The sequence below is a fragment of the Rhopilema esculentum genome, chromosome 9 (genome assembly GCF_057945365.1).
Source record: "Rhopilema esculentum isolate cy_ngs chromosome 9, ASM5794536v1, whole genome shotgun sequence".
Taxonomy (NCBI): Eukaryota; Metazoa; Cnidaria; class Scyphozoa; order Rhizostomeae; family Rhizostomatidae; genus Rhopilema; species Rhopilema esculentum.
The window spans coordinates 11258112-11330200 of record NC_142823.1 but is presented as its reverse complement, the minus strand read 5'-3'; the positions used below and the strand labels follow the sequence as shown (position 1 = coordinate 11330200).

The 72089-nt window shown below is 36.8% G+C and overlaps 3 protein-coding genes, 1 long non-coding RNA gene and 3 pseudogenes across 4 annotated transcripts; 5 read left to right on the top strand and 2 right to left on the bottom strand.

The window, feature by feature from the left end:
* Positions 1-15516: 15516 nt before the first annotated feature.
* On the top strand, positions 15517-34308 carry LOC148959656 (uncharacterized; annotated as a pseudogene).
* LOC148959657 (uncharacterized) lies at positions 27488-28210 on the top strand. The gene is made up of 2 exons (XM_089110145.1): positions 27488-27493; positions 27815-28210. The coding sequence occupies exons 1-2, from the start codon at positions 27488-27490 to the stop codon at positions 28208-28210; spliced, it is 402 nt and encodes a 133-aa protein (XP_088966271.1).
* Positions 34309-41138: 6830 nt separating the features above from the next.
* Positions 41139-46253, top strand: LOC135685014 (uncharacterized). Its single transcript, XM_089110218.1, has 5 exons — positions 41139-41270; positions 43302-43463; positions 44481-44755; positions 45172-45350; positions 45962-46253. Exons 2-5 carry the CDS (start codon positions 43349-43351, stop codon positions 46221-46223), a joined length of 831 nt encoding a protein of 276 aa, XP_088966344.1. The 5' UTR covers positions 41139-41270; positions 43302-43348; the 3' UTR covers positions 46224-46253.
* A 2502-nt stretch (positions 46254-48755) lies between these two features.
* On the bottom strand, positions 48756-50071 carry LOC148959655 (uncharacterized). Its single transcript, XM_089110255.1, has 3 exons — positions 49942-50071; positions 49314-49748; positions 48756-48866 (listed from the first exon to the last, which is right to left on the bottom strand). Exons 1-2 carry the CDS (start codon positions 49984-49986, stop codon positions 49314-49316), a joined length of 480 nt encoding a protein of 159 aa, XP_088966381.1. The 5' UTR covers positions 49987-50071; the 3' UTR covers positions 48756-48866.
* Positions 50072-55929: 5858 nt separating this feature from the next.
* LOC148959654 (uncharacterized) lies at positions 55930-57359 on the top strand. Its single transcript, XR_016144079.1, has 3 exons — positions 55930-56063; positions 56586-56626; positions 57228-57359. It is a non-coding gene; the product is annotated as an uncharacterized LOC148959654 (long non-coding RNA).
* A 1985-nt stretch (positions 57360-59344) lies between these two features.
* LOC148959653 (uncharacterized) lies at positions 59345-67670 on the top strand (annotated as a pseudogene).
* A 785-nt stretch (positions 67671-68455) lies between these two features.
* On the bottom strand, positions 68456-69532 carry LOC148959652 (uncharacterized; annotated as a pseudogene).
* Between the last annotated feature and the right edge of the window lie 2557 nt (positions 69533-72089).

Below are 72089 nucleotides of genomic sequence, written 5' to 3'. Positions count from 1 at the left end.
TGATTATCACCAAGAATAACTTTCGATGGCTGCTCGAATTCAATAAAATCAGACAATGAATCTCTGTCGTAAGTCACATGCTGGGTAGCACCTGAGTCAATAATCCAAAACGATTTCGGTTCATGCGCATTTTCAGCAGTGTATAAGGCTTCTTCATACATTGTTTCACTATTGCCTTTTTCCTCACTTACGTGTGCAGAATCAGCATTCCTTGAATAATTTCCAGGAAAATGTAAGTACTTTGCCTTCTTTCTTGGGCAATCTCTTGCAAAATGTCCTTTCTCTTTGCAGTAGTGGCAAGTTCCAGTGAATGGTTGAACGGGAAATGATCTCTCTGGTTTATTCTGTTGGAAACCGGAAGTGTGTCCTCTATTTCCTCTTCCCCGTCTGCTGTTAAAGGCTTGTCTTGCTGATAGGGCATCCCTTGAGTTTTTCAGTACTAAATTATCTGACTTTCGCTCATAGTCATTTAACAAGATTCCTTTCACCTTTTCAAAGGATAAAGTTGTTTCGCCAACGGCATCTAAGGCTGTAATCAATGGCATATAATCATCGGGTAGACTTGCCAACAAAGTCATGGCCAATTCTTGGTCATTTACTTCAACGCCCATTTCGCGTAACTGATCATGCAAGGATTTCAAATGATTTATATGTTCCAACATATTTCCATTTTGTTGAAATTTACAAGAGTAATACTTCTGTCGTAATCTCACCTTTTATAAGATTGATTCACGCGCAAATTGATTCTTCAGGGCATCCCATGCCTCTTTCGCTGTGTTTGTATCGCGGATGTGAATTTGTTGTGAGGGCTCAACAGCGAGACAAATACTCGTCCAGGCTTTCTTTGTTTTTCAACGAAAACTTCTAATTTCAGCAGCTTCAGCATCAGGAGCGACAGCGGTACCATCTGCATGTTCGAATAAATCATTGCTTTCCAAATAGAGTTTCATATTGAAAGCCCATGATCTGTAATTCCTGCTAATCAATTTAGCGAATTTCAGAACATTTCCAGCAGAGTCATCCATTAAAGCCATTCCGTTATCAAACAAATTTCAATGGTCCTTACGAACGTTATTCTGCGGCTTATCTGGGCCCATAACCTATTAAGATAACAGTGTAAAGAAAACACAACTTGTATCCGAACATAACATGAAGAAGCAATCAATAACGATACAAATTCAAGAGTTAGATAAATCGAACAGCAAGCGTGAGAGTCACAAGACCGGAACTACGCAGTAGGAATATAACAAAACAATAGTAAACAGCATGATTAGCGATAAATATATAGCGGTGATCATAAAAGAAACTAATGAGTTCTTAACACAAGTTACTTCTAAACTCACAGATGAAATTAGCTGGAGGTTTGAAAACTTGAACAAATTTAAATGGATGAATCTTATCCACCCATCCAAATTTGAAGCAAGAAAGAACGCTCCACCTCAAGAGAAAAAGCATTCAAGAGCTGAATTAAGGGACATTTATCTAACTGCGGTACGGGATCCACTTGCACTTGAACACTGTCTCAATGTCCTATATAACAGTAGGGAAATATCGGTTTTGCTCGAACCAAGTAACAAGAGAGCGGGACGCTTTCATCGCCAAATAGAAAGAAAGATGAAAAAGACTTGTCAGAGCTAACGAAGAGCCCCCCGAAAGCAGACTGTTGGGGAGAGAAGCGGTTGAAGAGGATAATTTGTTTGAGGTGACAAATGAAGTTGAAGTAGAAGTTGATATTGTTACTAAAGGCAAACCCTCAATCCAAGATTTGTTGACCATTCTAAAGAAGAGAGAACTACAGGATGCACTTCCTCAGGCAATGACAGTTTTGGTGCTTGCTGCAGTAACACCATTAACAAGTGTCAATTGCGAAAGAGTCTTTAGCAGCATGAAAAGAGTTGTGTCGTCTTCAAGGTTCACTATGCTCCAGAAAAGAAAAGAAATGCTAGTCTGCCTTCAAGTAGAACACAAAACACTTCGCTGGCTTGCCGAACAACCACAATTCAAAACAAATGTAGTTGAGAGATTTAAGGCATTTAATCAAAGACGCTCTGGAAGATCTTCAAAAAAGGAGCTTAAGCTTCAGTTAATTTTATATAAGACGTCCTTTAGGTAGAGCATGATAAATGATGACAATTTGATTTCATTTATTCAAGAAAAAATAATTTTGGAGTAAAATTAAAAATTATAGTTCATGTTCAAGAACGCTTTTTATGAGGGTTCTGTGTCTACAATTCATCTTCATAGCATTTTCACTTTTAGCTTTTAGACCATTTTGGAATCGTTTAGAAGGCATTAAAAGGGGTTCTCAGACAGATTTTGTTAGGGCAATATCAAGCCCCTTTGATTCTATGAGCAACTTTTTTTTCCTGCCAGCCGCCCCTGCTGTTGACAAGATCGAACATAAGATGTTATATATTTCTGCCTTCCAAAATCACGGTCAAGTCATCTTGTCTTATAAGACTCAATGAAGTCTTTTTCATCAACCCGAATTCCACAATACTCGAGAGGTGACACAGGTACGGATGCTCTCATTATGTTTGAGGTGACACAGTGTCGAGGGCTATCCAAGCAGCCTCTGAAAATTGGTTAACATGCACTCCTATCATTGGCAACAAACGTTGTAGAAAAGGAGCCAAACCATCGTTGAAAATGACTGTGCCGAGCTTAATTGCAAGATAGGTTTCATTGGCCAATGTGTACTGCTCTTTCGGGGCAAGGGTCCAGATTGTATGGTGTAGTGATTCATTCACGTTTTGCATAAGAGCACCTTCGCATCCTGCGAGAAATTTTGAGTCACCAAGCTTTTCGAATATGGGCTGTATTACCTTCACAACTGCTGCAGGGATGGGGTTCTTGATGGGTCTGTGTGTGGTTTCTTTAGTTGCTATGTCTCTATTGAAACTATACGAAGATGATTTACCCTCAGGTACGAATAAGGCTTCATGACGGGATTCTAGAGGCAGGTCCGAATAATGCTTCAGAATAGCGTGTGTTGCCCTTGACATCTCCTCAGCATTGCTTCCCTTTTCTCTAAGCACAAGGCCATACAAATTCTGCATCGTATTAATTCTTTGCAGCGTGAGACGTCCAATCCCGCCTAACCCTTTGCCATCGTCTAATTTCATAAAGCAATCCTATTACTCTATAATGAAGTGCTGTTGCGTTTATTAGAAGAACTACTGCAAAACAAGAAATATTCCATAAGATTGAAGTTACATAGAAATTACCTGCGCACAGCCATCATAATTTAGCTCACAATCGTTGTCATGCTTAATGTACCTATCCAAATACTCCAATTGGGACATCTCTCCTTTTTCCTCTTTATTTTAATTCTCGTGCATACAGTGCAAGAATTTAATTTGGTCGTGATGTCTAAAATGTTCCCTATATCCACTGAAGCTGCGGCGACAAGTCCACTTTTTGATGACCAGCCCCGAGACCCCCACAAACCACCAAAGCTTGTAGCAACTGTAATAGAACCGATGGTTTTCCAAAGTTGATGGACCTGTTTCTCTCTTAAAGTCTTTTAAATCCTGGGCAGCTTGACACAACGAAATTTCTAGTACAGTGTTGACTTGCTCTGAGAGGTATTTTGTATGCTTTCCCCATCGGGGCTTCAAAATCGGCTGAGGCAAGCCAATGACACTACAGAATTTCCTTGCAGCTGAATGTCCCTTACCGATTAGCCTGAAAGCTAGTATAGCGGCACGATTCACCTAAAAAATATGACCACTTTTCCTGCTTATATTAAATGGCTGGTTACTTTGTTGAGAAGGACCTTTGTCGTTTACACATTTGAAGATCCATGTTGTACCGAGTCCTTGGCGCCCCTTATCATAAGACAATATTTTAAGATCGCAGTTGCAATACTTGCAAGAAGCAACCCTTGTTCTAACAAGGACGGGCTCACGAGATATAGCTCAGAAGCTGGCTTAAAAAAATCACCATCCAACAACCTTTCATCGTTTTCAGATTCGGAACAGTCAGCCAATGATTTGTTGCTTAAATTTTCCTGGAACAAATCATTTTGTTCATACCAAGAACCTTTATTCGAGTCTTTAAGAAAAGTTTTCTTTTGTTCTTCGAAATTTGATCCCTTTTTCACTCGGCTCTTGGACTTTTTACTTTTCTTGTACGAAATTGTGGTGCTCCTATAACGGTCCATGATCGATAATACTGAATTTCCTTCTAGTTAGAGCTTGTTAAGGATACTGTGCACTTAGGGACCCTGCCATTTATATATAAGGCATGCGACCACAACCGCAGAACAAGGATAATCGGCTTAACAGGTCGAGCGTTTTGAAAACCACAGCTAGAAACTTTGATAAGGAAATTATGGAAACCTTCGTTTATATGGGATTTTCTCCATTTTCAAAACTTCTTCTAGTTTCAAACTTGGTATCATTATGTACCTTGTAAATTCGGCTATCAGAATATGAAGAAATCGAAAAATTGATGTTTTCGCCCTGAAACGTTTACCATAACCTTAAGTATGTGTTGTTCATTGTGAAGAAGAATATTTAAATCGAAGGAAACTAGTTGTTAATGAGAACACACACAAACTGCTTATGACATATGGAAAGCCGCATAAAGAAGCATCTTCAGATGCTGTTGGCAGATGGATAAAAAATGAACTATCTAACGCAGGAATTGATGTGAACGTATACAAAGCTCACAGTTGCAGAACAGCAGCTGCAAGCAAAGCAAAAGCTATAGGAGCTCCATTTCGCATTTTGTACATTTCTAGAAGACTTTGCTTCCACAACCATTCTTGCAATATCCCCTTTTCTCAGATTTGACAACAAAATGTTGATTGCCATCAAACCTCTTTGTAGCATTTGGCTGTTGACCAGCTTCTCTCTTTCTTGCGGAAAATGTTCAAACAAGACTTCGGAATAGCTCGATCCGGAACTCTTTTTGCCCCCGCTTTTTTGCATCTGGCTAATATTGCTCCAGGATCCAAGCATATACAATTGCTTGCTTGAATAAGTCAAAAAATGGGCATCCACCATCTGTATGTCACTCTTGACAAATTCTGATAGGACATCATTTGATCATTGGTATCAACTCCACCCATTCTTTTTTGATATTGAATTACACAAGGTAAGCATATTCTTGTGATTTTCCTGCAGTGTCTTTTGGGAATTTTGTGACAAAATCAGTTTCTGATAGCACTACCTTGCTCAAAGAACTAATGAGGAGAAGATTTTTTTTGTCCTTTCACTTAGTAACTACAGTCTGTGGATCTTTCATCCTCCAAATCATTTCTCCTGTCTCTAGCTTTGCGTTTTTCACCTCTATTGGCAAACCAGCAGGACTAGGTCGAATTGTTGCCGTAGCAAGTATCCCTCTTTCAAACAGCTAATCTATAATGTCAACTGATAAAAAAAAGTTGTCAAAAAACAACATTTTGAAGCCCCATTTATTTGGCTTATCCTTCATGTATTGTTTGATGGAACTTCTGCCAGTAAATGGAATCATGCCCTCATCAGTACTATTTTGCAGGTATGGTACCCAATACTGTTTGAAGGACTGCTGCAGCAAATTCATCACTGGCCTTACTTTGTGCAGTTTGTCATCATTGGGATCATTCCTTGGTAATGACGTCATGTTGTCATTGTAATGCAGATATCTGAACATGTCAGTGAATCTGTTTCGACTGAAAACACCAGTGATTCTCTCTTGGCCAAGTGCCTTTGACCAATAATCCCATACATCACTCAGCTGACAGAGGCCCCCATTTACATAAGACATCCATAAAATGTTCTTATCTTCTCGTTGCTTGTTGGTGTCCATCTCATTTTTAATGATACTGCCCTGAACGGATGATTCAGATTTGGCTCAGCATATCTGTTAGTTTCACTAACAACCAGTTCCATAATATCGAGTGTAAATATCAGATCAAAAGTTGCATCTTTTGTCAAGCGTAATAGTTGGGCCAGACTTTTTCTGAATGTTGTAAAATGCAATCCTCCCTCAACTTCATCCCAAATCAGCCCATTGGTATCAAAGTTTAAAAAACGATCAATAATTTCTTGCTGCCCTTTAGTGGCAAGTCGGCAAACCTTACAAAACTCCTTGAGCTCTGCAACGTTTGTTCCAGAATAATCGCTGGCCAACATTACTTCAAAATCTTCCTGACTGACAACAAAGTCGGGGCCTTCACCTTTGCTATCTGACACCATTTTGAACTGAAATTTGGCAAAGAGATTCCCTGATATATAGGGCTCAAAACGAGGCTATTTACCAAAGGGTACCCTGACATGGAAAGCAGGAGGGAAAATTGTACTTGCCATGCGCAAATTTATCACAGAGAAACAAACCAAGAATGTCTTGGTCACAAGCTACTATTTAAAAATATATTGCTATGAATTTTTACTGTAGTTCCTGGACCCAAAGGCCGCATTTTTCAGCGCGCATTACAAACTTCAGTGTCCTTGCTGACGTGATTAAAGCTACTCTAGCAAGTGTATGCAAATTGTTTACAAACAAAAATTATTGTGCAAAAATTTATCGTTTCGAAATTATATTGTTTTCTAATTTTAATTACTATTATCAACGGTAATGAAATATTTTGTGCAGGAAAAATGGGCAGAAGTACAGAAAATTGCCCCATTTATCGACTGCATATTCACAATACAATTGGAGATCTTAGGAACCAGGCAAAAGATGCAAATTTTCAAAATGATGCAACATCAAACTTGAATGCAAATATCAACACCAACCACGATGACGATGATGATGCAAGAGAACACATCTGCCACTGAAATTCCATTTGTCTCTTCCACATCCAAAAATGAAATCAAAGAAATAGTCAATCAGCTCAACAGGCTACAGCCATTTATGCCTCCAAAGAATAGTATGCATGGTGCTGAATCATACGTCACAATATCCAGTAACAAATGAGCCCCACACTACAAAACATGTGGCCATATCAAAATAGCCGTAAGAAATCAGAAGAAATGTCATGTCAGCACTGTCCACAAAAGATTTGACAACATAAGGAAGGTCTTCTGATTGCCTATATGAATGGAACTGAAGGCCTCTATCAAAAGCTAGAAAAGAAGCAGATTCAATCAAAACAATTCATAAGAATATTGTCGAACTACAAAAATGCTAATGACTTTAGATGAGAAGCAAGCTGTAAAACAAGGTGCCACTTTTAGGAATCATTTTGGGTATATCCAAATTCCAATTGTTAGTCATAATGAGATAACATCACTATTATTGATCAGCAAATGGTAATGCTGTATCACGAACATGTCAAAAACTACACTCTGTTTATAGACGCAACTGGCACACTTATAAGGAACCTTACAAGGAAGGTCTGCTAATTGCCTATAAGAAAGCATTGGAAAACCTATGGCGCCAAGCAAGACAATAATACCTCTTTCCAGACTTGATGCTGGTGAAATTACAGAGCTGATTTTCCCTGGTGGAGATGATATGGCGCACAGGCAAACTCCTGTACAGTAATTGCATCACTGACGTGCAAATATGTATTGGCAGGAACATTTTGAACGAATAGCCATTTCGAAGACCCCTTTCTTCTTGCTGACCATTACAAAAAGATTTTTCAAGAGGGGAATGTTGTCTATGGTGCCATTGGTGAAATAGATGGTCAACCTTATTTATCAGTCCAAGAGGTCGTCCAGCTTTCAAGAAAAGATCTAATGATCTACATGATCTACATGATTTAATGAAAGTTTCCTAGGCATATACGATGTCAATGCTTTAGCTGCAAAATTGGAAAGCATTTTACAGGAGAAGAAAATTTGCGTGCATCTTCAATTTGTAACCTGATAAGTCTCTTGTCTTCTGCCTGAAATCCGAGCAATTATGTTTTCTAGACAGCCATAGACATGGTAATAAGGGAGCAGTTGTTACCATAACATCTAAAGACAAAGTTCAAGAGTTCTGTATCTACTTGGATTTTTTTTAGATGGCATTACGAACAAAGTATCTTTATGAGTAATTTAACATTAATTGAATGCATTACCACTTATATATGAATAAAATTAAAAGTACCCAGAAAAACACAAATAAATCATTCCAACCTCACCAAAAAAATTATAGCGCTATTGGTCACAATGGTAACAACCAAGCTCATAGGATCCTTACAGCTACACTTTGGCAACTTCTGAAAACTACACTAATGACAGAGCCCACCATTCTTGCATTCCTGTTGAATATATTGTTGAATTATTATGTGTATATACAATCATTCGAACTGCTCATTTGCACGATAGAAGGTTTCCAGCTGAGAATTTATCCAAAGAGACATGTGCTACCTTGTTAAGGGGAAGGGGAGGGGTCAAGCCCCCAAAAGTCACTCATGGGCATTGTTTTTTTTTTACTTTTTATCATATTCCCATTCGTGTGCATATTCACAGAAAGCCAAAAATTGTCATGTCGGTATAATTTGACTTTCTTGGTTTGGTTTTTTGACTTTAGGACATGTGATGTGAATTACAGATTTTAGGTGATGTGAATTGTCTTTTACAGACCTTTCCTTTGCCTCTACAAATGTTTCTGCTTCATTTCAATTCTTTCTACACTTTCCTCTGCCCGTACCTCATGTAATTTTTTAAGAACAATGTTACTATTTTCTTTAATACGTATAGGCTCCCTCATTTAGTATCTTTAAATGTTAATTGTAGAAACCATGTCTTACCAAGGGCATACATGTTAAAAGCCCTGAGTAGTTGTTTCTGTATGTCCTCTTCAGAAAGTCAATCTAACATGTTTTGATGCATATTTTCTGTAACCCTATTATATTTATACCTAAACAAGCTTTTTGCATCTTTTCTTGCTACAATCCTTGCCAAAATTGTTGGAATACTTGTGTTAAGCTGAAGCTTTTTTGAAAAATCACCCCCCCCCCCCCCATTACAATGTTGTTCAATTCGACTGTTTTCATCCTGAAGGTAAAAATTTCTTCACTGAAAGCTGTATGAAAGTATTGAGAAAATAAATCAACATTGTACGGAGGGAGGGGGTCGAAATTTTTGAAGCGGCAGTGATATTTTGGTGAGGTAGTTTTAGACTTGCTTTGTTTATTTGCATGCTGCAGTGGGAAAGTGTTCCAGTTATTTTTGGCAAGGATTGTCTTGAGAAGGGAAAAATTGAAATATTGAATTTGACTCAATCTAGTCTTTTATACACGAAATTATGTCCCTGGTAGTGACTTTGAGGTAAAAAAAAATTCCAACCACTCATGGGGGAGATTTGATATCCAAACTGCAGGGCACTTGAATTGACCTTGGATTTTGACAAGGGGATCGTTATCAGCTCACGTGTCAAGTTAAGGAGACCTCTAAACACATTAGAAACTGGTAGCGTATTTCTAAAATGGTACAATATGAAACTGTGGTTGTTGTAAGAAACAAATAGAGAGAAAGTAAGGAATTTAGTTGCGTTTTGTATCGTAACGAGAACGAGGCTAAAAGCTTTCACAATTTCATATTGTGTTTCTAATTACAAGTACACAACGGGTCTTGAATTCTCAATTCAATTATTTATGTAGTAGGATATAAAAGCCTGTAGAGACAATTTCGTAACAGATACATCACTCTACTGGAACCATACAAACAAAACGATGGCAAGTTGTCAAAGCGAAAAATTCTGTGACGTGACCCAAATTTCTGAGCAACCTGAAGGGCTTGAAAAAGATGTCAGGAAACAAGCGTATCTAGTAACATACAGTAGAGCGGACACAGGGGGCTTTCGATAGAAGATGGTTTGCCGACGCAGTTGTAAATGCTTTTAAAAGCGTTACAAAATCAAGTATTAAGCAGTGGTGTTGCTGTCAAGAAAGGCATGAAGATGGTGGCACACATTTCCATGTGGCGTTACTTTTGAACAAAGCTATGAGATGGCTCCGTGTAGGCATGTCTAAAGACAAATGAGGAGCGAATCTCTTTTATGGGTGTAGACCCCCCAAACTATGTATTCTGAAGAAACAAGTCAGATGAGGAGTAATATCTACAGTTTACATGTATTAAAGCAAGAAAAGACAATTAAATACAAGATGGTGACTCTAATGTTGCCATTGCAACCAATTAGTGCTAAAATATCACTCGAAAAGGTTTTCACGCCAATAATTTTCATGAAAGAACTTTAAGATTTACAGCAATGAATTTTTTAGAGTTACTTTACAGCAATGTTACTTATTATAAGAAGCTTGCAATTAAGCAACCTTGTGGTAATTGGTAGTTTTATTTATCAAGAATTTCCAATTTTAAGAAAGGTACTCAAAATCACGGGAATTGGCAGATGTTAATTCAATTTCCTATGACCCCCATGTTAACAATAATGCCTATACTGCTTCATTGCATACCTCTATTTGCATAATAAACATTGTGAAAATTTCATCTTAATACCCAGGGCTCTCACTGTGCCTCATATAAAGATCCTGAGAATTTCACCAAAATATCCTTAAATTTTTCCAAAATTCCTTAGATGCATAAATTTCCTTAATCTGCATAATTTTTGGTTCAGTACCAAGTTCAGTACTGTTCCTGATCAGAGTACTGACATTTAATCTGAAAAGCAACTTGGCATCTGCCTAATGTACATAGATGAAATGGAATTTATGCCAGTCACACGTTTTTTTGACATGATTTCAGTTGAAGATGGCGGTGCTATGGGACTGCACAAAATCCTGAGCTGTGGTCAAACCAGATGGTTTTCCCTGCAAAGTTGCATTTCAAGAATATTGGAGCAATGGGCTCCTACAGCTCTACTTTATCTATCTTTTTTGTAAATCGAAAAGACTCATCCTACACAATTGAGTAAATACTAACGGCATTATATAACCAATTTGTTCAAGCGCAGCTAGAATTTATGCAATACCAACTGCACCCGCTAAACAACTTTAACACCATGTTTGGAACAACAGAACCAATGCTGCATCATTTTCGAGCAGAAGTTGTCAAACTGTTGAGCAGCATCATGCAAGATTTGTTAAAGTTAGACGTTTTAAGAGCAGGAGACATATCAATAGAGTTTGACAACAAGTCAAAGCATGATCCGCTGAAAGATGTCAATATCAGCACAATCACTACCAGCACATTATCTTCATGCAGTGACACTGAGAATGCTTTAAAAGTGAGAAGCTCATGCCTTGCCTTCCTGGTTGAGTTAGGCAAGTAAATCAGAAAACGCTTTTAAATCAACCAGCAAGTGTTAAGGTGTTTGGAATTTTTACTGCCATCAAATGCCGTCCGATGTAAGTCTCCATCACTTCAAGATGCATTCACCCGATGCTGTTATAAGAAATGTAGCATACAGTAGCCGTGCAGACTTGGGATGGTGGCAGCAAACTTTGGAAAAGGGCACCTACATTCTACCAAATCAAATAGCAACAGCATGTATGTAGATAGATTCATTTAATTTAGTTACGATAACCCCAGTTCAAGTCAACACGTGTCTTACTGAAGCTCCTCTGACTCCGTGTTCTCTGCACGTTAAATAAGACTACATCGAAGTTCCACTTGTCAACGGAGGGTCGTCACAGAAACATGACTATTAGGTAACGCCGCTCAACAAAAACTCGCATTCCTAAAAGTGCATGAAATTTTTGAATCCTTAAACACATTTATTCCTTACAAATCTCCTTAGAAACATCGAAATTTCCTTAGTCTAAGGAAAAATCCTTGAAATTGAGAGCCCAGTTAATACCTAATGTGGTTGCAAAATTAAAAATGTTAATGTCAAAGTCCTTACGCAAGATTTACAATATGAAATAAAACAATGTAAAGTTTAATAAAAATGAGGCTGCCTAAAACTGTCATGCTCCATAAGTCTCTCCTTCCTTTTCTTTAATCTTATCATCTTTTGATTTTCTTTTCCTTCTCAATCCCTTTCTTTTTAGTTTAGTAGTGTCAAGTTCTCTATATCCAGACCAATAAATTCTGCTGTTATCAAGCTCGTTGCAAAATTTGTTAGAAAAGTGGCCTGGCTCTAACCCAAGATGTTGTAAAACTTGTAAAGTTGCTGCTTCACCATTATTAAAATGACATACAAAGACATCTCTGCCAACATAAGTTGCTTTTGGACCCTGTTCCAAATAACTCTGTTGAATGACTCATTTTGGTTTTGGGTCATGCCAAATTTTTTGCAATTTTTCAATAATTCATCTGAGCTGAGCCTCGCAAAGATTGGTTTCAACAAGACAATAACCTGCATTGGCAGACCTTTGTCTGGCTTGTAAATGCTTGTGTTATTTTCCTGCTTTGAAACCACACCAAGAATCTTTTCCCTCTGGGCAGTAATTAAGGAATGGATTATCTTCTGATGAAGCACAATGAAATAAAACTGCCAATATTGATTTCTTCATTGATTCAATGCTACCAGAATTACTACAAATTGCAATACCATAGTAGCTTTGAATCTTATCATTTAACTTGTCAATCAGCTTTCTTTTCCTTTCTAAGCCCTTAGTCTCCTTTTTTTAACTTTTTTAATGCTGTTCCCATCCTTTTTTACACATGACTCAAGCTTCTAAACTGGTTTTCATGTTTCTTCATATATCTTTTCTACAGCGTGAAAACTTTTACTGTCTCACCATATAATTTTGTGTAATACATTCCATGTTTCTCTACTAATCTTGCAAAAATTCTTCTTGCTCCCTCAGGCTCCATGGCAGCAGCAGAACCATGAATATTTGCCTTGCATATTTGCTTTTCTCTCAAATTTATAGAGTTCCTATCAAGATTGGAATGTGTTTCGCATCCTTTAGAATGCCTTGACATAGGCTGAACGTCTACCATCTTTTCCTGTACCCATGGATATTGCATCCATTATGATTACACATCCATTTAAATATACAAATCCCCCTTTTTGTTGTTCATCACAGCACAAAACGTTTTGCCACCTGCATAACCATTCCCAGTCCTTCTAATTGCATAAGCAAAATGTTTGTTCACTTCATAACTTCCTTTCACTATTTTGGAGGTAAAAAAATCATAGGACAAAAAACACTCCTGGCAGGTCAAGGATAGTTTGTTTGTTTGTTTGCAAACCCATTTTTTGCTCTGTGATTATCCTTCACTTCCAATGAACAAGACAAACATTCTGGACAGGCAAGCACTCTGAAAGCTTGTGAAATTAGCTCCATGTCAAATAAACGATAGCCAGTTTCAGTACAACATTCGTTGATATCTTCAGACAACCTTTTAAAGTTTTGTCGAGCTTTTGATATCTTAGTAAACGAACGCAAGCTTCTAAATTTCCCCATGGTAGTAGGAGATCGAATGATTTTGCCTGACCAACTTTAACGATAAAGAAATGGCAGTGGCCTTTTGAACATTGCAAAAATGAGGCTGAGAAGCTCCTTCACAATTGTGTTATGCAATTAGTTTTATGTTTTTTTAGTTTTATGACATTCAGTTGCCTGTTCTTTTGATGTTCTTGATAGTTCTGTTGTTTGTCACCTTGCCATCAACATTCCATGTTATTGCATCATCCCATCGCCACTATTGTTGTCATCAGTCCTTTGTTGTTAGTAGTAATTAGGGTGTATTGTCATGTGATTTTTATGCTGTGCCCTTGTTTGTGAATTCAGTCGTTATGTGAAGCCGTGAAGTTAAGTCGTGTTGTATCGTTCAGTTGAAGTCGCTTATAGTCGCGTTTTAAAGTTGCCGTTACATGAAAGTCGTTTGGTTATTGGAAGTTAAGTTGGAACTGCCGTCGTTTGAGAATCGAAGAAAACTTTTGTACATATTTTGTTGTCCTTCTTTTGCCTATCCTTGCCCGTAAAACAGTCGTTTTACAGTTGTCAAGGAAAAAATTAGCACAATTCTCAAAAACCTAGCAAAACAAGTTAAATAGCAGGAAAATGCAGTAAAACTACCGTTATGTCTATATATCAGTAAAAAGATGAATAAATTTTCTACATGAATGGCTAAAAGAAATCTTTGTCAAAAAATTGAAATTTCAATATGCACTGGGGGGTCTACACCCTTATGTCGCTCTATTGGCCTCAAAATCCTATCATACTAATAAAAATATTGCACCTGGTGTTTTCTAAATAATTGCTTGGGATTTTTTCAAATGTGGGTTTGTTGAGGAAGCAAGTTAAGTTACAAATGCAAACAATTACATCATATGAACTAAAGTTTGAAAAAGAACCACCCATTCTTCATGAAAAAAATATGATGTAACCCCAAATGCTCGCATGTTTTATTTAATGTCAAGGATCTTGTTTTGGTAAAATCAAGTTTCTAATTGAAAAACCTTCTGAAAAAGCCAAATTGAGCCAAAATCATTTTTCAAAGCCAAACATGTTCTGGAAAAGCCAAATTTCTAAAATTTTGCTTAGAAAAAGCCAAGTTGGCAGCCCTGAAGGGTCATGAAAATGCCAAACAGTCCCTCAAAGCTGTCTCAGCAGACATCAGACAGTAGATTGTTTGAGCTATCTCGTTAAAAAGATGGTTTTGAAGGTGCCTCGCTGTTGGAAGGGCTGTAGCTGTAGATGCATTCCAATTCTTGTTATTTGGCTGGAGTTTTGGTATATCTTGAAATCTAACCAAATGTATTGCACTGGTGTGTGTTTTGGTCATAGAGATAAAATATTTACGAAAAGACCTCTCATACAAGGTATAAAACTGGTAAATTGGCCTACTGGTTTCAATATTCTCCAACTACCTGATGCCCCGATTCCAGATTAGTAATATTTTTCATTCACTAAAGGCGGCAATTACATGGCTAGTGTTTCAAACCTCTAGCACCCATGTGTTAATCACTGGGGTGTGTGGGCTTGTCTGGTGCTAAATTTAGCAATAATTGCACACAAGTTATAAATGTGTTCCCAACGAATAGCAGGTCACCTTGGAGGACTGTCAGCAGAAATACCAGTAACAAAATGGCAAGATTTGTGCCCAATTTCGATGCGTTTGACTCAATTACTTTATTTGGAATATGCCATTAGTTCACAGAGAACATCCCCGGCACAATTGCCTGGTTACGCTGCGGCCGAATGGGCAAGCGGCATCAAGGATATTGTGCCGATAACTGCCACATGGAATGTATTGAGGGTGACATGGCGGTGCCCACAATGTCGGAGAAGATTCAACTTGTGGAAGGGTAGTTTATTCAAAGGCCCAAAGATCTAGTTATGGCAAATAATAGTTCCAACATATTTCTGGAAGCCTAGACTGTGGACGAACGCGGGGCCTGTCGCAAAAGCAGGTCCTAAAAGAACTGGACATCAAAAGTGAGCACACAATGATGAACTGGAAGCAATTCTGCCGCGATGTCTGTGTGGAGCATTTCCTCAACAACCCTCAGCAAATTGGAGGACCTGGCCAAATGGTAGAGATCGACGAGAGCCTTTTTTTCAGAAGAATGTACAATCGCAGCAGAATTCTTCCAGAAAATTGGATCTTTGAAGGCTTTGGCCGGGTCAACAAAAAAGGATTGCTGGTTCAAGTTCCGCAAAGAGATGCAGTGACCCTATTACCAATCATTCAAATGTGGGTAGTGCCTTGCTCAATTGTCTGTTCGGACATGTGACAAGCATACAATCAAATAGGGAACATAGGCTATCAACATCAGAATGTGAACCACACCTACAATTTTGTTGACCTGGTCACCAGGATGTGGCAGCGGGCAAAGAATGAATTCAAGTTACAGCATGGTTCAACAAATCAGGAGCTTATACCAGACTACTTGGCGGAGTTCATATGGCTGCAGAGATTCAAGGATAGTCCATTTCTTCATCTTTTTGCAACAAATTCTGGCATCAAATTGCAACAGAACTGTACGTTGTTTAAATATTTTCTTTACGATGTCTCTTATAATACACCATTTCGAAGTTTTCGACGCCATAATACAAGTGTCATTGTGGCTTCTCCACAATTTGTCAATGGCCAACTACGCAAAGGGATAGTGTGCTTAGAGAACATTGTATAGTGTATTTTCAGTCACGTGACCAAAATCAACAAGATTATATTGGTGTACTGGAAGTAGTGAAGGCAGGCGGCTGATTTCTATAGATGTTAAAATTATATTTTAATGTGATAAGATGGTATTTGGTATGATAAATGGTTGTCATAACAAAAGTGAAGATGTACCTGGTCATTACCGCAGAGTTCCTGCTATCATAACTAGCGTACGAGGAGTTGACAAGAGAGCGGCGAGGAAGATGGATTGCTGCCATTAGCTGAATTGGCCTAACTGAAAATATCCTTAAAAACGATTGGGTATGCTTTCGACACTTTGTCTCAGGGATTGCTGCAAAACCTTGGGATAGATTTAACATCGACCGGGTTCCAACATTAAATTTGGGTCACAACAAGCAAGGGAAAGCTTTGGCAAACATGGAAGCAGTTGCGGATCGCGCTGAGAGGACATGCTGCAGAAGGAAACGTATGGAACAGGATATCAAAGATGAAGAAAGGCCAAAGCTAGCGAAGCTAAATGAACCTGGAGAAAGCATTGCAGAAATTTTTGATGAGGTTGACTTTGAGGATGATCACGAAGTTTCTTTGAACGATCTAGATAACTTGAAGCAACATCAGGACAAATCAACACAAACTGAAGAATTTGATTATGCCTTTAAAGAAAGAGAGAAATGCGTGAACGATGTATTTTCGGAAGAATATTTTTGTGAAGATGATGGCAAAGTCAGATTTTATACAGGCCTACCCTCTTTTGATGTGTTTAAGGCAACATATGAATTTGTATCTCCATGTGTGACCAGAAATTCACCCTCAACAACAAAGTTCCAAGAGTTTATTCTTGTCTTGATAAAACTGCGGCTAAATGTACCTCATCAAGATCTGGCTTACAGATTTAACATATCAGTAACAACTGTTTCGAGAATATTTTCGCATTGGTTGCTTGTCATGGATGTTTGCCTTTCACCACTCATTTCCTGGCCTGAAAAGGCTGCATTATGGAAAACAATGCCTCAGTGCTTTAAGTACTCATTTGGAACAAAGGTGTTATTATAGATTGCTTTGAGGTCTTCATCAACAGACCCTCAAATTTACTTGCAAGAGCACAAACATTCTCCTCCTATAAGAACCATAACACTGCAAAAGTGCTGATAGGAATCACACCACAAGGAACGATATCATTTGTGTCAAATGCTTGGGGGGCCGAACATCTGACAAACACTTAACTCAGAACTGTGGCATACTGAATAAGCTTCTTCCTGGTGCCTTAATCCTTGCTGACAGAGGATTCTCAATTCAACAGAGTGTCTGGTATCATCAAGCCAACATAAACATACCAGCTTTCACACGAGGAAAAGATCAACTTGATCCAGTTGACATAGAACAGACCCGAGGCATTGCAAATGTCCATATTCATATCGAGAGAATTATTGGATCACTCAGGCAAAAATATATATTTCTGCAAAGCACATTGCCTATTTGAACTGCAGCAAATTCAGACTGAATGAAGAAAAATCTGTCCCATTACTGGATAGAATAATAAGAGTTTGTTCAGCACTGGTGAACTTGTGCCCTGGTATAATTCCTTTTGACTGAACTGGAAGAAGTTCAATTTTTTTTCTCAATATTTTGACAAATATTCAGGGTATTAGTGACAGTTCTTTCTGGCTTTTGTATAAAGAACATGGGTTTCAGAGCGCAGCGTCACACTGTTAAAATTTTATATTTTAGCCTTGCAATTGTTTATAAAAAGTCTATACTTAAGTGGGCTCAATATTATCCCCTAATCAAGATTATATAAGCATACTTTTAAAAGTTTATTGCAAACTGATCACTGTATTTTCACCAATGACTGCACAAAGGCCACTTTTTGAAAGTTACTTTTTTCCTGAAGGGCTTGGGTTTTATAGTCATTAGCAAATGGATCACAACAATAACATTATTCAAACAAGGCTGCTAGTGGAAAAAAATCCTGGGGGTACTTGCTTAAGATTTGTTGCCAAAAAGGGTGTGAAAAATGCTAATTTTTCTTGAAGTGATGGTGGTTTAAAGAATTGATTATAAAATATATACAATATTCAATAAATTTACAGACAAATTGTTTGATGATAATAAAATGTTTCTTGTATTTAATTTACCTTACTTTTTTCTTCTGGACCCGCCGTGGCTTCTCATTATTTAGCCAGGAACCCCCTCCCCCTCACGTGCGGAAAACCAAAGGATTTCGAACAGGGGAATCTCCATTTTCTACCACCACCAATAGCAATCAGTCAAGTTAAAGCCGCTTGGCAGTCTCAAGTCAAAGCCTGTTTTTAACAACGCAAGAGCAAAAACTTTTCACTTTTTTAGAAAGAGTACTCTTTCGTGCAAAATAAGTGGGGTTTTAAATGGGGGTGTGTTGTACACCCCAAATATCAATGAGCAGGAGAGTCAAAAGAAAACAGGTCTGAAATAAACTCCAAACTGATCCAAAACCAGAGAGATTTTGTAATTAATGCAATGGCAAGGATTTATAAAAACCACAAGATGCTTTTTCTTGAAACTTTAACTGGTTAAATATAACAACAACACAAACAGAAGAATGTTTATAAATGGTAAACAGCAAAATCATGAAACAGTTGGAAACAACTCCATGTTACCAGACTGGATGCAACCTAGTAGATGCTTTCTCATTTGTGAGACATTAAATTCAACAAATGATGGATCTTGTCGAAAAGTCAAGCATGTTGCAAAGGCAATGACAAATGCAATGTCTGTTGCTGCTGAACTGAAGCAACCATCATTCTAAACGGTGCACCTCCAAGCATACACTCAATTTGTTGTTCTACCTCATTTGAAATTACATTGTTGTAGAGACTGTCATAAATCTTTATTTCATCATTCTGGTAGCCAATGGAGCTCACACAAACCCAGTGACTGTAAGCTTTGAACTGCTTATTCGTATAAAAGCTGGTCTCCAAAACAACGTACGAGAGAAGATCGCATGACTCTAACGGAAGCAAGCAGTCAGGGTCTAACTTTGCTTTTGGTATGAGCCACAGATCAATTCCGATACTACTAGTTTTCTCAATATAGCGCTTCTTGACATGTCCTTCTAAGCTAGATGCGTATTGAGACAATAAAACTTTCGAATTTTCACTGTCTTTTGGAACCACGTTATCACATTTGTTACTATCGGCAGCCATCATCTGTTATTGTTTGTTGATATTTGGTACACCAACATGGCGACGGCCTTGTTTTAATGAACGTGTGACGTCACAAGAAAATACCCTATATTAGGTTGTTTTATATATGAAATTACGCCAGAGCTTTAAGATTGAAAAGATTTATACGCAATTTTGATCTGTTTTGATCTGTTTTTAAAGACAAGACCAAGCAGAGTTTCATCCATTTATTTGCACCTAAGCGATTTCATGCAATTTCGTACGTTACTTTACCTTTCATTTTCTTTCTTGTCACCTCAGATTTCACTTGATTGTTACATTTTTTGCTGACAGTGAAGCTTTCTTTTCATTCCAGGTGTGTTTTTGGGTCGTCTTTACAATGGCACTCAGCAAGTATGAAGATTTCCTCTAATTGGGAAGAGACATTTTAGTGGATTTTTTAGCAGTCCATGGGCTAAACACATCTTGGAAAAAAGTTGACCTTGTTGCACATGCCTTTGCTGCAGTTGATATGAAGCTGCCCGTGGATATATTGACAAGCTGGTGTAGCTCTATGACAGGAACAAACCAGTGCTGCAACAATGCTATTGCAACCCTTTGCAAGATTGACTATTTCTTAGACAAGGTTACCTTGATCCCTCATGTACTTCAGTTCCATGCAGTTGGAATAAGTCATCAAAGAAGGAAGTGAATCCAAAACAGATATAGGATATAGTTGTAAGAAAAAGATTCAGGTCAAAAGAAAAGAACAAGCCAAGCAGAGAGTAAGTCAGAAAGGATGAGTTAAGTAAATTCCACCCAATACTACCAGCCTATCATCAAAAAACAGATGAAGAAGTCTCCAGTTGTTTAAAAATTTGTATGAGGTCCCATCTCAGTCAGGAGTTTTCTTATGCATTCCAGTTGATGACCCATCTGAAGAAGCTGAGAGCTTCATTTTAAAAATGTTGCTAATAGAGTGATTGAACTGCCTCGAAATGATACAAATGATAAGAAAATTTCCAGCTTTCTTCAGTCCTTACCATTGTCAAGCCAAGATATCCAGTTAACTGAGAAGAAAACAAGGGGGCAAGCTGAAGATGATTTGTGGATGAACCATTTTCAGGACCTCTCACTGGCTCTACCCACCATGACATTCACACAAAAATGCACAGCATAATTAAGTGCACTGGTGCAATAAGACCCAAAACTACACCCCTGAGACATAAAGTAATGTACAAGGGCAACGGTATTGGTGATATCCCTGCATCAAGTGGGGAAGGCAACATGAAGACCAAGGAGTCAAAGAATTTTTTATTAGAGAAGGAAAAAATCATGATGATTTTAAAATACAAAAATGTGGCTTGTTTGTAGATGCCAAGAAGCCATATATAGCAGCAACCCCCGATGCTTTGGTTAATTGTAAGTGCCATGGCCTTGCAGTTCTTGAAGTGAAATGCCCATACAGCCTTCGTGCCATATGAAGATAAACGAGTTGACTGTACAAAATTGTGCTTTTTTAGCAGTGAATAGAAAGAAAGCTTACAGGCAACAGGATTTTTAAAGATAATTAGTAGAGAGTGCGGGAAAATAACCACGAAAATAACTTGACTTTGCACCTCAAGTGCTCTACTGCTGACTATAGGGTCTTTCTTTCAAGCGAAAACCCAAGGCCGAGTCATTCACCCGCACTGCCCCTCTCTTTTACCAGTTACACAGGTTATTTTCCTCTGCACTTTGTCATGGAGCTGCGATGGCTCCTCTGTAAATAAATGGAACTTGATCCAGAAGCTTCATCTTTACAGCTTTCCGTTGTTCTGTCATGGGGAATGTCAAACAGATTTGCGGTTTCTTGTACCCTTTTCTCATTTTTATGAATCTTGGCTGGATATCAGATTTCTTTTTCAAAGAGATGTAGCCCTTAGGTTTAAGGTCATAAGCATGTTCGCTATCCAGGTGCCCAAGTCCTTGTGCTACAGTTATTGCAGACTTAACATGAGCCATTGCTGTTCGAAGCGCTTTGTGAGCTTGTTGAGCTTTGAACTATATCAGCAGTTAATTCGGCAATTTTTGCTAACATTGTAACTTGGACACTAGCTAGATTAAAGATAAAACCAGGCATCTCTGAATTATCTTGTAGTATTTCTTGAAAATACTTTACATTTCCACTTTCTTCTGAATCAGCATCCAACTTTGTTTTGACTTTTTTTGTACTTGGCTCTTTATTACAAATGAGTTGTCGTGTGTGAACTGCATGAATATGTTTGCATGCTATGCCTCGAACATTGAAGTCAATGCAGCCAAAGTGATACATTTGTTTGCCTACACTGCATTTGGAGCAACAAATAATAGAATTGCGCGTGTCTTCTATTGATGAAATACAGTAATTTCGACTATCATCTTCTTGTGAGCGTACTCTTGAATTACAGCGGTCTACCTTGATTACCTTCTGCTCTTTGATTTGTGCACCCCTTTTGTGACATTCATCTGTGGCTCTCATTTTGTAGGTACCCTTCTTAATCAAGCCAGCAAAAACCTTATCACTGCATCAATTCGAAAACATAATGCCCATTGCTCAAAATGCTTCACACACATTGGGAAGAAGTAGCTGTAAAACCGCAGAGATGTCTTTTCACATCAGCCACAAAATTCCTGGAGCTTTTTGCTGAATTTCGCTTTATCTTCCTCCAATTGCATCGTTTCCAGAGCTGCATAAACCACTGCCATGTTGTCTGTAATTGAAATGTGTGATTTCAGTCTTTATTCCTAATTTTTATCAACATGCCAAGCGCATATCAATTTCTAACTTGGTCTTGGAAAATTCAGAACCAAAGCATTGTAGAAGTTGTTGGCGTCATCTGACATGAAGACTTGCGTCTCCATGTTCCCACACTTCGCCACCATGGCTGCAAGAAACCAGGAAAGAACCAGCTGATCTTCCCTATTTGAAATTAACCATGCTACAGGCACACCTTCTTGGGTTTCGTCTATGAATACACCAAGATTAACTTAAAGTCATATTGGTTCGCTTTATGGGTAGAGTTCATACAAATTATTTTTCTCCCGTATTTTTTCAGCATATCCAACTGAAATTTCGTCTGAATGCAAAGCAAAAAGTCTTCTGCTGGTAGCGAGTACTCATTCACTCCTTGAGGTTTGTACACAAGTTTGGGATTTAATGTACCACTTTGTAGCTCATTGACCTAAAAGTCAACACTTTTTGTGTCTTTTTCCATCAAGTCTACATTTAGTTGATGTTTTATGTTTGTGATGTCTTTGTGATCCATAAGATCCCTAAATATCCCACCTCCTGCCTTGTTACAAATCTTGCCCAATATCGACTCAACTTTCACACCTTTTGCAAGTTTTCCAGCAATTTCTTGTCTCAATTGGTCCTGAATCCTCGAATGTCTGGGTTTCTTTTCATGGCCTGTGTGTCCAAGACAGGCTTCCACCACAATGTTCCCATGATCTCTTGATGAAATAACTTTCATGAAGACAGTACAATGTCCGCCAATCTTTGAATTACCTGGCCGCTTCATTGCCCGTTTGCCTGTACCTCGTGGCCTTTATGTGCCACTTCTATTGCACCAATACCAATCAATGATGGAGTTTTTGCCTTTTCTATTTATTTCTATTGATGAGCAATTTCTTGCAGTAACACCTGATTCACTGGTTGAATGTCAATTTTGCAGAGAAGGTTGTGTAGAGATAAAATGTCCAGACTGTATCAGAGATAAACGCAAATATTTGGAGGGGTAAAAAAGAACGATTTTTGCTTTTTGTATCAAGATAACAAAATAAGTCTTAAAAAGCCACATCCATACTTTTATCACATTCAGTGAAAACTGTTTTGCATCAAGCTAGGCTAATGTGACTTTGTTTTCTTGACAGAAAAGGACTTTCATAATGAAAAAATAAGGTTCGATGCTGAATTTTTTTAAAAGTGCTTAGAGGAATCCAAAAAGTTTTTTATGCATTGTATCCTGGTGGAGATTCTTAGCAAGTTATAAACTGTTCCCAGAAATGCATGTCTTCATCCAGCTAAAACAACTGTAACTGATCGAGACAGTTGTTATGTAGTTTGTGTTATGAATCTCTGCAGACCTATTGGTTATTTCATGCAAACAGAAGTTTTCAGGACAGAGAGTTGCTTATTCCATAACTTTAGTGTGCATCTCAAAGTTACCTGCCATTATTAGAGACAGGCAAAAATCTAAAGGAATTTGATGGATGGGAGTTGAGCCTTATTTGCACTGAAAGTATTGTTGCAAGTGATGCAAGCTTTTGAAGTAAGAATGTTTTTGTTGAACCATAGGTAGCTAAACCCCTCTCAAAATGTCCAAAATTCTTTTTTTATTCAAATTTTGAAAATATTCCTGAAAATACCTTGAAACATTACCTTTGGCATGGGGAAGTTTCAGTGTTAACAGAATTTGGCAAGTATGCTTTTTTACATTTTGCTTAAGGCAGAATGTACGAGATTCCTCTAGCAACGTTCATAGCAATGCACTTTCCGTTTTTTCTCCTTGATTTGAGGTTGAATTTGCCCCGGTTCCAAGCTTCCAGAAAAGCACTTTTCATGTATGAGGCCAAAATGGGATAGATGTTAATTGGTGGTGATACATGAAGCACCTAACTTTTGTTGGGAAGCAGTGTCATCTAGAAAACCTTTCAGTTCACTTAAGGCTGAAATAAATGATCAGTTTTTTTCTGTCAGTTTTTCCCAAAAAATTTTTATATCCGTTTTCTCATCAATTTAACTGAAGGCTCGCGTGTTTAGACGATCAGTGAAAATTCCTCAGTTTTTCAGTTTTGCAATGGATAGCGACATAGAACATGCTGCCTCTGCAATTATTATTGCTACAATTTCAAAACGAAAAAGGAGGAGAAACAAAGGTCCACATGGGTAAATCCATGGCTACAAAAACGTTTGCAACTAGGAATGTATGATACATTGTTGAGGGAATTTCGCCAACAGGTTGAGGATGAAACCAGAAAATTTCGATGAACTGTTGGCCTTGATACAAAATGATATTGCCAAAGAAGATAATGAGGGAATCTATACCTCCGAAAATTCAGTTAGCTGCAACAATTCGTTTTTTGTCGACTGGCGCTAGTTATGCTGATCTTCAGTATCAATTCAGAATCCATAAGAGCACATTATCAAGGATCATCCCAGAAGTATGTGAGGCAGTTTACAAACAACTGAAAGACACATATTTAAAAGTGCGTATTATTTTCTATGTTTAAAATTGTACAAAAAAGTTCAAAGGGTACAATAATCAGCTTCTGTAGAGGTTGTATCTTCTCTTTCAAATGAATGTGAGGTTTGAGGCAAAGAGGTCCTAGGAACAAATGATGACATGGGGGTGGACTGAAATTGTAAATTTGTTTCGTTTTGTTGTATTGGTATGCCTAATATCCCAAATTGGGCTTGAAATAAAATTTATTGAATTTTTAATTTTGCAAGTTAGCTGTTTTTTAGGTCAGAGACAGCTCGTAAGACTACGGCCACATGTTTGCCAAAAATATCTTCTTGGTCATCTTTATTCTCCTTTTTCGAAAGGAATACAGAAACAGCTTGCTGAAGCAAAAAATTTTCTTGAGAAATAATGTCACTCTTTCGTTTTCTTGGGAGTGGTTTTTTTGTTGAGCGATGACTTGCCACTGAGGCTGTATCCCCATCATTAATTATGTTGCAATGATGCAAAAAAATCTTAGCAAACTGATTCTAGCTTAAAAATGGTTTAGAATTTGATCTCTTTTGAAATTTTTCATATTCCACATTATTTGGGGTAAAATAGGGGGCTGGGCCATACGGCCCTTCCGGGAATTTAAGGTAAATTTGGCAGTTTCTTCCTTCCTTCTGTAATCACTACCTACAAATCATTTTTGTCACATAAAATAGCTGCATAAAGGAAACTAATGTCCAGTCTACTGCATTCCTGGGGGAGTTGGATGTATGGGTGGGGCTGGGTGTGGCAAACTAGTTTGCATCAAAACTTAGAAATTTACCGAATTCCAGAAGCAATAGAAACCAAATATAATGTGATTTCACAAAAGAGTCAAGTAATTGAACTACATGACCATTACTGTAAAAAGTTAACTCAATATGTATAAGGGTATAGTAGAGCCCAACTTCAATTATTGCTGCTCTGTTTTGGGCTCCTGTTGAACTACTAAGTTAAATTAATTACAATTGGATAATAAAGCTGCAAGAATAGTGACAAATAGCTCAAAAGTGTTACCCTGTATAAATTAATAAATGAATAAATAAATAAATAAACTTTATATAAAATAAATGAATAATCATACACTTTAATTGTTAAAAATTTGCTAGAATGCTTAAAGTTATTGTTGTGATACAAAGTCCAACCCTACATTTGGTGCACCCAACCCTTGTTTTATCTCCACATTTTGAGCACCTTGGTCTGTCTGGTCTATGTTCTGGCCAGTGTTGGAGTCAATCATGACGAACATCATCTTGGGGGATTCTTGTGGGGGGTCTTCTTGGCCTTTTTGCAATATCATTCTCTGTTGGCTCAAGGCTTGGTCTGCCTCTTCCTCTTTTTGGCAAAGAATTCCTTACCAACGCGGAGGCCACCTGTGCTGTGAAGTGCAGCAGATCTGTCTGCTCTGCTTGGGGTATTCCACCCTTTCCACTGAGTCGTCGGTAGAGGCACCAAGCATTTATCATGCTTGTTCCCAGGATCCAGAAAAAGATCCGCATGTAGCCCTTTTTGCTCCTGTGGTGAAGTCGATACAGTGCTTGAAACATATCAAACAAATCGACTCCACCCATTCCACCATTATAAATTTGCACAATTGCAGGCCTTTCAATATCAACATATTTCTTTTCCTTTGTACTCCATCTTCTGACAGTTTCAACTGGTGCTGTGAAAGCATAATTGGAGCCAAGCTGCACCATTTTGTTATCAAACCACCTCACCAGGGTCAGTCCAGAATTGAGGTCAAGTGCACCATCAAAAGATCCTCTGCCTTCCTTCTTCAATTCATTTTCTGTTTTTAAGGTGCATCCCTTGATGCGATTTTGCTGCAGGGTGCCTACAGCAAACATGCCCCATTCCTTTCACCTTGCCAGTAAAACAAGTTGGGTGAAATAATTGTCAAAGAACACCTTGTAATTTTGATGCTTTGGCAAACTTGCACACATTCTTAGAACTATATCACCTGAACTTAAACCAATGCTCTCACAAGGCGGTCTTGCAGAATCTGGGGCACCACCAAGTTCAAAGTCATGGCAAAACCCACTCACGGAGTTTCGAGAGAATAACTTGAAACCCCATTTCTTTGGCTTCTTTGGCAAGTACCGCCTAAGGCTGCTCTTTCGCTTGAATGGTACATACTATCTGCTCATCAATGGAATTTTTTTCCTCTGGCTTTACTTTGAGGCAATTCTGTCGCAATTGCTCAAAAAGTTCTCTGATTTTATGAAGTTTGTCTCTGTTTGGGTCTCTAGGATCTGGTGCATTGCTATTGTCAGCAAAATGCAGGAATTTCTTGAAGAGCTCAAAACGATTTCTGCTCATTATACCTGCCACTTGTTCGTAGCGTGTTTCGGTCTCCCAGTACATACGATACCTTGGCATCTGCACAATGCACATGCGTAAAAGCACCCCAAGGTAATTCTCAATTTCATCTGGAGAGGTTCCAATTGAACCCTTGTTGATATTACACTGTGTTGAGTAGAAGTTGGTCTGTTTGGAGATCGATCTGATCATTTCAACATTAAAAAACTGCGAAAGAAGTCAATTGGCTCCTTCAAATCTTCGTAACCTCCCAGATGGTCATCTCCTTTGAATGCAAAATTATTACCAGCTGGTGGTCTTCCTTTTCTCCAACGGTACGTCCTTTCTTTTTCAACTTCAGGCTCTTCTGGAGACACATTATTACTTGCTAGACCTGCCAGTGGAATAAGGTCTGCCAAAGGAACTTCATCATCTGATTCACATTCATCTTCACTTGACGCATTCTCATCCTCTGATTCAAAACCAGGAGTGACAATCATTTTACATTTTTCCACCACACCCTCCACTTCATGATCTTCGATAAATGTTTCCATTTGACAATTGAATCAAATATTTTCCACGCTAAAAGAAAGCAAGTTTTCCCTTTGTGTTGCCTCACATTTTCAGAATTGGTCTTAAACTACTATAAAACTATTCACAAAACTTAATCTGCTTCTAAAAAGTGCCCAGATCCTATTTCTTGTAACTATAATCAACAAAATCAGCAGTTTTTTCTGGGTTCTACGTTCATTTCAACACAAAAAAACAATGGGCCTAAGTGATCTCAAATATGCCTCTGATTCCCGCAAGGGCCGTATGGCCCAACATTAAAACCTATCTGAAATCATTCTAAAATGATCTTAAACATCATAAAACACTTTAAAATAATAAACTTTGACACTTTTCCAACATGGGAGTATTTTTATTACCTAGTTAAAGTATTGATCTTACCTGGAATGGAGGACTGAATTTCACAAGCAAAACACCTCTCAACCACCACCTTAAACACGAGTTGCCAACGGCAGGTACTCCATGCTATGCTCACGAAACCTTGCATAAATTATGTCAATAACAAGAGCTATACGGCCCTTCCGGGCATCCAGGGAAAGCTTTTAGTTTTAAAATTTTCGAAAGGAAAGAATCTTCATGGTCCACATGGCCCTTCCGGGCATGAAAGGGTTAAAATCACCTTTTGTTTGCTCCTCTAAATCGCTTACATCCTAAAATTTAATTTTAGACACCATCAACCGAAGAGGAATGGGAAAAAATAGCACAGGAAGACGAAAATTTGTGGAATTTTCCAAACTGCATAAGGTCTCTGGATGGCAGACATGTGCAGATAAAGCAGCCACGAAATTCTGGGTCCTACTACTTTAATTACAAAAACACGTTCAGTATCATACTATTAGCACTAGCTGATGCCAACTACAAATTTATTTACGTGGATGTTGGTTCTAATGGAAGGATAAGTGATGGTGGAGTATTCCGCAACTCTTCCCTTGTTACTGGGTTGCAGGAGAATTTTCTCAGTTTGCCTGGCCCTCATTCAATGGAGGATTGTGAAACATTGCTGCCATATGCGATGGTTGCTGATGATGCTTTCCCTCTGAAAGTCAACATGCTAAAACCATAACCCTTCCGAGGTCTTTCAAAGGAAAAGCCAATTTTCAACTACCGTTTGTTCAGGGCGAGGCGAGTAGTGGAAAACGTGTTCAGTATACTGGCGAATCGTTTTCGTGTATTACTATCCCCGATTTTGCTTTCATCCGAAAACGTAGAGAAGATCATTTTTGCATGCTGTGTTCTTCACAATTTTCTCAGGGAAAAGTCACCCGGAACATATTCACCTCCTGGCAGTTTTGACACCGAATGCACAGAAGATGGGACTATAAATGAAGGAGAGTGGAGACAAGAGGAAATGAAAGTGGCATGCGTCCTATAAATGTTTTGGGAATTAAAAATTACACTTTTGACGCAAAAGAGACTAGGGAAAACTTTTGTCGATATTTGAATACGGTTGGACGTGTACCCTGGCAAGAAAAGTTCATTTAAATCCTATGTACAACAGGGGGAAAAACTAGTTAAATTTGCTCAAAATGGGTAATTTACGAAACAGGTCGCGAAAAGCATATAGAAAGAGGAAAGCTACTTCATATTTTGAAAACATACGCAAGGATGAAGGCAAAAAGCAGAGAAATGAGGCAGAAGCTGCATCACCATCGGTTGCAGAAACACCTTTTTGAGGCAGCGAGCAGCCTAGGCTGTCAAATTCTGAGGCATGTTCTTCCACCCCACTCTCGAGGTCAAGTAAGAAAATTAGCAAGGAAAATGAAAATGATTATTGTGAAAAGGAAAGTGAGGATTGTGGAGAGAACTCTGGATTTGTCCTAATTGACTTTGCAATCTTGTCAGACATTTTTAGCAGTCTCTGTTGTCCAGTTTTCAAAAGCTTAAATTTACAGTCCCTTTGGTACTTACGGTACATGAGGCCCCTTTGCTTGCAATTATTGTTCGTGAGAGGTTAATGACAGAGTTTCGATCTGTTTCAAAGCAACCTGCACCATCTGTGCCATGAATAAATGACAGAGATAAACAGTGCATACAATGCATTGGTGGGTATGTGTTGAGAAAACTCTTTTACACCATAAAAACAGATTCTCCACTAAACGAAACCATGAAGTCCATCTTCATATGTTTCATAGAGGATAATCTTGTTGATCAACTTTTGATATCAGCAGTGAATAGTGGAGGTCTGTGGGGCATCAAAAGGCCCGTATCCAATTCGTTTCTTGCTGCATAGTGCAAATTTAGAGAAGCAACTGTTGGAGCAAATATAACATTGATAGCAATTACTGCAATAACCAATAAGTTATTAGATGACTTCAATGTGAGAGAAATTTTTTCAAGTATTCTTGAAGACTGTCCTGCTTATGAACCTAAAGATGATAAACTAGCCAAAAACATTTTACAGGAAATTTTTACATTTTTTTAGAGTAAGGTCATTTTCATATGCAAAGTCATTAAAAACAGGCAAAAACTCAAAGCAAGAAGTAAGAAAAAAGAGCTTAAGAAAAGAACTGAAGTGAACTGAGACTGGTCATACTAAATCGAAGAAGAAATAAAGTTTTCCTTGTATACATACTCTTTTTACAAAATTATAGTTATAGTTTTAAACAAATTGTGAATGTTTTTTTTAAACTAACACTGTGTAATAACCGTGTAATTTTTGCTAGTTTTTTTATAACTACTTTAACAGTTTAACAGTAACAGTTGGCAACTGAAGGAAGCTTCTTGCATTTTTTTCGAAATTTTTATTAAGTCTTCAAATTTTTAGGCTGAAAGATTTGCAAATTTTGTGGTTCACTAGTAAATTTGAGAAATTCAAACTTTTTGCAATGCAACCTATCATCCCAATGCCTAAAAATCTAATGTGATTCTTTGGGGTCCCAGTTGAATAAATCAGTCATCATTAAGCTTGTAAAGGTTCATTTAATTTAAGAGCTTTCAGAGGGTGTCTTAAAAAAGGAGTCAAATAATTGTTAGGGAGGGTGGCTGAAATTCACAATGTAACATGAAAGATATGGATATGAAGGATAGCTTCTCCCTACATTTTGCCAGTCACAATACACAAATTTAAAACAGTGTTAACTAAACAGAGTAAACTGTTATTTCTTTTCATTGTCTTTAGTCTTACGCCTTAAGTTTTGAATCATTTATTTCATACCATGATTTTTTTCTTTTTTAACCCATGGTACTTCCCCCTAGTATTTCCTGTAACTGTTGAAACAGCCATACCTCTTCATAATCATATTGACTAAATCTTTTCGTTAAAACATAAGGCACTTCTCAAAAGCTGCTGCACACATTCTACAGCAGAATAGGTAGTTATTTAAAATCCCCATAGTTCTGCTTTGAAATAAACAATTCTTTGGCAGCATCAGAAAATTCACCTTGACGAGTTGAAATGGTCTCTTTTCATTGCTCATGGTAGCCTAATAATTCTTCTTTGGGTCATTTGAAACATTCATCATCTATTGAAGCATACGGTTTTAGAAAGTTTTTCCTCTTTCTTTCATGATCGTGACAACTTCTTACATTTGGACAATCAAAAAATTCATCCATGTTGTTGCAAAAGTCAGCTGTTGCACTTATATCTCCAGAGTAAAATGATCGCAATACGGCAGCTACACTTGAACTCAGCACCTGAGCTGCTAAACGCACCTTCATCTTTCAATAACTGTTCAACTTGATGTGATCAGTGGTTAGCCTTGGTAGAAGCTTCAGGCCTCGATCTAGGTCAGCTTGAAATGCACCAGTGATATGCCTCCAGATTAGATATTTGCCATTGTTCCACATGTAGCGACTACTTTGACCCGAACCACAGTTGAACAAGCAGTTTCGAGCTGTTTTGACCAAGTGGCATGGATCGCTGAAGAAAAAGATCAATCTTCTGTGGTCAAAAACGTTGATAGTACGATAAACCACTTAACTGTCTGTGCAGTAATCAAGGCCTTTGTGTAATTTAAAGAATTTACGATTGGGTGTTGTGGCAATGACACATAATTTGATGTTTAACTCTAAAATGGCAATGCATCTCCAAAAAAAATAAAGAATTTGGCTACTCATGATACCATCTGTTGCAAGATAGGCTAATGGGAACTTCAGGTAAGATGGAATTCCTCTGACAAAAATAAAAGTGGATGCAATGTAAGGGGTTTCTCTGTCGGAAGGCAGGCTTCATTTATCTCTCCATCTCCTAAGTCTGTGAACCCTTCTGATATCTTCATTTCATCAAATGAAACACAAACAAATTTCTGGTGACCTTTAGAGCTTTCAACAGCTTCCCTAAGTTCATTGAAGACACCTGAATTGAATCCAACTTGAGGTTGAATAGCATCGCGATAGTCTCTTAAAGTTCTTCGACTTGGTAGACAGAGAATCCCTGAATTTCTCAGTCTATGTTTCTTGCGCTTTTCTTATTCAGAGGGCAGTAGGAGATAGATTCTAAAAGTTGAAGAGATAATTTAGAAAAAGAATGACTAGCGAGGAACGGGCAAGTGGGATATCCCTAGAAATGACAGAGCTTCATGAAGCCCTAGAAAACATAATTGAAATGATGTAGAAGGCAGTGAAAACTCGGAGAGGAATTGAAAAGAAGAGGGAGGAGAATGAGAAGCAAATCGCAGAGACTGTTGGGAAGCAAATCGCTCAATGGAAACATTAGCAGAGACAGAGATGGAGAAGGAAGGAACAGGAAAGAAGAAGAGGCACTATTATGGCTCAGACACAATTGAGTATTTGAAAGAAAAAAAAATGATAGGGGAAGCATTTTATGGAAAAGAAATTGGAGTTGAAAGAAAGAGAACTGGATATCAAGGAAAAGGCCTTGAAAATAAAATAAAAGGAAGTAGAGGGGAAACTGCAATGTTGCCAGGGGGAGGAATGGCGAAGCAATATGCTGCTGCAGCTTGTGGAGAAAGTCAGTTTTATAAATCAACAGCAGCAACAGCAGCATAATATTTTGCAGGAGATCAAGAGCAAAATGCTAAGATAATGAATTTAATTACACAAAGCTCTTCGGACTAGCGATTTTCAGGTATTTTTTTAAAACATTGCATTGAACGAAATTCAAAAATTCAAATATTACCCATTCCAATGAAAGCTTAGAATTGGTTAAAAATTGTGTGTCTATGAAGTACCATTGGTGTCTCTATCTTCTTACCATATTTTCAGAGGTACATGGCTTAAAGTTTGTTGCACTCCTGGATTTCTCTAAAAATGCAAATACCTACAATTAACTTAAATACCAAGGGATATATCACTGTGGCTTCCTTTTGAAAATTCAATTTATCTGCCAAAATTTCTCTTTTATGAATGAGCATTATTTTTATAATAAAATTTTGCTTTTTATTGAGAGCAGTAGCTACTTGAGAATACATGTTAATTTACCTATATTCTGAGCTTTTTCCAGATCACAACTTTCAGCCTTTCAGCCTGTGCTTTAAGAAAAATTAAAATTTTTTGAAAATCATTTGCAAATAGCAATGCTCAAACCGTAATAACATTGATTGCAGTATTTTATAAAATTTAAGTTTACAATCTATTGACTTTTGCTGTTTTGTTACTTTAGAAAATTACTGTGCACCAGGCTGTAATAAGTGTGCTTGGTACTATATCAACAGAGCTTTATGTTTTATGGTATTATATGTTTTTGCCTGAAACTAGGAGTTGCCACTTGGAGCTGTCCTCGTCTAAGCACTAAAGCATGCTTTCATCTTGATGCAATGTAGTCATGAAAGTTATCGAAACTGTGTGCATAACTGAGTTTTAAATCATAGTCCAAGTGGTTTTGAAAAAACTGTTTTTGGTTTTAAACTTTCTGGTCTCCTCTGGCATATTTATATGAAATAATCTCCAAGTGCAGGAGGTGTGAGATTCAAATATTCTAAGGCACTTGATCCATACAAGCATGTATTGGCATTATGAAGGAGAGCACTGACAATGTAGAACTGACCCGCAGGACTCAATTTTGACGAAAACCGAGGGGGCTGAAGTGCTTTACCAATTTTTAGATTCGTTTGTTATATTATTGGTTTCACGCATAAGATTTGTTGCATTAGATAATTGCGTTTACAGCAAAATAAAGTATGAAATTATTGTAAACATAAGGTCAGATCCAACTCGAGGCCAATCCTTCAGAGAGGCTGGAAGCATTAGAGGAAAGCAACGTGTGATCTTTGCTGGGGTCATAATAGCTATGGACAAATTTGTGTCTGTCAACTGATGAGCTTATTGACACCTTCATATCAAGAAATGCCGTGAGAAAGAGTACATTTTGGGTGACTAAATAGAACTGATGATCTCAACCTAAAGAAACTGATTATAATTTAACAATAAACTTTCAATCATTTCATTTGTGTTTCTTTTTCCTTGATAATGAAAAATGCACGGAAACAATCACCTTTAAGCCCTCAGCTAATCCATTTATTAAGCCGCTGCCATTTGAAATTGTCATTAATTTTTTGAGCCCTAATGTGAAGATTATGATACACTTAACCTTGAAGCTTCTCCTGATATACGAGGATAGGATGGGAAACAACATCCCTGATTTTATTCTATGACACTTTGTGCGATTCACTGAAGAACTCTGCATCCAACATTTCGTATTTATCCAATAGTTTATTTAGCAGTTTGGCCAAAATATGCAATTTAAAATTGTTTCTCAGTGTCAAAAGCCAGCCTAAAAACGATGTTCCTGCTCATGGGAGGGGGAAAAGGGCGTGGCTCCCAGGAATATTTTGCAAATTCACGCCCTATAAACACTGGGGAAAAGGGGCAACGCTTTTTAAACGTGCCTAAGTTCACATTTTAAAACTAAGGCATTGGTTATATAAATGTTATCAAATGCATGCAAGCTATTGCCTAGGCAGATTAGTTCCCAATGCAAAGATAACATTAGGGTAAGCTCAAGCCAAGGGTTTGCCTGTTGCTTGAGTTTCCATTTCAGGCAGAAGGAGCCCCAACAACTTCATGGCAATACAGAAGCTGGGGGAAGGCAACCAGAAATAATAGTTTTTTTTATTATGTCACTTGCTTGTTAAACAGCAAAATATATTTAAAATAGGATAGGAGCATCACTTGAATAGTACGATAAGCCATTACTTAAAGATGAAAAATGGACAATTTTGGAACTGCAACAGTTCCACTGGACTTTCTTTGTGGAAGTCTGTATCCTTGTAAATAAAAACCAATTGACTTTCAAGATATGTAATATTTAAGAAAGGCCCATACTTTGATTTCAGCATTTGCAATTTGGTTGCAGGATCCTTATTTTTCCTTTGAAAAATTGGGATTAACAAGATCAAGGAACTCAAAGCTCTGGCAATCTGCAAAGCGTTCAGTTAGCATATTATTAATATTATCAGAGCTTCAAAATAAAGCTGCTTATTATTGTGCTTTCTTTCAGATCTTGATGATGGTTGACCAATCTTATTAACCACTGAATCATAGAATTCTCTGAAAGTATCATCATTGCGCATGTCAGAGATATGCTGCAAACTCTGCTATTGTTCCAACCCTATAGCTGGAGTCTGTTTTTGTGTTTTGAAGAATCATATAGAGAATTGAAGACTGTTCTAGAATCTTGTGAATGAGGCAAATGAAGAAACAGAAAAAAAAGTATTCAAATACTGTAGTAGCCCACAAGCTTGGGTGAGGGCAGTATCATCCCAGATCTTTGGATTGTCAGTTATTTCCTGTAAAGCATCAAAAAGAATATCAAACTTTTAAAAAAACACTTTTACAGTGCGAGAGAGATAATACCATCTTGTCTCACCAGGGCGTTGAATTTCAATTTCATGAAATCCAAGATGTTCTTTTCTTTTGGAACTAAGCCTTGTAAAATTCCTAAATGCACTAACATTTGCAAAATGTTGCGAAGAAGGGTTTGAACACCAGAAATTCGGCCAGACATTACAGAAGCACAATCATAGGTCTGTCTGCATAATTAATTTTTCCCTCATTGATTCGCCATATTTCTGCAAAATATCTTTAATAATAATACTAATGGCAGATGCAGATATGTTGGAACTAACATAACAGAACTTTAAAACCTTTCAACAATCTCACCTTTCTTGTCAACACAAACAATGGCACTGAGTTGTTCCTTTGTACATACATCTGTTTTTCATCAACCTGGATGTATAAAAATGAAGATTGAGTAATCTCCTTATCAATTTGATCTTGAATCACAGAATCTATACATTTAATAAGATAATTTTGAGTATCAGATGAAACACTTGTAAAAACTCCAACATTGCCTCTTTTCTCATTATCTAGCTTTCCATGAAGACGACGTTCAAAACCGAATCAAATTTGACAAAACATTCCAGAAGCTCTCTGTAATTGCTTTATTCAAGCTAGTGTCGGATCCATCATGTGCTCTGAAAAATAACTCTTGCTTCCTTAAAAAAGAACTGCTTCGATGAGAAATTTCAGCATCTCCCTGTTCTGTGAGACTTCTTCCTTGTGGTGATCTACCTCTTGTCTTTCTCTCAAAAGAAACAACATCTATTGGGTCTTGACTTTGACATGCTTTTTACAGTCAGAGAAAAAGCTTTGCATGTTAGAATACCCATTTTCTGCCCAGGTTTGAGACATACTGGCTTAAACAACAAACAGGGCCAGCAGAAGAGTCCTTGCTCATCCTCCCTCCCACAAAGCCAGTCTTTCTTAGCATACCAATCAAATTGAAAACTCTGTCGTTAATCTTTAAGATTAAAACTGAGAAACAAGATCTCTATTGCCAAGAGCTTCTTTTGCACTAAGTTTTGCCATGATTATTCATCAAAATTCAAAATCTGCAATATATTCACTCGATATTCTTAAAAAATAGCAGTCTTGTCGGACTCAAATTCAAAGTGCAACTTTACGATACGCTACAAGGATCTTTAGAAAAAGCAGTTTCTACTCACAGAAATAGCAGGACCAAAGGTCTTCAAAACAATGCTGTTAAGTCTACGCAGGCAAGTCCTCAACCAATCAAATCAATACAGCTTGCTCCATGTTATGATTATTATTCTGGCGAGGTCCTGCTCTCCAGATTGAGCAGGACTCCTCTTTGTTCTAGACTATTGTGAAGGAGGACTAAACATCAGGTATCATACCTATGGGCAAGACCAAAATACAGGGCTGCTCTAGTAAAGATCAGGACCATCTATGTAAGTATGGTATAACTGCCGTGCTCCTGCTGTTTACCAGGTCATCCAGGGCTTGATTCACTATGAGGAACAAAATATTAATTGTTGGTCCTGCTCAGCAGGACCAGCAGGACCAGCAGGGCCTTTAGCTTCGCCACTGTTTACTCAAAGCCTTTCAATCATTGAAAGGGGGACCACCCTGTCCTGAGGCGGTGAAAGCTTGTTTTGGTAATTCAACTGGATCAGCTCTTTTGGCGAAGTAGGATCAGTTCTTCGATTGGCAAAGTTTTGACATCAAGAAGAACATTTTGTGAAACTGTTCAATGAATAAAGAAAAAACTAGCTCAATCAAAAACGTTCATTTATTTAGAATTATGATCGTGCAAGGTGTAGCTATTAAATCACTGTTTGCATTTTTTAGAATTATGATCGGGCAAGGTGTAGCTATTAAATCACTGTTTGCATTTCTTCTAATTTGCAACTACAAATGCTGATAAATTAAATGTTGACACAATTACTTACCTTCTTCCAGAGTAACAGCTTCATTCTTCCATAAAGGAGGACTTTGGTCAACTTCAGACCATTTTGAATTCATATCTTCAATTGCTTTGCGTTCCTTCTGACAAACTTGTCACAAACAACGTCATACTGGTACTAAATTTTTTTTTGTGTTCAAAAACAAAATCAAATCTTGGTCTGGAGAAACCTCAGACCGTTGTATATGTCAAACATTTATTCCAAACATAGGCTTCATTTGCTTTAAATGTTTTTTACATTGAGAATGTCTTATTGTAATGTTCACTGCATTTACTTTATCAGCAACCATTTATAACGATTTATGTATGTTGTAATTTTTAAGTTATCCTAAATTAGCTTTGATTGATTAGCTAAATAAGATAGCAAACTTTTAAAGAAATTGATACTAAAAAATAATAGTAGTAAACTACTATACAATTCGTTTTTGGGGAATGGTACTTAAAGCATTATCTAATACATTTGAACACAGCTCTACATCATCAACCAAGAAAACGTTATCCAAGACATATCAGCAATCCTCCTCATATTCAACTGATCAGTAACCAGAAGGGTTTCAACAGTTCTCTTTTAATTTTGGAGACTTCAAAAAAAAACTAAATAAAAAGTTTGACAAAGCTGTTGCTTTTACACTGTTTAAAAAATTATACAATGAGAAGTTTCAATCTACCTGTTTTATTCACCTGTACAATAGTTCTGTCATTTTGTTGATTTTTTTGCTCCAATACATAGCAAATTCAATTATGACATCATCTCTATTTACAAAACATAAAACTTTCCTTTGAACAACAGCCAAGAGCAACGGACGATAAAACATGTAACATCTAATGAAGTGGAAAGATAACAAAAGAAATCAGGTAAATAAAAAAGAAAGATAATAAAAAGTCAATAATTAAGACAGAAAAAGAGTGGAAAAAGAGAAGTTAACCCTATCCAGACTAGGCTTTTTGAAACTTTCGGGAGACTAGGGGGGGGCACAAAGTGCCCCCCCTCCGTAATTTCTTTGTCCCTCTAGCTAGGACAATGAACTTTGTTTGGATGGTACTCTTGCCTTTTCTCCACATTTTAGTATTTTTGTTCAATTTTTAAGTCACGTGGTTTTACGATGACGTCATCATAATGGTGGCCGGGTGAAGCAAAAATTTAGAAAATTTTAGAAAATCTTAAAATATTCATTAATTCCAAAGCATCGGGCTAAGATATTAAAATAAGTAAATTTGATGCATTTTCTTATAGAAACAAGAAGATTGAAACAATTTTAATGTTACTTCTCAAAATTATTAACGTTCCAAACAAAAGAACTCAACATATTTTGTAATTGGCTATAGATTTTTCTATGTAACTAAATGATCGATACAACTAAATATCATGTTTGAGTTCATTTTTAATGCCTTAGCAGACAAATTATTCTAAACTTGCAGTTTTATTAATGTAATACCTATAAATATGTCAACAAATGTGTGCGCATGCGCAGCAGAAAAATCATAGAAAATGATGTTGAATTTGAATTTTCTGGTCAGAATCATGAAGAGAGGACAAATTAATACCTAGATACTAATTTTCATCAATATATCTACTTTTCTTGCGAATCCGTGGCAGATTAAACTATTTTTTACTTGACTAGTTTTGAAAACGCCCCTACACAACCCCCTGATTAATAATAAAAAAATTATCTTTTTATATGAACATATGTCAGATAGGTTAAAACTAAAAGTCAGGAGGTCTGAGGGGTATTGCTTTAAAACTCCTGAAGTTATGAAAGAAAAACCAACTAGGGGGGCACTTTGTGCCCCCCCCCCCTAGTCTGGATAGGGTTAAGAATGGAAAAAGAGTATACCAAAAGTAAATTTAAAAAAATAAGCAAGAAGTAAGGCCTTTTATGCTCAAATCATAATGTTGAGAAAAGATATCTAAAAATAATCTGAAAATGTAAATTTCTTACGTTCTGGGGAGGTATTTTTGTCAACCAATTCTGTTGACCCACACGTGTGGGTTTTCTTGTGAAGGAAGCTATACCAAAAGTAAGTACAAAATCACGTGTCGTGCTACAACATCTTGTAAGGATCTTATCTTATGTGTCAAAACGAGTAACAGCCATGTCTAATGCTCAGGAAAAAACAGTGAATAAAAGGAAACGGAGCAAAATTTCTGTTGAGTGGCAAATGTACGCAAGAAAAGTGAGAGGTCTATCCGACCGGGCATGTATATTTTAACTTTTTTAGTAGGTACTTGGGTCTTGGGCCTAATATTCGTGGGGGCGGGGCCCAGGGGGAAGGGTTTCCTGAAAAGGTGAACCTTTTCTATTTTTTGTGAATGTTTTTTTTGAAATTTTATGCAAGGATCCACCTTTTCCATTAAATATCATCAGGGACACGTTAATAACAGCATAAGGACCAGTAAATTTAAGTTCACGCTGACTGTTTTAAATTTTTTCGAAAATCTGATGCTAGATTGTTTTGATTTGTTCTTAAATTGATAAGGTAATAGGGTGTAATCTCTTTAAAAAATAATCGTATTTAACCATATTTATATCTTCTCATCAAAATGTTATTTGGGAAGTCTGAAAATGTTGGAGATTTTCAAAATTATTGTCTCATAAGTTGTTCTTTGTCAAATTCCTCTCCCACCCTAAGTCAGGCACACGAGGACATTTCAAAGAACTTTAGAGGATGTCTCATACACATATGGGTTCTTATTATGGAATCTTATTATGGAAGAACATCCTCTGTGGTCTCACATGGAAGAACACACATTTCTGCTGTCATATGTGACTCACCATACTGTCATATGTGACTCACCATACTGTTAGGGTCAACCAAGGGTGGGGTCTATGTAAATTGCACACTGGATATAAGCTAGATGGTGAATGATGAAAATGTGCACAAGGTTTCATAGCCAAATGCTTATGCGCAAACAAACAAGCTGCTTTATAAGAATTGTTATGAAAACAAGCAGATTGTATGTTGTATTAAGCATTTACTTCCATCAATTTGCTTGCATTATCGTTAAAAACTGCAGGCCCCACAACAGAAAATAATGATCATTTAAGAGTCATGCACATGCACTCTGCCAAAGACCAGGAACAAACCTATTTCAACTTTTATCCCAAAACTTTACTTTGTCTTTGTTTTGCAACTGTATGCCGAGAAAATTTTGAAGTTCACATTTCAGCAATTTCTTACCAAGATTATCAATAATGAAGATGAGAAAGAATCATGAAATACTCAAACTAATGTTTTTATTTATGCAGTAGTTGGAAACTTTAGGCCACCCCTGCATTTTTGAAGAAAAATGACCATTGCCAACAGTCAATGAAAGCTGCTAGTAAATAGACATAGCCATTGCATCCATAGATTCTTGTTTGCTTGTAATGTTAATACTATACTTTGTTATTTGGTAGGTTTAGTTTCAAGCAATAATCACACTTTTATTAAAACTATTGAATTTTCAGATTGATTCATGGATCAATGACAAAAGTGACTCACCACCACCAATTTTGTTTTTATATTTGCTCAATGGACAAGTTAATATAAAAGGTAAAATAAAGTAAAAAAATTTCATTCTTTGTTCTAGGAAGGAGACTGCACATAGCTTGCTGTCTATACTAACTTGACTTAAAGAACATTAATTTACATTTCTACCAATTCCAAAGTACCCTTTTGAAACTTAATTTTAATTCAAGTGGATTGGAATATGTTTGGAAGAAAGGTGGACTCCTTAAAGAGTAAAAATTCTGAGGAATTAAAATCAAAGCAATTTTCCAATTAAGGATATTGATTAAAATTATGAGAATTATGAGATTATTTTTACGACTTTTATGCTATTGGTGCATTTTATTTTCAGAATTTAATTAAAAGTTCTAGTTACTACCACAATGAACATTCTTGATGTGATTCGGTCCGTAGTCTCTAGTTCATTGCAAGTTTATTGAACAAGAACAAGAGCAACAATAACAAATTAGACAATAAAAACAGGGTAGAAGTGTAACTGTAAGATAACAAATGTGACGTTTTTGAAATATTAGGAAGATATCATGCAATATTGTGAGCTTGAATTTATCTTGTGTCTTTTAAAGGTACATGATTTTTATAACAAGGATATTCAGAATGTTTCACAGTTTTTGTCTTTTTTTTGTCTCATGCTGCTTTTGCTTATGCCAATGTCTTGAATTTATTTTGGACACTGTTGACAATTTTTATATTCTGCTTGTGTTGCAAGGCCTGTAAAGGTGCACAATTGTCACCGGCCATGCATTTGAAAATTTCGGCTGCTTTAGCTGAAGTGATAAAGATATTGAAAAAATTCTTTAGGACACCCAGAGCTAGTTCAGAAACTGGACGATGCGGGAGTAAAAGAACTTGTGGACAGTTTTTTGCGTGACTCTGAAAAGACACATGTCACCGGCACCAAATTAAAAAAAAATCGAAAACATTGAAGAGGACACTTTTGATGATTTTCTTGGTAAGATATGTTTTCTAAATTTGCCTTTTTGGGATTAAAACAGATATGTTTTAACTATTTGCATCAATTGTTGTACAGGTTCTCAATTACCTGCAATAGTTTCATTTTCAATCCGCGTGGAAAATGGAAATCTTCTTGACTAAACACACTACGCTAAAAAAGCTTCGGGATTTTTTGATAAGAGAATTATGTCAACGAATTTGATTCCGTTTCGTCCAGATATGCGAACTTTATTTTCTATACGCAATGTAGGTTTAAGTATCCTCAAAAAATTTATGAGCTGGAAAAAATGGCAACTTTTTAATTATAATAAAAAAACAGGATTGGTATGAATACCTTTCGTCTCTTGGTGTTGCAACCTTTTTTGGTCTCAATGATTTTTAACGTGATCATGTTTATTTCCATGCTTTCAAGGTCTTTACAAGATGCCTGATTCAGTTTTCTGACTTAAATAAGATGTTATAATGAAAAGCAAAGCTAAAAAATGCAGAGCAGAATTTGTAAGGGCCTGACTTGATAAATTCGATACTCGGAGGTCGGAAATAAATAATTTTTACTATTTCTGAGGTTCTTGCAGATACCCTGTTTCATAGACACAAATTCTCGGCAAAAGATTCCAAATTCCCATCAATTTCTACGATACTTAAACCTCATGAAAGGTCGAACTCGCTGTTATTGCGTGTTAAAGTTCTCTTGATCCTTGTGTGATTTCAGCAGGCACTACAATATCCTGGGACGCCTGCATGAAAGTAAGGCAGGAGGGGCAGTGTTGGTGCTGAGGGCAAGTCATAGATTTTTCTAGTAACATAATCGAGTATTCTTGGGGGGAGGGGCATAATAGAATATTAATATGAATATGTGCCACCCATACAGCCAGGTCCTTTGCCATCGAAGATTCTAAACGTAGGGAAAATGTTGACGATGTCCTCCATACATACAAGTGAGTATTGAATTGCCTTGTCACTTTTCACAGTGTTTGGTTTTATATAAATCAATGCGGTTATAAATGGGCAGGTTGTAAAAATTGATTTCCTGCTATGTTTTAGTACCGATTTACCCTTGTTAGGTTCCTGGAGTTCTTCTCAGGGAACAAGTCTTTTGTTTTTTGCCGCTCTCGCTCCAGCGGCCCATCAGTGTTGTCTTTTTTTAAAATTTTTTCATTGTAATTAATATAACGAGAGTGGTCAAAGTTGTCATCAATTATCTATAAGATTGTATACTATTTTCTTGGGAGTCGTATATTTAAGGGCAGCTGTCCCTTGATAGGCTCCCCTGATAACTTCGACACTGAATTTAATGCACCAGTAAAAACGTGAATCACAGCAAACCGTTTGCTGCTGTTGATACTCTAGTGCCCTGCTTATAAGAAACAGCGTTTTCAGTTTCAGGTCTGACTTGTTATATTATAGAATAAGGTAAGCGAAAGTCAGGGGAAGGTTTTTTATTAGAAAAATCATGTCCTATCGATTAACTACTCAGATAGGACCTCGATAATTGTGATACAAAACATGTCATTCAAGCCACTTTAAACTATCTTATCAAAGTGTTTGGTTATGTTTCCAAAGGCTTTAACATATATATTTATAGCTTTTCGAATAAGAAAGAAGCTTTTTTCAGACCTGTCCATTCCATGTATTTAATGTATTTTGATTTTTCATTTCTACTGTATTCGTGGAGCAAAATCAAGGCATCTTTTTCGATTGTTGAAGGGACACAGTGATATTTTGTTCATCATCTGACACCGGATAGGTTTATGAATCGGACTTGGTAAAGAGTGAGAAACAAGCTGTTTTAGCCCCTTTTAATGAAATCTTTTCTTATAATAAATTGAGGTTATTTTTAGTCAACTTTTTAGCTTTTTTTTCATTTTCTGACTCGACCAAACTTTTTGATAATTCTTTTATTCGAACAGCTTTTCTCAGTCTCTACATTTCTCGGTCTCATGAGAGTTAGAATAGGTGACCGAGTTCCGACTGCACTGCCTTTGGTAATAAGCTATAACCTTCTTATATTTAAAACTACTTTCTTCAGCTAAAAAGAAAATCCCTAATGCCTACCTGCGCAATATCATCGTGAATATGACGTTAGGTAACAATTTTGGACAGAAAGGCATCTGGGAAAGTGAAGGCTTGAAACCAAAATGGTGGCCAGAAAACGTCGCATTCACTTCTCCTAATTTCCGCGAGAGAGATGGTAAGTAAAAATGGTTTCCTAATCTAAAAAGCGTTGAGTGAATTTCAGAAACCGATAGCTTTTATCTGCCTGTTAGCTGTTGCAGTTTTCTACATTTTCTAGAGGATAACCTCAATTTTACTACAAGAGATTTTACACTTTAAGTAGAGGAATGTACATGTCCTCAAGGACTATTGGAGTAGAAGCTAAATAAATTCTCACTAGACAATATGGAAATTATCTTAAAAATAGTTTCCCAACCTTTCTAAGAAACTCTATCAATAAGTATAACCAGTTAGCGACGTAGATCGGAAAATTCATAGGAAAGCCGAGAAATTTTGATTTTCCGACAAAAATTTTTTAAGAGTTTTTCTAATCTAAAAAGTCTCCTATGGTTTCCTAATCTAAAAAGCGTTGAGTGAATTTCAGAAACCGATAGCTTTTAGCTGCCTGTTAGCTGTTGCAGTTTTCTACATTTTCTAGAGGATAACCTCCATTTTACTACAAGAGATTTTACACTTTAAGTAGAGCAATGTACATGTCCTCAAGGACTATTGGAGTAGAAGCTAAATAAATTCTCACTAGACAATATGGAAATTATCTTAAAAATAGTTTCCCAACTTTTCTAAGAAACTCTATCAATAAGTATAACCAGTTAGCAACGTAGATTGGAAAATTCATAGGAAAGCCGAGAAATTTCAATTTTCCGACAAAAATTTTATAAGAGTTTTTCTTTTTTCATAAATTTGAACATAAGTTACGTGTCATTAATCATGCTGCTTGAAAATTTGTCTTGTCTTCTTCTCATTGAAAGAGATTGCCACATTCACCTTTAAAATTTTTTCTCTCAAAATGTACATATAAAAATAAACAGCCAACCCGTCAACGTTAAATTTCCGACAAGATCAGAAGTTTCCGGACAAGACAGCAGTTTATCTAAACCACTGAGTATAATGTTTGACTAAACATTCAACCTAAGTATTAATTGTTAAAGTGGTTCATAAGATATTTTTTCATTAATTTTGCTTTTGTTTCAAGGCAAAACTGTTATGTCTTGCAAAGACCTTTTGATGGTGGGGGATTGCCTACGAAACCATCTTATAAGTATGGGTTTTAATCCTGAAAAGAAGGAAAGGAAGGAGTCTAACAAAGATGAGAAGACCCATATGCCTGATGGTGTTAACAAGCCAGTCCCTCCCAATGATAATTTTTCCAGCGATTGTCAGGGTTCTGAGACTGAACTTCAAAACCTTGGATCGAGCAGAATGCCACCCAATTGCTCTTCTGCGCAAAGACCAGCTTTGAAAACACTGGTGAGAGCTTTCTATGTTCAATGTCTTGTTAATAAAAATCTGTTCCTGAAAAAATATTCTTATAACAAAAAAAACTTTCAAAGATAGAAGAAAATAAACTTCATTTGGGAATAAGAACTCGAGAATTATTTTCCTGATTGCAAACAATTTTGAAATGCTTCAGTATTCTTTACCAATTCAAGAAACATATTTATTTCCTTACGACAAAATAAATTACTAATTTCGATACTGGCTGCAAGGACTTTTGTTAATTTGTCTCCAATGTCTCCTTGACTCATAGACCAAATAAATTTGTTTTCGAAAGTCGGCTTTTAATTATTGGGGTATTTTTCCTCAGCAAATGATCACTGTAAAATGAAACTCTAATGTCTATCTTTTTTATGTATCGTGATATATCGTCATCGTTTCATTTATAGTCTGCACGTTGTAAGGGCCATTTGCAAAGACTACACACCTTGATAGGATCATGGGCTGAATTCAAAAGGACAGCAGCTGAAATAAAGGAGGATGTTTTCGATGAGCTGATTGGGGTAATATTAGGAATTGGTGAACAGGCCTACTTCAAAGACCTAAATGATAAGTCGATGGAAGCCAGGTAAAAATGGAACTTTCAAGCTTAACTATTAAGCAACTTCTAAGCAACTTCTATTCAAACCTTTTTGCAGGAGAAAGAAAATATGCTAGCAACTTTGTAACTAATTCAAGTAGTTGAGAAGATGAGGAGGCAACCTGGCTGAAGAGCAAGAAGCTATACATACTCAGTACCAAATTTACTCTGGAAATTTTTACCCCATTTGCCAAAAGTCTTCACAGGTCATTGTATCCAATTTTGTCGTTTTGTCTTGAGAATTGTGGTTTAAATTTTTATCATCTGTCCAAAAATTAGTTACACTGCGCTGTACCATGAAGGAGATTGCTCTATTTGAAAAATTAAAGGAAAATTTTTGCTTTTACTTTCAATTAAATATAAATTTCTTTGTATCAAAACTTTTTTTGATTTATTTTGATTAATTTAATTGAAACGATTTGTTGTAAGCTTTAATTTTTCGGATGCAATAGTTCATGCTAGAAATACAGCACCGTCGAAAGGAATTTCATATTTGCGGCTGAGAGAAGAGCAATGAATGTGGTGCCTGTAAATTTACACAGGCTCGAGTTCCATTGCTCTAGCACTGTACGTAAATGGATTCATAATTCATTCGCTAGGTTGCAGAATAAAGTCCCAGATGGATTGATCCCAGGTGTGGCAAACGGAGACGGTAATTGCCTATTCAACTCGACGGCTAGGCTTTTATCCCTGGACGAGTGCATGGAACCTCTGATAAGACTTGGCTCTGTGTTGTTTGCAGTGGATCATTACGATCATCTTTTTGATGGAGTATGTACCTTTACTGCTTTTTTATATGGGCTTATTTCCACGGTTTGCGGAGCATATTACAGATTGAGGGGGTTAAGCTTACCAGTTTGATAGAAGTACGATGTCGTATCGCAGCCTGTAATTGCATGAAAAGGGGACACACCGAGCAAATATCTGATCCAAGGAAATCACAGATTACACCAATTCTGCGTATTTCTCAGCATCATTCTTCAGGTACCATTATGTGTAAAATGGTATTGAGAATACGCCCGCACCAACAGCACTAACACATCTGTGTCTTTCGCAACAATTACTACATCAGTCTGCTCTTCAAGTGCAATAGCACAAGTCTGGTATCAGCCTCTTCTCTCCATTTACAGTTACCCAGTTACTGTTACAACTGTTCAAGCAAAATTTGGTGTGACTAAGATTTTTTCTTTGACAAATCCTTCATCTGAATATAAAAAAGTGTTTTGCTTCCTATTCTGCACACTGCTTTATAGGAAACAAAGTACAGTTTGTTAATTATCATTGGGGGAGGGGCTCAAGCACCCTGTATCTGGCGGCCCTGTAATTGATACAGTCTCTGGTGCTCAAACAATAGGGAGCAATTTATGGTATATTTCTTGGATGCAGTGTAAAAAAGCTCTGCTCACTATTACAATTTAGGAATTCCTACCAGAATCAGAGTAATTTCCATCCGTAGTTGCAACATGCTCTATTTTTTAAGGGACATGTTTTGAGGAATGCACGTGCCTTGACCCTGTCTTTACATCCCTGGAGCCCACACAGAAAGTTTTCGTTCCATGTTTTTTCAGGAATTTTTCCGTTTTTTTAACATCCATTCATTTGTGAGTGTATCTATATGGGAAAGAAAGGATGCAACAGATTCTCCTTTCTTTTTTGTGCATCAGGTGTTTCTAAAAAATCGAATCACAACCCAAGTGTTATAGAAAAAATATTTAAATACATGAAGGAATATATATTTTACAATTCTTTAGTCTTGTAATTTTACAATTGAAAGTGTAACGATGTAAGCAGAGGCACCAGAACAGGCTATGTGCAAGAAAGTCTTCAATTGTAGATATCACCAATTAAATTTTTACCAGCAGAGAAATTTAAGGAAAATTTAGAGCTGCACATTATTCTTGGGAGTTCTGTGTTGAAGAAATAAATATTGGCTCTTACACAAGAATAATTGCACTTGATGCGCAAGTACATGTAAACAAGGAATTTATTCATGTTTGGTTTCTGGAGGGGGGGTACTCCCATTATGGCCTAACAGGGGTCCAGTCAGATTCAAAGAGCGCCAAGGCTAAATATTTAAAAACTTGCCCTCAAATGGTAATGTTTTTGACAATAACCATGAAATGGTAGCACAAAAACCAACATTATGCCCTTGGTAGCATCTTTGTGCTCCCCAGACCCTTTTTTGCCAAATTTCTTCGCAATAGATTAAAAAAAACAATCTGAGGACAGCAATTTCAGGCTAAATAGAACAAATTGCAATTCACTAAACAAGAAAAAGACCAGCTTTTCAAGCCTCTTTGTATCGACATATCTTCAACATATTTTCTGTAAACTACTTGTTCCTACCAAGTTTTGTGCAGCAAGTCACTTAAAGTGCCACTGAACTACTTTTGACAAAAACTATTGTTCCTTTTTTAATGCGCTTGTTCTATGAAACAATTATCACTGATTCGATTGGCAGCATTATTTTTGCATTTCAATAAAGGGAAAGGCGTTCAATTACAGTCAAATAATGACTGGAGATTCTTAACAACAGCAATAGGATAGGATGTGGTAGGGAAATTGGCAATATTTTATAATCAAATGAAGTTTGACCAGTCAGTATTCAATCAAAGTAATGATTTTAAAAAATTGGGCCTATTTTATTCAACTCCATTTTTTATTGGGCCTGTTTTTTTTCTACGGGTTCGCAGCAAAGCATGAAGTGAATGCAGGCCTTGGTTAACCTGTTTAACCAATGGTTGCAAGCAACCCAAAGGAATATCTTTGATATGCATAAACAATGTTAACTTATTTGTGCCTAGATTTATTTAGATATCTTCAATTGAAATGCTCTGTTGAAGGCCTAGTCGCTTCTAGGGAATACAGATGCTGTTGGGAGGTACAACAGGCTATAGGTATTTCAGGGAACAGCAGAAGAACTAAGATGTGTTACTAATCATCCAGATTTCTCTGTTTATCAAACAAAACTGTCCTAAAACTTGCTGGATCTCTTTTCAAAACTAGAGATGGAAAATGCTACAAGCGTCAAGCAAATCAAACAGGAAATGAGTAGGTTTATAAAAAAAATTTATCCAGGAGAGTGGAATTTCCTCAAAGAAAAATGAAGGCCAAAACATGCTATATTTATTGCAATACACAGATGCTGCAATACACAGTCTTTAGACAGTTGGGCGTTCCACAGTAAACTCATTTCTATAAACTGCTTTGAAAAATTTAGAAAAGACATTAACTATCTTGTACATAAGTTAGTTATATAAGCAATAATAAAGTTATAGCAATTAGAGAATACAGTAAGAGACAATATTCCAACTGAAATCTTCAATTCATTGTACATAAAGCAATTTTTCCTTGATTAAACTAAATGTTCGTTCAAGAAACCTCTTGATAATTCTACAAAGCATCTTAACTTTCTTGCAGATTTTCAAAAGCCGTTGCATATAGATGGCTTATTCGCTGGATGTTAGGCTTTCTTGGATACGATAATGCCAGACCTCTCCCAGCCTGCATATATAAATTCGTAAGAGAGAGATATAGAAAAAGTACAATTGCTTCTCAAATACACTGCAGATGCAATTGTTTAAATTTTATTTTATACCTCGAAGTTGAAAAAAGCTGAATATTGTCAGATATTTTCAGAAATGCTTAAAGTTCTGGTTTCTACAGGTACAGTCAGCAATTATGCTTTTAGGCAGAGGGGTTTTTAAGAAGTCAAACCTGCACTCTGTGCCAAAGAATGAAAAGCATAACATCTTCAGGTGCCAATGGTTTAAAAGGGAATTATAACCCTTCAAGGCAGCTTGTTTCTGGTATTCATCAAAATTGAGTCAAGTTTATCATAGGCTAGTGTCCCAGGAATATAATTGATTATGATGAATACTTTTTCAAAGCAAAGCTAAATGATTTCCCCAGCACAGTACTGTTGATAAAAAAAGGGACCTATAAACATACCTATTTTGATCCATTTTCTCTTCTCCAGTTGATCATGTTTGCATTTTGGAAAAGCGGATTATCATGGCCATCATGCCTGTTTGCAATATGCCTCATAATGGATGTCCATTTAGCAGTGATCATTGCACCAAAGCCTTGTCTTGTCGATAACACACACCAATACAAATGTCTTCGAATTTCCTTGACCCAATATTGCAGCCTGTCCAACCCTTTCTCTTTAGCAGCTTGTGAAATCCTTTTACAAATTGACCTTGCCACATGCCAAATGTCATAATAATGATGGGTATCTTTCTGGTTGTTCCTTATCCACTTTGCAATTCCAGTATAGCGGTCTGATACAAATGTTGATATGTCAACTTTTTCTTTCTGCAGACTGGCAAAACATTTCTTTGCTCCAAGCAGCCCCATGGCATTGCTGGTTCCTGCCTCATTTGCCTGTGAAAATTTTGTAGTTCAGATATACTTAGTAAGATTCAGATATAGTTTAGAGCCCCCCTTGTTATTTTGCTAGAACTTTACCACTGTGTGGAATCTATGTTTTATAAATTTATTAAAGTTCTTATCATCAAATTTAACGCTAACAGCAACCTCAAATGTCATGCACTAGACAGCAACCTTAAAAACTTACATCGTCATTCTGGTTTTCCAACTCATGTACTCTCTTTTTCAGCATCTTTACCTCTTTCTTTAGCCTACTGTTCTTCTTCTGGCATGTAACTAGCTTAGCTGACAAAACTGGACATTTAAGGCAGCTAGCTTTTTTTGTTAAGGTTAGGGTGTCTACAAACTCGTCTAAATGAGCCTCTCTTGAGCATTGAACAGATTCAAGGATGAAGGGATCGGCAGTGCCTTTGGTTTTGGGGTCAATGTCAGGCGACTTTGCTATCGTTTTAAAGCCTGAAAAGTAATTTTGGGAGTAGGCATTGAAGAAACATTGAACAGAACAGCTACAAGGACATTAGAAATGTCACAAGAAAGACCATTACTTTTTGTATAAATCAAAGCCTAAACTTAATTTGGAGCCCTTAAGCCTTTCTTGTGCATATGTATGTTTATAATTAAAATTTGATACATCTCCAAAAGAAAAGACTCAATGTAAAAAAATTAGGCCCTACGAACCTTTCTCGCATTCTGTTTATCCCTTTGGCTTTCCGGCGTTCCTGAAAGGGTTCCAGCTGCATCGATTGATGGAATCCCTCCGATTTCAAGCCTTCTTAGGCTTTTAATGTTTTCACTTTGGTTTCCAATGATAATGTCAATTCTCCTCGCAAAGTCAGTCAGTTTGAAATGAATTGAGCATAACACAAAAGTAGCAGATGGAGTGAAGCCGGCTCTATGCCTTCAAACGAGAGAGACCCACTGCCTTCTTTGCTGCAGGTTTCTTGGGAAAATATGCATCGATACTCCATGCGTGTAACTATTATTTGTACAGCTGGTTTTGTTAGGTGCTCCAGCAACACAGTACCTTACTTTCCGGCCTGTATTTTTCTTCTTCTTTACTTCTATTTCACCCGGCTTTTGGTATACTTATACTAAACCCGTATGTGCGTGACAGATGTATAAATCAGATTATGTCACGCATTCCTGACTGACCGCGTAGATCCCACTAAAGATCACAAAAATCAACACTTTCGGGCTCAATTAAAAGGTGTTTTAGAGATGACACGCAAAAAATAATTGCACTATTCAATTCAGCGGCTCTGAATTAATGGATAAAATAAAAAAAACACATGGTCAAAATTTTCACTAAAGTAGTTCAGTGACACTTTAAGATCATCTGGAAATCACAAAACTTTATTCTAAAACTAAAAACTTTATTTTAAAAAATTGTCCTGTTATTCCCTTTAAAACCTTCATTTTGATAAAGCTGTTCTACTTGAATGTATTTGTTGAAATGTACAGGGATCTCAACATTAGACTTTTGGTAAATTCTACTTCAAAACAATGGGTGCATGGAACACTTTCTCCCTTTTTGTACAGGCCCTGCAAGTACTGTTAATACAGAAACAAAAATTATGACAAAATGCATGTTCTGTTTTGCCTATACTGAGCACTAAATGACAGACAAGTAAACAATAGATTTGAATATGAGAAAAGCATTTAATTGTGTTGCCAAAATTAGTTGAGCAGTAGCTGTTTTATGTGCATAAATATAGATCATCAAATAAATATGGTAATCTCCTTCTAAAGAAAGATAAAATCACCTAGCCAACAAGAGATGTAGGAGGTATCCAGACCATTCAATGTTTGTGTTTTCAAGCCATATCAGAAATATTTTCCTTCCAGAGGTAAAATTGCCACTTTTGTCCCCTAATTGACACAAGACTAATTTACATAACATTTATTCCCTGAATTTACACAAAATTGATAAACAACTATGTGATGTCATTAGAAGGCATTTAGTTAAGGAAGATGTATTGATAGACTCTCTGCAACTATGTATGCTGTCCAAACAGCAAGAAAGAGTAGTAGATGATTAGCAGTCAATAAGAGTGCATATATGCTTATATTTTGTGCATATAAAACATTTATGTCTTTGAAAAATTAGAAGCACTATTATTCATGGTAATTCAATTACTGTTTTCCCAAAACATAATTTGGGTTTTACAAAAACTCTTTGCTTGCTATCGTTCAGGATCCTCCTTGACATCTCCATTTAAATCTCATCATATATAAAATATATTATTCACAATTTTCTTATACCTATTTTAACATTTTTCAGGAGAACTGGTGATGGGAACTGTTTATTCAATTCATGCCCATTAGCTTTAATTGGCGATGAAACTTTATCTGCAACTCTGCAGTCCCTAACATGTATTGAAATATACCTCAATGCAGATTACTATTCAGCTCATCCTCTCTGCCCATGAAGAAGGTGCATTCTTGATGGAAGATCATGCATTTCTCGCATCTTTGTCTTTTGAGGCTGTAGAGTCTTATAAAAAGGGACAGAGAGTTGCTGCTGTTCTTGCTGAGGCATCAGTTGCTGCAAGAACAAACAAACCTGCTTCTTTTTAAAGCTTATTAGCTTTGGCTTCGGCCATTCAGCAACCCATTGAAGCCTATTATCCAATTCAGATATTGATCCTAGACAAGCTTGTTTGATTGAAAATTTATCTCCTATTCACATATTTCGCTGTGCCATGGTTCCGATAGATTTTTTGCATAGAGGCAAAATTCCTCTGAGGAAAGATCACTATGTTCCATTGCTTAATTTTGATATGCTTCAGAGAGAGTCCAGAGCCTCCCACAATATGAAAGGAAGGGGTAAAACTGTGCCTCTTGCTTCAAAAAGCATCTCCATTGCCATCAACATCTTTGCATTCAGATTCTTCAGGGCTCCATTCCTATAGCGCTACCTCAGAACATAATAGGAAAAGACAACTTTCCATTAGCAATTTTGTTTACAAAAAGTCAAGAGGTAATGATTTTCTAGATAAAGGTTGTGAAATGCAATCAGGTATCACACCTCTTACACCTGCAAAGCTTGATAGCAGCAGTGTGACATTTCCAGCTACAACTGTCTCTTCCAGTGACACAGAAACAGCGACACCATCTGTCACCTCTCTCGCAAACGACATTGGAATGATTATGGAAACACTGTCATCTCTGTCAGATGCAGAAAAACTTACTATGCTTTGTAATATCTGGAAACCAGAGCCAAGTTATCACTTTCCTATGAGTTCTTCTCGTCGGAAGTTTCAGTACAGCTGGCTCTCCAGATTCCCATGGTTAGCCTATTCCAAAGCTCTTGATAGTGCGTTCTGTGTTGATTGTGTCTTCTTCAGGGGAGAATACAGTCACAATACTTCAAAGCTTTTTCATTTGTTTCGCTCCCCTTTAACCAATTGGGCAACAGCATTAGAGAGATTCAATTACCACTGCACCAGATCTCAAGTTCATGCAACTGCTGTTTTACGGGCAAACCAATTTCGAGCGGTTATGGACAATACAAGCCAATCAATTAAGGTGCAATATGACACTAGTGTCTCAAAGCAGGTACAAATCAATAGACAAAAGCTGATACCAATTGTTGAAGGGGTCCTTTTATGCGGCAGAAATAATATGTCCCTCCGCAGTCATCGGGATGATTCAAAATATTATGATGAGACAGAAAACAACCCAGGAAACCTGCAGGCCATCCTAAGTTAGAATTTAAGAATATTTTACCAAAGTTTCTCAAAGTGTGGGTGAATGGCAGTATATAGAAAAGCATTTTCTGGTGAGGACAGGGCGTGGCATCAAAGTTTTTTGATGGCCCTGCCATAACCCTGCCCCCACCACGCCCTTCTCCTTGCTGGAGCACCAGTCATACTTTTCCCTGGATCCGTCCCTGTCAATTATAATTAATAGTAGAATATTAATCAAGAGATTGGAAATAAGAGGAGATTGAATTTGGTTTGAATACAGAAAAAAGTGGTGTTCTCGTTTCAATGCTCTACTGTTACGACCTATCACGAAGAGACGTTGGGCCTCATACATGGGCTTGCTGAAGTTGTTAAAAGCCAACAACAAGCCCAGAAACATGCCTCGGAGTCTACAGCGCAACAGCTTCAAGAGCTTTCTGCCACTGTTGCACAACTCTCCACCCACACCGCAAGACACCCAAATACCTCTAAGCTACCAAATTTACAACTGCCAAAGTTTATGGGAGCTGAGCCACTGGACCGATTTCTCCAGCAAATGCAAAATGTTTTGACATCCTCCAATGTCCCACCCTGTTTATCGCTCACTTATGTCAAGCAGCAATGCTTTCAAGATGCGCGAGCCTACAACATTTTGTGTTCAATGGAAGACAATAAGGTGCAGGCCCCACCCTTTGATGCCAAAGATGAAGATCATCTCCATTGGTTTCAGCACTGCCTTTACTCACATGCAGCACAACGAGGGATTACTATAGTTGAGTCTTGGAAGAACGAGCGTCAAGAACCTCGCCGAATTTGAGGTGAACAAATTTGTATTCAGTTCAATAAATTGTATTCAGTCCAGTGGCCCTATCGTGACAGCCATGGCTTGAACTTAAAATGGAAAAAGTTCTGAAGCATAGCTATTGTTAAAAGATGTGTAGAATTGCAATGTTATAGAGAAAACTTCAATTCATTTTCTTGTGTTTTTATTTGAACATAACAACATACAAATAATCATGGTATTTACAAACACACCTGAAATATAAACTCTCAGTAAATGCAGTCTGGCACCTTATGTTTTAAAATTTTATTTCTTCATTATCTCTGCCCTGAGAATTGATAAAGAAATACAAACATACAACAGCCATCATTTTTGCAATGCTATTTTTCAATGTGGTAACAGTTAAATGCACCATTGTGAAATACAGAATTTACACAGTTTCCAAAACTTTCCAAAGGACACATAATTCCCAAGTTAATGCTGTCAACAGCCTTACAAGAGTGGATGAATGAAGTTTTGAAGTTTTTCATATTACAGAAAACATTTTCACCAAGACAAAGATTCGAATCTATCTTATTTCAATGTCTCTCCATAAGCTCTCTTGACATATTCAGTGCCTAATGACACTCGTCCTTTGAAAAGCATGACGATAATTAACACAAACAGTCTTTCCATCAATAATCAACACAAACAATATGTCATTTCTACTGGGCAACAAGGCAGAGCCTTTGGGGAAGCAATGAGTTTGCTTAGCAATTATTATAGATTTCAGGATAATTATTATAGATTTTAGAATATGACAATTTATATAGATACTATGACTCATGATAATGGGCCCAAGAATAGACCTTTGCCCATGGGCACTTGCCCTGGTGGCCCCCTCTATTGGTGGCCCTGCATTTTGTAAACTGTCTACAATATCCATTTGCACAATCCCTAGAAGCATTTGGTGAACTTTTAAAATGTAAAGGAAATGTGAACAAGGTGAAATTCTCAAAACACTTTTTCACTTAGGTGATCTGGAAGCAGAAATTAAGATTCCTGAGACAGAAAGAAACTGCTGTGAACTATCGTCTGCTGACATAGATATGGTGAAAGCTCTGGAGGAGCAGATCATAACAACACTGCAAGGTAATATTCAATTGATAAGGCTTTGTCATCAATTTGCGTAATAAAGAAAATTTTTGAACAAAATTGAACAGCTTTCGAATTTGAGACATTATTCAATCACGTAATCTAACATTACTCTAGCTGAAACTGATAAAGCAGAGACAAAAGGTGAAACCTCGGAGGTTGAAGTAAGTCTAATAGTTACATATAAAGATAAAAACTTATTATAGTTGAAATGAAATTGGTTGTACATGAATAACACTTACAATTGACTTGCAAAATTGTAGAAAAATCTATTACAAGGTTTTCCAAGTTTGGAGATTCAAGATAACGTCCTTGTTCTTATTCTAAAGGATATTATGTCATCGTTTATAAAGTCATCATATGAGACCTGCACACTAAAACGACGAACATGCTTTGAAAAGGTGAGATACTTTTTATTTTGAATGTCTGGACATTAATCTTTATGACGTAAATGGATCAATATTCTAAAATACCTAGTTTAAATCTTTTCCGAACCTTGCAAAGAGCATTTTGTAATTCTTAAATGTTTTATTTTGAAAAATATCATTCAGTGTGATTGAAAGGGATTCAAATATGAATTCAAAAAAATGAAAGAAGCAGAGGAAGAGGGGAGTCCAGGCAAGGAGGTAAATGATCCCAGTGATGAAGAAATTCAGCAAACCAGAAGGCAGCTGTTTCCAGAAGGAGTTTTTGGTGTTCTACCATGTTGTAAGTGTCAAGTTTGAAACATCTATAATATTCTTGTATAAACATTTAAAAACATATTAGCAAAATTCATTTCTCAGGTTACAGTCATTTGGGAAATCTTTTGATTTGTGACAAATTTGATTGAAGGCCTCCCCATCACATAAATGCTTCATTTGAGTGCATTTTTTAACTATATGTACTTCCTCGCACCCTGGTCTACTGCATTGGATGATTTCATTTCGAATTTAATTTAATGAGAACATACATCAGATAACGGGTGAATGATGAGGAAAAATAGTAACAGATCAAATTGAATAGAGCAACAATCTTGTCTCTGATATAGAGTGACAAGAAGGACTAACAATTATCATAACATCACTTTAATATAATGAATCTGATATACCCTCCCAAATTAACATCTTTTGTCACATATTGCTTGCCTCCTCTTCTAAAATAAGCAAACAACAGTATTCACTTGCCTTCAGGTTTTATATTCCTTTCAAACTAACAAATCAACATTGTGAAAAAAGTAATTTTTTCCAGCTATGTCAACTCCAAAACAAAAAGAAGACATGTATGATCAGGTTAGTGTAACCACAGGTTAGATTCACATTTTTCTTGTACTGCAGATCTTGTAAATTTGTCTCATTTTTATCATGCAAAGCTAGATTGTATAAATAGTCAGGCAGAGGCCAAGGTATATTCCTGTCAACTATACAGTTCACTGGCTGGTGTGCAAAATGCAGGTATTTATACAAATTTAAGTAAAATTTATCGAAGAAGTTTACAAACATTGGAATTTTTTAAACAAAATATATGGTCTTGTATGATGAAATTATAAACATTTTGAGATTGCAGTGTGAAAAGGGATGTGATAAATCTGCGATGCATAACTCCTACAAGGTTAGGATCGTTTATGTGCAGCCCAGAACCAGTTATTGGCTATTCCTACCACAATAGGCGGAACAAACTCAACCTTGTTGCGAACATTGGCATTCCTTGACAGCGCAAGAAGTATGCAATACTGACTAGTTGACTAGGTCTGTGTAAACGATTTCATGCCAAAAAGAATACCCATAGGTGACACAGCATGTTGCTCAATTATATTTGATATTTTATAAATTGCTATATATTTTATATTATATTGCTATTTACATAAAAATATCTGAATTTTTTTTTCTAAAGGAAAAGTCGAATCAGAATGCAAGAGGTTTTTGGGGGGACAAAGCCTAGATATTTTGGTCCCAGATAACGGATAGGATACAGAATAGTTGGAGGAACAACTTCTGGCATTGTGATTACGGTGAAGAAACAAAGAATGTAGTTGACATTTGTTATAATGGTATATTTACAACAATTGATAAAACTGAGGGATTCAACAGTGATGGAAATTACACAGTGGGATCATAAAAGGCCAATCTTTTTTAGAATGCCCATTAGAAAGGCTAGCTAAAGTAGTTCTTGAAAAGATTCCCTTGTAATAAAAGAAACGGGTTTTTTCTTGTAATAAAGGGTCACTTCTGTTAATTAAATCGGCAAACAAGGGAGCATCAACTATTATGTTCGATTGCACGCCAGCATTGTCCTGAATTTTTTTATATGGCTAGTTTGCAAGCTGCAAGGCAGAATTTTGCCCCTTTAACATGACAATTTGGTGTTTCCATTTGCCTCTCTTTTCTTGACACTTTTTGAGCTCCGCAGAATCCAATTGAAATTCCTTGTATTTCTGCTTTTCCCTTGCCTTTGAAGTTTCCTAAAGTTTTGTGGCGAGTGCCTCTATTTCTTCATATTCTTATAACAGTTCTTCCGTGAGCTGTTTCTTCTGCAAATTCAATAATCAGATTCATCCTCTGTATTTTCACCCGGATTTGGCTGGAAGAAATGTATCACTCTGTATTTCAAATAAGAAGGTAAAAACTTGAATCTGTTCTTAAAAAAATTCGTCTATTGACTTTAACAGAGCATTTGCCCATAAATTTGCGAATAATGAATATTCCAAGACATAACATCTTTGTTAATGAACATATCTGAATTCGTTTTTCTACATTTGTGTAATTTGAGTCTGTTGAAATATTTCATCTCGTGGTAGTGGAGTTTAAATATGTGTAGAGAGCTTCAAGGAACTTCAATAATTTTTAATTCATTATTTTTTATAAACAGACCCTAACAAGTGTGCATGATACTTTGATCAGTTTAAGAAAACTATTTTTTGAAAAGAAAATTTATGTAGTATTTTAATGATGTTGAAACTGTTGATTGTTGAATGCTGAATTGTTGTGGTCAAGAGTAGCACCTCTGCAAGTAAGCCATTATTTGTTGACATTGAGATTATTTAAACAAAACAAATTATGTTTTCTTTTGCTCATAACTAAAGAACCAGAGGATCAAGGTGTCTATTTTCTGCAAATAACCACGACTATTTTTTTATCATCATATTTCAAAAGCATTGGCGAAAGAGAAGTAATTTATCGCATTTAATGCCTACATTCAGGCAGCTCTATCTCAATGAACCAATAATGCTTGTGACTATCGTAAAAATATTGAAATTGTCAAAAGATGTTGATTACAAAAATTTAATAAACAAGTACTCTAAATAGATTGAAGTTTTGCTTGGTGGCCATTTATATCCAATAAAATCTCAATTGCAAAAAAGTGTTTAATTTACTGAAAATGTTATCAATGACCGAGTCAAGGTTGTCTTTCATCATAATCATCATCTCAGCCTGTTCATCCCACTGCTGGCGAGTGGCCTCACAGCTGTCTCCACGCTCTTCGCTCTTGAACCACATGAGTCCACAGGCTGCCAGCTTTTTCACTATCTCATCTCTCTATTGTCTTTTTGCCCTTCCTCTTCTTTGTCTTCCATTTCTCGGGGTCCACTCTGCTGTTATCTTTGCTCATCTGTTGTTGTTCATTCTGGCAGCCTTTGGCAACGTCGTCTTTACTACATACAAATGCCAATCCATAAAAAAATTCCTCATGCCCCTATAAAATATGATGCTTAATGTCAACAAACAAATTTAACCATATCCAAAATCAACAATCATGCTATCAGTTATGAAAAATACTACTGCATTACGAGAGTTTCTGAGCTGCCTGCAAGAACTAGCGTGTCTGATACAGAAACTTTGATCAATCCAACAAACAAAGAAGTAAAATGAAACAGGGGATGAAATATTCGAGAGCACTGTAAAAAAAGAAATATAGCAGCTGTATAGAGCTTCAAGCAATCTTAAAACAACAGACTAGATACCTTTTAGTTCAAAAATAGGTTAAACAAACCTGTCAGCTGAATTATAACAATGCATTCTCATATTTCCGTCAAAGATTGCTCAATGATGGTCAATTTTACAAGGTGAGCATTCAAAAAGGGCTTCGTGAGCAGAAGCAATCTCTGACTGGCTGAGAGCCAGCGTCCCTAGCTTTGCGGTGGTTACTGGATACGCTGGCTCGACCAAGTAGCAGCATTTGTAGTTATTGCAAAACAAGTTATTAGTCTGTCGGGATTGGTAAATTTCTTTCATGATGATGAAAATGTTGCGAGTAAAGGTGAAACAAAATATCATTTAGGTTTTGTCCTACAAATGACAATTAATGGATTCGCTATAAAAAGTGTCGTGCGTCGATGAAAGATTGATCATACAAAGAAGGCCTAAGCGTAAATGGTGAGGGACTTATAACCTCAGCAGAATGTGAATGCCCTAGAGGACATTGGTTATGTAGTCATATGGCTGCTACAGCCATTTATGTCAACAAAAAGGGCATGTCCAAAACAGTTTTGCCTAATTTATGGATGCATAGGCCTAAAAGCAAAGCAAAGAGGGAATCAGAGACGAAAACTGTTTCGGACCTTTTCCTACTGACGAAGCCCCATTACAAGGCTGGCTCAAGAAGCTTTACAGAAGCTGACCGAGAATATTTCCATGATAGACTCGTTACCATGAATGTTGACTGTCTGTTTCGATGGATTCTATCGCCTGAACTCGACACCAGTAAGGATTCAAGAGGACCACATCTGATAGAAGATCTGCTGCCTCTCTTTGCTAACAATAAGGAGCTATTGTAAAAGAAGTAGCAGTGACAAGAGAGCAGCAGCAATGGGTTGCTGAAGCAACAAAGCTAGAAAGGAAGAGTCATTTGTAGGGCCAGTAAAGAAGATTGCACTTAACTGGTAGCAACTTTGGCTCAGTGTTAGGAGCAGTTAAGTGTAATATGGAATCTAATAAGCAGTACCATCATCGCTTTTCAAAACTCCAAAAGGAGAGTGCAACTTGATGAACAAGGACAGTATAATGTGGGGGGGGGGGGGAATGCACGAAGAGGTGGTATGCAAACAGTATGAAGAAAAAACAGGGAATACAGTCACTTCAACTGGACTGCATCTTTTCCAATGTGGCTACCTTGGTTGTTCCCCAGATGGAATTATTTCTTCAAAAGAAATGAATGGCAATTATTTCTTCACTGGAAATTAATGCCCTTGGAAATACAAGGACTCTTCTATCAATGAGATGATCGAGAAGGAAATGACTTCTCCATCACATTCAGACAATTTTATTTAACTCATGACCTGATGCTCAATAATTCACGTAATTACTGTCATCAGGTCCAAGCAGAAATGGCTGTTCTTCGGACCAAATGGGCACATTTTGTTGTTTGGACAACTAAAGACATGCATGTTGTTTTTGTCCCAAAAGATGAGAATTGGGAGAAAAACAATATACTTTTGCTAAGTGACTTTTATCTAAACACATTATTACCATCGTTATATTTGACTGAATAACCTATTTCTATGTTTTAAGGAGAAAAAGCAGTGATATTCACAGAAAGAGAAAATACTTTGTTGAAACATTATTGAAACATTTTACTTTTATAAATGATTTAATTTTTTTGAAACAAGGGGGTTCAAGGTGTTCAAAAAGAAAGAAGTTGTTGTGTTGGGTTTTGTTGATGTAGTTTTAAAAGTACACTAAATTTGATTAAATTTATGTCTTCAACAGTTTCATTTTGATATGTCATATTCAACAGAGGTGTTCCAAGAGGTTATAGGAGACTAGCTTTTATTCACTTTGAGAAAAAAAAAATTACTCAATAGCACTGAAATAATGCAAAGGGCAAAAGTTTTCAGAATTTTTTTTGATCTATCAACCCATCTACTCTATTGAATACCAACCTTGAAACCAATAAATTAATAGCAGGTTCATATTTTATTTGCACAAAAAATGAAATTTTTTATTGTTATGTTCTGAATTATCAGTTTGTTGTCTGTTTTTTATTGTTATTAATCACTAGCTTCACTATGATTTACTATGTGAATGCAAAAATCACTTTTCGTTGTTTTCATTGTTCGTCGTTTTCATTGTCTATGCCACTGAATGTCAAAAGATGTATTTTGAGCCAAATAAGTGTCTTATTAAAAGAGGAGGGTGTCTGGCATACAGCTCATGTTTCAATGAATGGGGGGGGGGGCAAAGCAGAGTTTAATCTTACGCAGTATATAAAAAATTACATATTTGGCAACAGGCAATATGCTATTAGTGTCTCACCACTTAAATATTCCACTGATAACTGGTGACTGCAGATTAACAAGGGCTGCACAAACTTGAAAAACTTTATTAGCAACTTGTCTTTGATTAGTCTCCAAAGCCTGCAATATTTTAAAATTTCGAAGACGCTCAATGGCCCTCTCCAAGTGGATTTTTGACCTTGAAATTGTTCTTGAAAGTATGGCTTCAGCCTTGGTGAATCTTTCTTTGCCACCTGAAAAGGCAGGCAAATTGAGAGATACTCCTTGTGGCAGTATATCATGGAGAAGAAAACCCTTGTCTGCCAGTATAAGATCTCCAGCCTGTAAAATTTAAGAAACACAAAAAGCTCATTCTGTTTCCAGGTCCTTCCTTGGAGCTGATAAACAGAACTCTGTACAGTCTAAAATGAAACAGCAGTTTGAAAAGTCACCAAAAGACTCGGGCATACTTGACTGATTCTTGGCAAAGGAACAGAACATTTTGCATCAATTTTACAAAGATATGAATATATGTGTAGACTATATTGGTTATGGTTGTTCTGCTAACTCCAAATCTTTTAGCCAAATCAAAGTGTAGGACATTAAGCTTGAGCTTCATCAGGCAAACCAAAAGTTGGATGGAGTGACTGTAACCACGGTGGCTTCATGTTCACCTCTCTTTTTCTGAGCAGCTCTAGATTGGGGCTTTGGTTCTTGTTCATCAACCTCATTTCCCCTCAAATTCAAGCTTGGGAATGCAGTTCTGTTTAATCTAAGCCTTAGAAATTGGGCTGGTACATCGGACCTTGGCTGAGAATAATCAGTTCTTTCGAAATTTTTGAAAGCTTTAGAAAGCTTCTTGTCACTTGGAAATTGGTGCAACAACAAGTCGGGATTAATTTCTGAGTCTGAGTTGCAACCCAACACACAGCAGTATTTTGGCATCTCCATAAGAATGTAAAACGCAACGAAAATCTACTTGAGATCGAAATAATTAATTGCTGTTTGTTTATGAGCACTTAGGTCTAATTCCCATAGCCACCACGTAGCTAGGGACGCCAGCGTTCAGCCAATCAGAGATCGCTTCCACTTACATAGCGTATTCATTGCAGTAAATTCATTTCATACTTCAAATATTTGAATTCTTTGAATGCTTGCGATAAAGCAATTTTTTTTGTTTGACCAACCATTATGAAAAAAAAATCTAAAATATAGTTTCCCTATACTACTGGCGCTTCCTATTTTTGAAATCTTTCGAGTTGGTGTATTACTTTTAATGCACTATGGTTTTTATGAATTAACCAATGAGGTATAACAAAAGCTAGAGAGACAACACGAGGCTCCTCTCACAGACTCAAGTGAAACCTTTGCGGCGATCTGTAATTTTCCATTTGCAAGGCAAGAAAACAGCAACGCAGTAGTAAATCAGTTACGAGGTTGAGATATTTGGAAATATTTCTGGTGCAATAAAGATAACACATCAAATTGACAAGACTAAAAAACAACAAGGATGCTTTACACTATGGAATAAGATCTTAATGGCGTATTTAAAAACATATTTTCGCGATTATGGTTCATTTTTGCTGAGCAGTTTCAAAAGGGCCGTGGCCTAAATTATACATGTGTGTAACAGTCAAATGTTTTTTAATAGTATGATCTTCTTCATTTGATGTCTAATGCTAGGAGTGTTCTTGAAATCCGCAGACAAAGATATGCAACTTTGGCCTTAAGAAAATTAACACAGTGTAATAAGCAATTGTAATAGTAACTGAATAAGTAATTTTATATTTCTCTATTATTATGGGCTCTGACACAGGATGGATAGTGAGGGGTTCAAAGAAACATTTAGCTCTATTGTCTTGCAAAAAGTGGGGGGGGGGGCAATGCTCATTCTGCCCTCTTTGTGTGAAGGCTCTGATTCGCAGTTCCTCTGCGAGCATCAAAATAAGTTTATTATTTTCTTTAATTCTTTAAATCTTGCTAGTATTCTTAAGAAAATACTTTGTGGCATTTATTTCTAATAAATTACTATATTTGTGTATATTTACAACGAACTCAAAAATTTTACTACAAATGTGTATAGTTTACAATGTTATATGGGTTTTTTTAATGAAAAGCAAATACGTTTACCTTGGAAGTGATTCTCTGGATTATCGTTAGTTTCTTGGCTCCAAAGACTTTTGGCATATGTTTCTATTGCCTTACATTTACTCCCACAAACGCACCAGTCGGCATTTCCGACTCTCTCTCTTTCAGATTCACTCTCAGTAGAATCATCTGATTCTTCATCCAAATCATTCAGTTCCCAGTCTTCAAGTTTCCGCCTAGTTTCCATATCAAAAGGCTTCAAACGATTTATTCCAGCAACCGTGAGTAGAGATTTACAGGTTTACAGATTTACATATGATCTGTGTGAGTAGAAATTTACAAGTGAATTGTTTTAACTCTTCGCCTTCTAGCCCTTATTTCTAACCTCATTCAGGAAAAGTTCCAAACAGGTCCCCGTTTAAGTTTATTTAGACAAAAAACATGTTGGCTTCATAGACACTTTGAGGGTTGAGAAGAATCACAACAGTTTTCCTGAGACAGATTCCAACAGTTATCACCAAAATCATTTATTGTATCAGTCTTTGCCCTGCTTGAAAAATTGCAGAAATAAATGAAAGGGCATCAAAATACTTCCAAGTACACTTATACAACTCTTATACACACTGTTTTTGACATCGCAGCATTCTTTGGTCGAGCGCTCATATAACCAGTAGCGCTTGTCTGACTTGTTATAGACAACTTCCTCATTAGCTTTTCAAGAATGATTGCACCTCTGTCGTTTTCATTTTCTTTCCCATCATTTTCTTCCCATTCCATACTATCAGCATCAACACTGGACACGCCATTTCTTGAGTAAAGCGCAAGGTGAATTGTTGGCCAACAATGTGGCCAAGCTGGGAAACATACAATTTTCTTGATGAATTTTTTGGCTGACATGGTGGCCAAACTGGGCAACATTTGAGTAACATTCGGAATTTGTGCATATTGCCCGACAATGTTGCCCAGTTTAGCCAAGGCTTCAGAGGTGGTCCTCTCTGATCCTCACTGGTGTTAGGTTGGGTTTGGAGAATCCATTGAAACCGACAGTCAACATTCATGGCAACAAGTCTATCATGGAAATATTCTCGGCCAGCTTCCATAAAACTTCTTTAGGCAGACTTGTAATGGGACTTCGAAAATGGCAAACAAACAAAGGAAACGCATGTTTTCTAGCAATCAAGATGGTGGAAAATGTAAGCTTTCCTTGACAAGTCTCAACCATTTCTGTCCAAGATTGTAGATTAGACGATACTTGCAGAAAGGAGGTAGGTCTAATAAAGCATGTTGATGGCATAGATGAAAGACCATCACTGTCACTTTCAGGAAGATCATATTGTGACATTTTGTGAGAAAGAGCTTCCTTATTCTCTAGCAAAAGCAATAAAAGCAGAGACAAAGATGGTGGAAACTGCGAAGATGCACTAAACAGAAAGAAATTTTCCCAAACATGAACAGTTCAATTCTACTGTTTGTTTGATAAGTTTGCTTTCAAAGTGCCAACACAAACAGAGATATTAGAAAGAGATATTACACAATGCTGGACCTGGTCTTCGAAAAATCATCTATCTGATGATGATAATGAAGTAAGACAAAAGTTAACATCTGCAGATATGCCTGAACTGGGAGCACTCCCTTCTGGCTATCCACAGCTGAAAGATTGTGGAGGCTTTGAGCTTATGTAATGACTCTCTAACTCTCAGGGTCTGATTATTCTCAGTTGCAGCTTAGCAGCCGAGGACATTAAGGCAAAGATTGGAAGGGGACAAGGGAAGATTTTTATACGGCCAATCTATAAGAATTTCTGCACCAAGAAAATCATTCAAGACAGCAAATCATCATTGAAGGAAAATGCATGACATGTGGCAATGAAGTTTTTCTTCATGAGTTGAGGTTCCACATAATATTTTGTTGAAGGGGGGGGGGGGGTTGGGCTGGGTGCTTAACTTTCAGTGAAAGTGAAGAACTAAGAAATAAGTATGAACTTATTTATAAACAACAGAATAGACCACTTTCGCAATGACGTCAAAAGGTTTTTTAAACCGAGGTGCGAAATTGAAAACGAGAATACCGATGTTCCAGTTGCCTTGGCATTTTCGCACAACTATCGAAACACTGATCTTGTTTGGAAAATTAGAAGCGTTTGTTTGATTAAACTTAAGCAGTTAAGATCTTGAAATGGAAGAGTTTCAATCATTGCTTCCTGAAGGAAAAGTTGTCGAGTGTTTGGAAGATTTGGGGTCATTAACAGTAGCGGAATTAAAGAGCATTTTGAAGTGCTACAAGGAGAAAACATCCGGTGTTAAGGCCGATCTTGTTCTTCGCATGTTTGCCGTATTTTGCCGTGCAAAAACATTTAGTGTGCATTCTGAAGATGTGTCAGATGAATCCTCTCTCCTTTGCCATGAGAAAGAATACACCTACGAAGCATTCCATCAGCAATGTCAGCATCCTCCATGGACATCTGACCTACGTGGAACACTGGCTTTTAATTTTCTGCAGTTGTACAAATTTTTGGTTATAAGAACGTCCAAGTTCAAGCACATTCTTTTGAAAAGTACATCATATAAGAAGCTGAAAGCTTTCCAGTTCTTTTATGAAGGGTTTATAAAGAAGATTGACGTTGCAACATATAACAACTTTTCTTATTTTGATGTCAGAGTCAAAGCTTCAATGAAGAAGTGTTTATACAAAGTAATTTTAAAATTGTCAATCAATTCTGGTGATGTTTGCTCTGCTGCATGTACTTGTCCTGCTGGTATTGGTCTTGGTGGTTTTGGCAACTGCAACCATGTTGGGGGTGTTCTCTTTGCTCTTGAAGACTTCAACAGACGTGGTTTACGAGAGTATCCATCTGCTGTATCATGCACTTCAAAGCTGTCTTCTTGGAATGTTCCAAATGCAACTGCTCTTAAATCCATCAATCCCTCTCCAATAGATGAAGTGATAATACAAAAAATCAAGTTTGGAAAGGACAATGATAAAAGTAATTTGTCTCACTATAAATCCTTTGATCCACGTGCTCCATCTGATAAAGCTATTGATGATAAAAGACTTGAAGCCCTCAAAATGAAATTGGCAGAAGCTTTACCAAACAGTGGTTTTTTTGGCTTTCATGAAATTTCTGAACCTGCAGATTCTGACACACTTGCTTTAACTGAAGCCACTGCATCCAGTCCTGAACATCCTTTCTTCTATGAATCCATCCCTTCAATGAATATTACGATATTTCAACTTCCTCCTTCAAAGAAATGATGGACATTTATTGCCAAAACACAACATTGTCCCAAGAAGAAATTTCCAATATTGAAAAAACAACACATGGTCAAGCTTCAAATGATGATTGGAAAAAGCATCGAATGTATCGTATCACTGCATCCAATTTTTACTCTGCTGCTGTAAACTCTGTTGAACCTTCTTCTAAGCTTAACTCTATGTTTTATAAAACTTTCACAACAGCTGCAACTTGCCATGGCCAGAAACACGAAGGACATGTTAAAGAGCTTTATATAATGTTACTGAAAGATAAAGGTATCAATGCTCAAGTTTCTGATGTTGGTCTGCAATTGTCTACCTCATTCCCTTATCTTGGTGCTTCATTAGATGGTGTAGTCACTTACAAAAATGAAACATGGGGATTGGAAATCAAATGTCCATTTTCCAAGTACAACATGTCTCTTCAAGAAGCTCTGAAGGATAAGAAGTTCTTTCTTGATGAAGATGGTGGTAATTTTAGGCTGAAGCGCAAGCATGCATACTTCTACCAAGTTCAAGGCCAAATGTTTTGTGCAAACTTAAAGAGAGTTGATTTTATAGTTTGGTTTGGAACTGGGAGGCCATTGTTTGTTGAAACCATTTGCTTTGATGAAGAATTTATGGTCAATTATGTTTTTCCAAGACTGAAGTATTTTTTTTGTAGAGCAGTTCTCCCTGAGTTTTTACAAAGCGTGTTAAACAGGGATATAAATTATATTTGCATGGTGGCTGGGAGAATTTTGATAAAAAGCATATTTTATGAAGTGATAATATATCTGAAGTAATAAGTAATTGACCAGTATGTATTATTTTAAATAAAGATAAGTATTTGTAGAAGTATTTAATATCATCTCTACTACTGAGCTAGCCATCACAAAACATTCTTAATTCTATACGTTTGATAATTTTAAAAACTTGAATATACACACAAAGCCGTTTTTGCATTGTATAATATGATTGTATTAGATATCTTTGTACAGACAGTTGTTAAAGGTTGAAAATATGTTTATCTACACTGTATAACATCATAGTTAATATACTTTCAGATAATATGTATTTGTGACATTATTGGGAATACTATGATTTGGACAATCAACATACATTTTAGACAACTATTTTGATAAAATATGATATTTCGAACATATTTGTATATACAGCTACATAATGTTTGCATTAAGCATGTAGCAACTTAGAACCATCCTGTTTTATTGACAAAAAATGTGTACAGCTCTGCCCATACAACATCTAGCACTATATGACAGAACAGTAAACAGAAATTTTCATTAGATACAACTATGTGTATACTATATATATGTAATCATAAGATTAAGGCTGACGGGAGGAAAATAATTACCACAAGGGTGCTGCCCAATTGTATCAAACCACTCGTGGTTGGAATCGAACTCCAGTTTGCTGCTTCAAAAACCAACGCTAATTCCACTGAGCCATACAAATATATATAATTATTCATAATTATTTTTTGCAGAAAATTCTATTGGTGATATAATATATATATATTATTAAACGTTATACCTAAATGGTGACTTGCTATTTGTTATTTCTGCTATACCTAGTTATCATTTGAATTTACTAAAAAAGGTAAAAAGTTTGTAAGGAGGCAGCATACTGTGAAGATTTGATCAGCAACAGGGTACAGTGAAAGAGGTAAAACACCATCAAGGATGTGATAATTTTTAACTCTTCCTATGGCTCTTTCTACATGTATGCGCACTGAAGCAATTCGGGCTGTTTCTTCAGTTTCCTCTGCTGAAAGCTGTGCTCTTGTGCCTTTAAAAGGAGGAATGTTTAAAGTAACACCAGGAGGAAGGATATCTTTTACATCAAACCCACGATCTGCCATGATGTTGTCACCATCCTCTAAAAGTGATAACACACCTGATTTGAGAGTAATTTCTTTGTCAGAAACTCTGGCAGACCATAACTTTGATATGAATGCAATGCATCCAACTGGTGAAATTCCAACAACAGCCTTCCATGTGTTGTGGTGTTTGTAATCTGACTATGTTTGTGACTGTGATTTCATTGATGATGGAACCTCTATGAAAACTTCAGTACAATCAATGATAATTCTAGTTGTGGGGAAATCTTTGAACTGAGATGGCATATTTTTACGCACAAGGTCTTGAGATGGAAACGGAAATAAAGTTGGGAGTTCATGATACAAAAAGCAAATCCAGGTTGTAAAGATCTTTGAAACTTGACCAGGAGAGATTCCAAAGCGATCAGACAAATCTGAAACAAACAAGCCAACTTTCAGTCTCATCAACACCAACACAAACTCTTCTAGATGAGAAAGTGTGCGCTTTCTGCCAGGCTTTAAGGAAGATTTTTCATGGTATTCAAGATCAGTATTGAGAGATGATTGTTTACCACGCCAGTAATGCATTCGAGACAATTTTGGTTCAAAATATTCAAAAGTTGCCAGTAGAGAAGAGAAGTTAGGGAAACCAGTGTAAAACTTTGTTGCAGATTCATCAGCTTTTAATTTTTCAATTGAAAAGAGGGACTTCTTTAATTCTGCTATCTGTAACTCCAAAAGGGCCACTTGATTGTTCAATGTAGAAATCTTTAGGTTCAATGCTTCAGCTTCTGATTTGAAGTTATCAGATTCAATAAAGGCTTTCATAATTTCATTATCAATATCACCAGAGTCAGAAGGAAGATAAACAGCTGAATTTACAAAAGAGAAATCTGTTTGCCTTAATATTGTAACAGAATTATCAGCAACATCAAGTGCTTCTTCAAAGAAATCTGGAAGAAAATCAGTAGCAGCAGATTCAGCAACAGTGAAAGATGGTCCAGGAACTGTAGATGCAATTGGCAATTGGATTGAACGGTGAAGATGGTCCAGGAACTGTAGATGCAATTGGCAATTGGATTGAACGGTGTGTCGGAGGTTTGCATGACTTAGGCTTTATTGCTATTGTGCTACTTTCATAGAGATTACGGGAAGGAACAGTCCCAGTAACTAGACGCCAGTGAGTGGGATTACGTTTGATATTTGCATCAGCAAAATGTTTTTCACAAAGAACAGTCGCGCTTGTAACTTTAAAATCATCTCTTCCATCTACTCTTTCAATTAAATTGCACCAACGAAGTTTCTCAGGATTTTTCTGCAGTTCCGTCGGTATTATAAGAAGTGCTATAGCATCCGTATGCTGCACATTGACGTCCAAGAGACCTCTTCTTTTTCTTGGAAACACTTTCCGACATTTCACAGTGCTCTTTCTGACTCATTTTCACGAATAGATCAATTTTAAGCGGATGTATTTCCAATAGTAGTTCGAATCGCAGTGCTTACTATTTGCAAAATGATGTTGGAACATCGGTATTCTCGTTTTCGATATGGTACCTCACTATCAAAAGCCGTTTGACGTCATTGCGAAAGTGGTCTAATTTTAGTATGGCTTCCAACGTTCCTTATTCTAACAAAGAGCTAATGGCATTCTTTACCAACATGCAAAATCAAAGCAGGGTACAAGTTAACTGGCGAACAGGGGCAGCTTCTGGCGAAACAGAGGCCTCAGCATTGGCCAATGATGAAAATTCATCTTTTTACTTAGCTAATGTTACAGAGGACAGTGAAGATGCTGAAAGAAGTTTTGATGAAATGTTTGTTGAAGATGTACGGTCGTACAAATACATATGGGACACTAGCTGCAGGGCTTTCAAAGATACCCAGATGAAACAGAAAGCTTGGGAGAGAATTGCGGAAAAGTGTGGGAGGAATGGTGAGTGTTAACTTTCAGTTTAAGCCCTCCTTGCCCTTGAATCGTTTTGAAGCCATAAGAGCACACTGGATTCTGGATTCAATTTTCGCTAACATTTTGTTTTTGCTTAATTGGGAAAAACTTACAAGCAAATTACAAATGATCTTTAGACAAATAAGCCATAACGAGACTCCAGGGTCTCATAGGTTTTGAAATCTTTCTTAGTTGACATGTATTGTCTAAAAAAAAGTGCATATACTTTTCATCTCACCCTGTTTTTTCATGTATTTAAAAAAGATTTGGAAAAACTCCAAAGAGAACCTTTTCAAATGCTTAAAAAGAGAGACTTGATGACACAATCTGGTGTTGCCACAAGCTCACTGCCTGAATGTAAGCTTTTTCACCAGCTACAAATTCATAGAGATAAAGTAACAAATCGGCCTACAGTCAGCAACTTGCCACAGGAAAGTGCCCCTATGCAAGAAATTCTTGGAAAAAGCTTGGCATCGCCTGTTAGTCCTGTCCCTTTTGCCCCAAGTCCTGCATCAAGCCTAGAATCGATGAGCACTATACCAGGGAAACGAAAAACAAAAGCTGCAACACTACCTCAAAGAAAACTATTGATTTCAGATGATGAGCATCCCGATAAACTTCTATACGAAGCATTGAAAGGAGATAATAGAGTAGAAGTTGATGCTGACCAGAATTTCGCAAACAGTATTGTTCCAATCTTAAGGAACTTTCCTCCAAGAAAGAACAGACAAGCTGTAGCCAGAGTCGAAACTCAATAGGAGAATACTTCCAGTGGTTACTTGTATGAGATCTATCACAGAATAACCAAAACACAACAAAACCGAATTATATACAAAGGTGGATATTACGTAATGTTCTTAAGGCGAATACCGGGGTAGATGTAATGCAATAACTATACTCCCTAACATTTCCCCCTTCCTATAACTGAATAGCTGTCCATGGAATGTTCTCGGGAAAATGACGTGCTCTTCTTTCCCGCAAATTATATCGTCTGTAGGGTCGTTCATTGTCATCATGGAATTCCTCATTGTCCGTATCGGTAGTGTAGTCTTCGTCAGAACTGGTATACACCCTTTCTTCATCAGATTCAGAGTCATTTGTCTTTGATGCGAAACGATCCAGAATATCATCTTGACGAAAGAAACGATCATGAAACATCACGTCTTGAACTGGACGATCTGTGTTTTTGTCCATGGCAACTGGTGTTAAGCGATCATGATGAACGGTTTTCGTTTCTTTAGTCTGGTCGTTTTCAATCTTAAAGTTTACTCCGTTAGGCAACTTTTGAAGGACTGTCCATGGACCCCGGCGACGGGGAGCTAGTTTACGATTCTCGCCGGTCTTATAATACTTTACTTTAAGCCATACCTTTGCACCTTGGGGAAAGTCATTAAAACGAATATTCTTGTTATATTGTTTTTGCATATTTGATCTACTTAA

Excerpts from the sequence above, each read along its gene's own strand:
- LOC148959655 (XM_089110255.1), bottom strand. The coding sequence starts at position 49,986 with ATGCTGAAAAAGAGAGTACATGAGTTGGAAAACCAGAATGACGAT. Across the intron at positions 49,749-49,941 it reads TGGAAAACCAGAATGACGAT|GCAAATGAGGCAGGAACCAG; the intron begins GTAAGTTTTTAA and ends AAATTTTCACAG.
- LOC135685014 (XM_089110218.1), top strand. The coding sequence starts at position 43,349 with ATGACGTTAGGTAACAATTTTGGACAGAAAGGCATCTGGGAAAGTGAA. Across the intron at positions 44,756-45,171 it reads GACCAGCTTTGAAAACACTG|TCTGCACGTTGTAAGGGCCA; the intron begins GTGAGAGCTTTC and ends TTTCATTTATAG. Across the intron at positions 45,351-45,961 it reads GATAAGTCGATGGAAGCCAG|GTTGCAGAATAAAGTCCCAG; the intron begins GTAAAAATGGAA and ends TTCATTCGCTAG.